Source organism: Ascidia mentula, chromosome 7, assembly GCF_947561715.1.
Source record: "Ascidia mentula chromosome 7, kaAscMent1.1, whole genome shotgun sequence".
NCBI classification, from domain to species: Eukaryota; Metazoa; Chordata; class Ascidiacea; order Phlebobranchia; family Ascidiidae; genus Ascidia; species Ascidia mentula.
The window spans coordinates 9,312,996-9,375,903 of NC_138572.1; the positions used below are offsets into that span (position 1 = coordinate 9,312,996).

At 40.3% G+C, this 62,908-nt stretch overlaps 1 protein-coding gene, 1 long non-coding RNA gene and 1 pseudogene across 4 annotated transcripts; 2 read left to right on the forward strand and 1 right to left on the reverse strand.

Annotated features, from left to right (window-relative positions):
• Positions 1-18,919: 18,919 nt before the first annotated feature.
• On the forward strand, positions 18,920-20,249 carry LOC145908019 (uncharacterized). The gene is made up of 3 exons (XR_014402916.1): positions 18,920-19,060; positions 19,327-19,502; positions 19,876-20,249. It is a non-coding gene; the product is annotated as an uncharacterized LOC145908019 (long non-coding RNA).
• A 4,179-nt stretch (positions 20,250-24,428) lies between these two features.
• On the reverse strand, positions 24,429-29,503 carry LOC145908014 (SCO-spondin-like; annotated as a pseudogene). The gene is made up of 10 exons (XR_014402911.1): positions 29,383-29,503; positions 28,954-29,126; positions 26,734-28,719; positions 26,434-26,516; positions 26,220-26,364; positions 25,932-26,062; positions 25,504-25,737; positions 25,141-25,269; positions 24,793-24,908; positions 24,429-24,565 (listed from the first exon to the last, which is right to left on the reverse strand). The product of XR_014402911.1 is annotated as an SCO-spondin-like (transcript).
• An 8,986-nt stretch (positions 29,504-38,489) lies between these two features.
• Positions 38,490-41,752, forward strand: LOC145907999 (uncharacterized). 2 transcript variants are annotated; one of them, XM_082995170.1, is made up of 8 exons: positions 38,490-38,560; positions 38,680-38,810; positions 39,022-39,255; positions 39,515-39,644; positions 39,851-39,973; positions 40,309-40,437; positions 40,819-40,961; positions 41,271-41,752. In XM_082995170.1, exons 5-8 carry the CDS (start codon positions 39,931-39,933, stop codon positions 41,400-41,402), a joined length of 447 nt encoding a protein of 148 aa, XP_082851296.1. In that variant the 5' UTR covers positions 38,490-38,560; positions 38,680-38,810; positions 39,022-39,255; positions 39,515-39,644; positions 39,851-39,930; the 3' UTR covers positions 41,403-41,752. The 2 variants fall into 2 exon arrangements, with proteins under 2 accessions (XP_082851296.1, XP_082851297.1); XM_082995171.1 differs by having other exon boundaries at positions 39,501-39,973.
• Positions 41,753-62,908: the final 21,156 nt, after the last annotated feature.

The following is a 62,908-nucleotide window of genomic DNA, read 5'->3' on the forward strand; positions in this document are numbered from 1 at the left end:
GCATTATGTAAACAAAAATAATAAACAATTAACCTCAGCTTGGATATCGTCCCAATATTAATGCAACGGTTGTTGTTCATACAAATTCAAGATTCTGAGCAGTTGGAAAATACCTCAGCGGAGCTGCCCAATCTCAAACGCACCTCACCCCCTCATGACAATGGCCAAAAATTAACAAAGCAAAACGTAGTTCTTAAACTGTCTTCTAATAAGACAAAACATTCTAATGTGGAATAAACCGACCGCTTGTACCGGGTACAGCACTATAGATATGTAAAAGATTAACGATCGCAGACCATTAGCATCAGTTAAGACACGACCCATATGTATGAAGAAGAATACCTGATCGGGATTTGTGGCCAGGATATCCTGGGTCCCGGTGCGATGAGAAAATTTATATTATGTCCGCTTTTTCATACTCAACAAACTTTCCCAAACTGCGAAGTCTCCAAAACCACTGCACACTTGGACGTTGGTTTGCGAACTTTAAAGGGCATTTTTTTGGTTTGCGAATTTTAGAGAAGATTATTACATTTCCAGCATATTTATACAGACTTAAAACTGTGTCTCCGCGATATACGAATGAAATGAGAGAGCTGAAATTTTGTTACAATAAGTTGGATGCTCACAAAATTTTAATCTTCTGAGAGTTAGACCACAGCCAGCGCAGAGTTCGAGTTTGTCAATTGACTTGATAGGTTTTTATAAACTAAAATCGATAGATTGTTAATGACACGCTTCATTAAAATGTATTAATAGATGATAAATCATATAAGATGCAATGATGCAAACCAAATTAAGGTCTTTCCGGGTTGTCATTTAAAGGCCAGGCTTCACATCACCCTTCTCTAGCAGTAGGTCACAAAGTTCTAAAAAGAAAATCGTGAGTTTACCCACAAATAAACACTGAGTTTGTTTTCAGTCAAATCGAAACAATCCTGTTGTTTACGTTACCATAGTGTGTTCTGTTGTTTTCATCTCGGGAAGTTCCCACTTAGTTTGGTACCTAACCATGTCCACTGCAAAGTCACCACACAGTGAAATAGTCTGGCCAGTTAGCGACAAGACAATTGTCAGTCACCAGCTGCACAGATGTGAACTGATTTGTCGTGACAGTGCGTTCAATGAAATACAGCTAATATTTGTATCGCTGTAGCTTATTGGCGAAAGTACCAACATGGTTTGGTAATCACATTGATCAGTTTCATCAATTAAAAGCAAACTTAACTTTATTTTCTACTGAACAACAAATAAGGAGAAACCTGCTCTTTATTTCATTACCAGGACAACACTGGTTGTTGCACGATCTCGGCCTCGGCAATATGCAGTAACCGCACGCTCCCCTACTCCGGGTTATTCTTGGAGATTGTCAACCACTCCGCTTGTTCAGCTCCACAGGCAGGAAGTCATATCACATTCCGAGTTTAAACAATGTGTCACAATTCCTTTGAATCTTTATTGTCAAAGAAAAAAGATTTAATTTGCTTTGATTTGTGAAGGTAGGAAGTGGTTTGGATCGACTTGTCGACCCATCCCTAAAAGTTTATTTGTGTGGTCAAAGGTTTCTTTTACGACTTGGGAATTTAAGTTACGAAAATAAATATATGCATATCGTTGCTACAAGACGTCTCGCCGGATGGTGGACGAAACGTCTGTTGCTATAGCAATAATAACGTTATTTTTGTTCACATAAAGCGGAAAACCAAAGTCATCTATTAAAGTTCCAAACATGAGCAGCGTATTTGGACTGAGGTACGTTTGATGCGTGCAAGTTTATTTGCGACAGTCACCCATTAAACATTACTTGACCAAATATACATTAAGGCGTAACGACAAATTATTGCCTACAATCAAGCATTTGAATTCATTTTTCGAGATATCGTAAATTGGGCAGCGCATGGTACAATCAGTATCAAACTGCTTTTAATCACACTGCGCAACAACAGAACCTTGTATGTTAGGTTTTATTGCAATGACAAACATTCGATTTCTGTTTTCCAGGATACCGCGCAGTAAATCTCTTACACTAGGTGCGGCAGCATTGTAAGCATCAGGCCACAGCGCAAAATGTCCTTATATGGTCATAGTGACAAACCCACTGTAACAACTCAGAGCAAACTTTCGGTGGTTTCGCTCGTACATGGAACTATAGTCATTAATTTTAAAGCCGTCCGAAGGGGGGTGTAGGTGTACACAAGGGAAAGGCATACCAAAGTAGATGTAGTGCACTAATCGGTCGATGCATGCGTTGCAGTATGTATATACGTTGTTTATGCCGTGATTGTTTCCTGATTTTTGTAGGATGTTTTCAAATAGTTTTACACATTACAGCTATGTTGCAGTGAGGCTTCTGAAGTTTTAGTGCATTTGTGCTAGTCGTTAAAAATATTGAACTATATTTCCGTCTTATTTTGAGTCGAATGGATGATGGTTCGTTTTTTTCGCCACTTACTGGAGTGAGCTTGACACATAGCGCACTAATAACGTTACAGCAACGATCGAATGTTTTTAATGCTTTTCACAGGGTCTTTGGCAGTGCAAAATAAAACGTTCAGTATATTGGGGGACGCAACAGATTTCATAATTAAAACTTTATAGAGATAATAAAATGCAATTATAGAGATAATAATGTTTACGGGAGCTTCAGATGGGCCCGGTATTTTGAAAAATATTAGGTGTCAATTAACACAGGAGTATATAGAGTGTGCTCCTAAATATTCGTTTGTGCCATTTATAACTATGTTTTTTATCTGCAATGCTGTCCATGAATTTTTTCAATCATTTTCGAATGTTATTTCATTGCCCCACTTCACGGTATATTCTGCGTTAAAAGACAATTAGTTATATTCTGTGCAACGTTTGTCTGTAGGCCATAAGGTATCTCAACGGTGATCTGCGGCCAATTTGTGGAGCCACGGATCGTTTTTAAGGGGGCAACGGAGGGTGCCCATTCTATATTAAAAATCCTTTTTATGGATGTTCAGGGTGTCATATGGTTCAGCTCTACTGTAGAGAGGACCACGGTTGAGAATCACTGCTGTAGGGTTTTCTATATACCTTGAAGTAAAGTTGAAATAACATAACTCCCTCAGAACTTAGCACAAAAACAGTGACATTAATCGGCTGTCTGTGTCGGGGGTAGGATATACCGGACCCATTCCGAATATTCGGATTAGGCCGAATAGTATTCGTTTTTAAATATCCAACGTCGAATTCTACATTATTGTGTTTATTCAAATTTAAACAAGAATACTTAGAATCGCGCTTTGTCATTGGGATTTAAACACAATAATGGGATTATGTGTAGCAAAGACTGGCAAATTTAACGCATAAATAATTTTGATATAAAATTAAGCGGAAACATAAACGACGCATGTGATTTTTTACGACCAGGATGTAAACTTATGACGTCATTGAATATTCTGATTCGGCCGAATATTGGGTGCAGGTATTCGGATTCGGCCGAATCTGAATCTTTTTTGTTTTAGCACATTAATACATGGCTGAGGTCATACTACGACAAAAAAGACAGAATGAAAAGCACTTACATGATCCTTTACAGAGAGGCAAACGATGAGCTATAAACACGTTATTTCAAATATTTCATTGATTGACAGGTAACATATGGTCATAGAGTTGATCGGTGGGTTATATAATCCTTGTCACAAGGCACCAATCATCAATGATGGTTATTTCCACTTACGCTACTTAATGGTGTTACACAGTAGCAAGCAAAATAAATAAGATTATTGGTGCAGTGGGGTAAAGCGTTTAGTAATCGTCCATACCGGTGTGCTACTAGAACTCCATCAAAAAATAGGGAGTTAATTAACTACAATAATTGTCATACTGCAGTATACACTAATCTGGAAGAATTATAGCATATGAAAATTTTTACAAAGTCTTATTATCGGAATCAGCAAACAAATGGAGTGCCTTGAAGCCTTTCACTCTTTATCAACAACTTTGCTCTAAAAATGTATTTACAGTAGCCCATTTTAAATTCTTCCATGTAAAATTGCATTCATTAAAACACAATAAAAAACAGTTTAAAACGTTTGAATACAGCATGAGTATCATTGAAAAACGCAGTTATGATTTTGTCGCCATATTTAAAGGTTTGTGTGAAGAACACAAAATATGAGGTATCTGGTTCAATGGACATGTCTTATTCCTGTGGTTCTCAAACTTTTTGCACTTACTTTTTCCATCGTTAATGTTTTAAAAATTGCTTTTGCGGCCCCGGAGGTTTATTAAATCAAAGTTAAAATGCACCAAAGGGAACATTTAAACAAAAAAACTCAAAATTGCACACCGCATCAAGAGAATTCGTGTTAAAATAATATATATAGGACGAATGGTAAAAAATATCATTTAAATACACACACAGTTATTTTGTTGATTTTAGAATAGGAGTGTAGATCAGAGCTTATCAACCAGGGTTCCGCGAAAACGTAGTGTTCTGGGAAGCACTCCCTGGGGTTCCCATTGAATCTCACGGACGGATGTTAGTTGTTGAAAACAACCGATCAGAGCATCACACCTCTGTCACACAGGCACGAAAACTCGAGCATACAAAGTAAAACGTTAAACAAATTCACATAAAAAACATCAAACTATGTAGATTACTCATTGTCTAGTTCATAAAATGAATGTGGTATTCCACTATCAGGTTCATTGTAAGGATTATCCTCGCGGTGGATATCGCAAATGCGTTCAGGTGTATCGTAAATGTGATCAGTAAGATTTTCTTTCCATGTAATTGCACTCAGCATTTGTTCAAGGCATTCTGTCAAAATTATCAAGAAGTCACGACATGCTTCTTCTTTGCAAGGTTGAGATTGGCATTCTTGCATGAGTTTTCGATATCGTTCGAAGTAAGGGCAAAAATCCATCGCCTGTTCAAGATAAAGCCAGGCTTTCTCTGGTTTCATTTCCATCATGCAGCACTGACTAAGGTGCTTTAAGCACCACGCTTTATTCCTAAAATGAAAATAATTTTCCGTCTTTATACCCAATGTTAGACCTTCCACGACTGTTTGGATTTTTGTAATGCACTTTTAACTGGTAAATACAGCATTTGCATCATGTTGCCTAAAATCGCAGCCAATTTTACAAATTTGCTCAGTTCCAATAATACTTGCCAGTTGACGTTTGACACCACAGATTCTTCTTCGTCTATTAATCGCCATAAAGCAAAATTCAGGCAACTCTCATCATCGGCATAAAATTTCATACTCTCGTACATCGTCGCTATAGCCAAAAGAATGTCCAGCACGATTACACGGTGTTTCATAAATGATACAAACGCCTGAAAAATTGATCAGTAAAGGCATTTACATTGCAAACAGTGATAAGGAAAAAATTAAAAATGGTTTCTGCGTAATGCTGAAAGTGTAGACCAACCAGACAGCTCTATGAATGTTTAATTGTAAAAAGGTTGTTTAGAAAGAGTGGATAAAATTTAGCATTTCAGTTGACTCCCACAACACATTACAATGCGCCATTGATTTATTTAGGTAATTTTGAGTGACAAACAATTTGTTTGCAAATGTGACTTACCAGTGCAATTTCAACTTTCGGAACAATTGCCAATGAAATTAGAGGATGTTGGCATATTTTCTGCAGGGCTGCCCCCAAAGGTACAAAATCCATTTCTTGCACATTTTCTCGAGGAAACATAAATATTATTTTGATTAGTAAGGTAATAACGTCTCTGGTGATTGCGGTGTCACTTTCGTCTTTTATCCAACTTTCAAGTGCAGGTGACAAACTTATTTGGAATAAAATCCTGGATAGGCATTCTGCTATATCATCGCAAGGTGGACTAATAAGTCGGAGAAGAACATATGTGTAACGGATATCAAGCGGAACAACGAAACTGGGATGGTTTACCAAAATGTTCTTTTGAAACCGCAGATCATATGAAATTTCAAAATATTCCAATCCCAATGCAATTCCCAAAAGTACTGAGCTATATTTGCTAAACGTGGTTGTTACTGAAATTTCATGCAAGGTTTCAAGGTAGCCCAGACCATGTTGATACGCAAGTTTTGCGTAAATCGTTACGTTTTGTTCTCTCCAAAATCTTCCGCATGTTTCCATCAAACCAGCTAAATTGAGTTTTCTGTCTGATACAGAAGCTTTATCAAGATCACTGAGGTTTACAGCAAAACAGAAACTTGCTTCGAGCAGTTTGTCGTAATTTTCAACACATGTGATCCTGCATAATGACATCAACATAATTTGTAAAACATACATGGAAAACATGTTGTTGTCATTTTTCATCAGAGTTTCAATCAAAAGACTAAAGAGCAAGTCATGAAACTCACTTCTGTCGTAGAGTTTGTTTGAAAATTCCAACACTTTCATGAAGAGTTCCAATAGATCTTCAGATGTTAATAACCCACAAAACTTCGTTGATTGTCTTAAAATGGAAACTACATCGACAGCTTTGTCAATGTCATTAGTTTCGATCCCATTTGTATCACAAAATAATTTTGGACAACAACGTTTACAGTCTTTGTTTAGCATTGAAAAGGTGTGATAAATTTTACCATAAATAAACCTTTCTTTCAAAAAGCTAACGTATGCTTTGCTGTACAAGTTGGCTTCTTCATACACCTTACCCAAAATTGAACATAAATTTGCCAAAATTCTATCCCGTAGAACACGATTTTTTTCGTTTAAATTCCATGATTCAAAGAAGCAAACCAGTTTCTCACAAATACTAATCCTAGTGTCAAGGTTCTTTACCCCATATACAGCCGCCTTAATTTCACATATATTTTTTCTCACTGATGATAGCGGACTATATTCCCTTTGAACCGAAATATTTATTGTTTCATCGATTGACATCGTTTTCAATCTTTGCAATAATTCCAACCACAAATCAACAGCCGTTTCAAAATGACCCATTTTTCCTTCGCAAATAGCGACAGATTCCATGACATAGAAATAAAGTATTACGTGTCTTTCGTCTTTGTAATATTTGTCCATCTGGTAGAGTGCGTTTCGGTATTGCTGAAGAGCAACAAACGGAAGCTTGGCTTCTTTTAACAAACGATCCCCGGTGATAACCATAACTTCAATCAATTCCGGCACCAAACCTGAATCTTCCTGGCAAACTTGTTGCAGCATTCCAGCAAATGATTGTATGTAGTATTCATCTTTATTTTCTGGGTCACTATCAGATACTTTAAAACATTGTTGGGCTTCTTTTAATAAATGTTCAGTGTCCACTCCTTTCAACTTTCTCTCGGCTAAAGCTCGAAAAAGCAATATTCTTCCTCGAGAAAAACCTCCACTTTGACAAAAGTGTTGAGCTTTTGCAATATGAAAGCAAGCTTTATCAAATGTTCCCAAGCTATAGTAACATCTTCCAAGCATTAGGTGTGTATGAGATTTTTTCTTCAGATTATTATCATCCTCTTCTACTGTATTTTTCAGTTCTTCTAGAAAATGTCTAATCGCTCCATCATACTGCTCAAAACGAAACAGCAAATTTCCCAGTGAAAACTCATTGCTACTTCGTTCCAGAATAAAATGTTCTTTTTCATTCATTAAATTGCTATTACGTATCGATTCGTGAAACTCAAATCCTACACGATACAAATGTTGAATTGCAGACATGGACAAAGTGTCCAGGATGGAGGTTTGATTATCCGAACGTGTAAGAGAAATTCCTCCAGCCACTGTGTCCCATTGTGCACCTTTTTCGAAGTAGGTTTTAGATCTAGCGTAATTTGCAATCGCGACGGCAGTCATGAGATCATGATAAAAACTTTGGTCGATTGCACGGAAATCCGCAAACTGGCGAACAATGTCGTAGGAGGATCTAAGAGGCCGGTCTGACATCAGCATCGCCAACGAAGGAAGCAAAATTGTGATGCCACGATATAAATTCTTTTTCACGTGAACTGCTTTGCCGTGCTCTAACGAAAGATAGCTGTATGTCCTAATGTCTTCCAATAGGCCTTCAACTGCTTTTTGTTTGTAGCTTTGCAACCTCATTTTGTTACGAATCTTCTCCCACACAATATCTTGAAATTTTGTTCCCACACTTTTACCATCTGGTTGTCCTTCCCTATTTCCACCCGCGACAAAAATCGACTGAACAATTATTTCAGCCAAGTGATATCCTTCCTTTAGCTCGAGATCCTCATCGACAAAACGCAACATATTATCAACTGTTTGAATGAGTTCTGTGCTCCACGGTTTTTTTTCAGTTGGCATTCTGCCAAGAGGATTTTTACAAGCATGTGGAATAAGGCCGTCAAATGAAATACCGCGTTTTGTGATTACATCCACAAACCAATCACCTCCTTCTTTTTCAAAGTCGTTCAATGACTTTATCGCCATTGACGGAAGAATAGTTTCCCCCAATCCGATTACAACAAGCTGGGCTAGCATTGCGTAATTCCGAAAATACTCCATATCTGACTCGTTTAAATCACTTTGGTTTTCTAGCACAATAATACTTTCAAAATCAGAGTAGGGCGTCACTTCAAATCGAGCCAAAGATCCCAAACCCACCAGTGCAAATGAACAAGGTGGTTCGCCGCTTAAAACTTTTGCGGAACATTCAGTAAAGATATTTCTCACTAAATCTGTGAACTTAGTTGTCACTGAAATTTGATACTTTTCCATCAGGTTGTAAAATGTTGCTTGAACATTTTTTGTAGTATTTTTTCCTTCCGCAATAAACGGATTTTTAATTAAATTAAAATCTGTCTGAGTTTCATTCCTCAGGTTTTGCACAAGTTGTTTAGTTTTTTCAATCATGGAAAACAATATTAAAGGATTTTCAATTATTTTGAAATTTTCAAATATAGCTTTGTAAAGACTTTGTAACTTTGTTTGTGCTTGTGTAATGCAATAATATTTTTTCAGTATGTTAAACCTTTCCATGGCAGCTTGGTATAATGCAGCACATTTCAACGCATCAAACCTCGATTGTAGAACTTGTTGGTTACGAAAAGCTTTCTGGAACTTCTCAAAATAAATGTCTCCCAGTTTTTGTATAGTGAAAGCTGATTGATCAATTACGATTTCTCTTCCATCGTCGCCACAGGAAGCTTTCAACTTAAGTGCAAGTTTGAGTTCATGGGAATCTAAAATACATGTACAAGTGCAAAAATTACCACCTGGCCAAATATAATTCATTAGTTTGTTGCTGATGCTGCCAGGCATATCACTTGGTAATGTAAGGCTCTTCTAGCAAAAAGAAAAACTTGTTCGGTCGACGTTTCGGTCGTTATTCTACTTTTTTGAAAGGAACACAATAATTCATTTAGTTCGTATTCTCACAAATAGGTGAAGTATATCATTTTCGATTCGTCTTACCTAAATCGTCTCCTTCCATTTTTATTGTGTTCCTTTTAACTTTCCAATTTTATAGTAAATGTGGGTTTAAAGACTGATCACTTCAAAATAGCAACACGGAATCGGGACATTTTCCTGCTGCGACAAAGTATAGCGACAGAGATATATATATGTACATTGGAATTCTTTATTAAACTTCATCGGTCTATAAACATAATAATAATATGTAATGTGATGCAGAACTAGCGTCAAGCGAAAGTCAGTTCGAAGGAAATGATTAAACATAAAAAATTACTGCTTGCAAAATATACACGTTTAAAAGTACACTGAATCACGCAGAAGTAATGCCATGCTTACGCATAGCGAGCTGTGATCGCCAAATATAAAGGGCCTGCGCAGTGGGGCGATCCCGCCTTGCTATGCGTAAGCATGGCATTACTTCTGCGTTGTCTGATTACGGTGGTGGAGATCCTCTACGCATGTGAAGGTCGCCTGACAAGTTGTGCGCTTGCGCACCAGTGTACCTCGGCCACAATATACCCCGTGAAGCCACTGAGCTCCTGTAGCTCAGTTTGTAGAGCGTTGGGCCTGGTTAGCCCAGGGTCGTGAGTTCAAACCTCACCGGGAGCTTGATTTTTCAGATCTCGCTCCGACTTGTCGGGAAAAGTGGCTGATCCAGCTTGGCTGCAATGCCTTGGCTGCGAAGCCTGTGAACCTCATACACTGAATCACAATACAAAATTTTTTTTCTTGGCTTTATTAAAACACTTTTGACTGCTCTGACCATCACTAAACAGTAGTCAATTGAAGCGTTAAACTAAGAACGGTGATAGATATGCCGCTATCAATTGAATAAAATAATAACAAATCTAGCTCGTCGTCCTGTAGTGCACTGTCTCTGAAGCGTTGGCGCAGCTCTTTTCAGCATCACACTTCTTTCCTGTTATTGCTTGGAACTATTTTGCGCAGGAGGAGTGCCAGAGCGCCTAATCGCTCTCGCGCTCAAACCGACTAAATTAGCTTCGCTTTCAATCCACTTCGAGAACAGGCTAATGTGTATCAACCACGTTACATGTTGCGGTGACCACAAATTTACAATCTTTGTAAGTACGTTTCGTGTTGTGCATTAAATACAACAAAACATTTCGATACATAATGCTAACGTAGTCTTGCCGTTTTTTCTGGGAACAAACTGGTAATTGGCACGAACCCGTTCATTTTCGTCGTCCGAATTACGCCTAAAAGTGACTAATTGTTTTAAGCAGTTATAATGTAAGGAATGAACTGTCTGACGTCACTACATGCACATTCGTGGGCGTATACAGGCAGTGGCGGGATCAAAATATTTCAGCATCCGGTTCTCCCAATAGCAGCATGTCATTACACGCGGTGTGAAACACATGCCTACACATACGGTTGTTAACAACGGGTTCGCTTAGGTCATAAATTTTCAAAAACAGGTTCGCGAACCGGCTAAATCCCACCTCTGCATTCGGGCTTGAATCAGGCACGATTTGTATCTAAGCCTTTTCAATCAATTATATCAAAGGAGTGTGCAGGGAAGGCGTTATGTATTGAGTTTTTAGTCCAGAAGTTTTTGTAAACTATTGGGTAAACTTGATGGTAATTGCTAAAATATGACAAAAAGCATAACATATGAAGTTAATTTTTTAATTTTCGATACCAGCAGCGTTACTGCCACACATTCAACCACGAACACGAGAGGAGAAAAATATATGTCTAAATAAAGTATGTACCGGTTGTTGCACCTATAGCGTAATTTAAAACTTTAAAGTCTGGTGTGCCGTAACCCCCCAAAATTTCCCCTGGTTTATAGGATAGTGTCAAAACTAGCATAGTTTCCCTCATATGACAACCACATCGGCTCTGTTTAAACGTTTTTAGTTGCGAAGGCAAATATCATAGTTTCAAACGTGGCAATCTTGGCGTATATTCAAAAAAATATCCCACTTATCAATTAAACTTCAGTGGTTTAAGTCTAATTCTTGTTTCGAATGTAGCTTCATTTCTAGTTTTCAGGAAATTAATAATTTCAATATAATACAAACACTACTAAAAATATAGTTGTTAAAGCGGCGAATTGAGAAGATACAAGAGGGGTTTACTGCACAATCTGAAAGATATATTAGCTGAAGTCGGTGAATCAATTTAACCCCGTTTACATAACGGTTTTAAGACAGACCCTCTCGTTTTCGGCGAAAAGGCAAGCAGTTTGAGTCAAGTGCATGCAAAAAATGAAAGGTACATTTACATCAAACATATTTCCAAAGTTTTTCGGATCTACGTTAAAGAAAGGAGAAAACAGCATTAAAAGTCGACAAATAATCGTAAACCTTTTTCGCTGTTGCGATTTGGACGTCATACAAGCAAAGCGCCTTTTACTGTAGATATGAGCGTCAAAATTTAATTACTTATCTTTTGCCGGGAGTAGACAAAACGACAAAATAAACCAATAATGGTTTGTCTTAGTCGTGTTTTTGAAAAGTTTATACATTTAGCAATCATGTCTTGACTTTAAAAGAGTGGAAAAATATATAATCATAAATGCTTTGACCACAAAAACACCTTGTCGCAGTAATAGTTAAGGGACATTGGTCATATCTGTCTGAAGCCCAAATAAACAATCAAAATCCGTTTGTTGCAATAAGCTTCGTTGGCAGATCTGAAACGACTAAAGTGCCTTCTATGACGTCACGTAACTATATTCTTTGCGTTCGCAACGGTTAAAACGTAACTGTGATCGGCTGTATCTCAAAAACCTGTGCGTGCCCGCAACGAGCTTTTTATCGCCAAATTTTTTTAATAGTTATGAGTAATATTTCATGCAATGGCATGATTGGCAGGATCGCCCCACTGCGCAGGTCCTTGGTTGGCGATCACAGCTAACGTACGTGTGAAGGTTGCCTGGCAAGTTGTGCGCTTGCGCTTCCAGTGTGCCTTGGCCAGTATATACCCCGTGAAACCCCTGAGTTGCTCAGTTGGTAGAGCGTTGGGCCTGGTTAGCCCAGGGTCATGAGTTCAACACCTCACCAGGTGTTTAATGTTGAACTCTGAAAGTTGACGCTGCTGGCGAGCAGACCAAGGGTCGGCAGCCTTCCTGAATGCGAAAGTAAGGGGTTTGTGGTCGGTGTACGCAGTAAACTTGCGCCCTTCCAGAAAATAGCGGAAGTGCCTGATAGCCAGATGCAGCGCAAGAAACTCGCGGTCAAAGGCGCTGTACTTCGTTTCGTCTGCTGTGATCTTCTTTAGCGCAAACTGCGCCTCGGCTTGTTGCAACCAAACACGTGGTTGGGTGGGCCAGAACGTGAGGAGCTTCAACGCGACAGCGTGTTCAGTCTCCATGACCTCCATATAACGATTTTGGAGCCTCGGGGTCACCAATAAAGCGGTTGATGCTTTATTGCGAGAATTAGAAGAGCGAGCAACACAAAAAAACACGAGTATATAAGGCGACAATCGCGACACGAGAAAAAGGCAATATCACGCTTCAATGCACAGGCGAACACTACAGTTCGGTCGCCACAACTTACACATATAAAAGGATAAAAAGATAAAAGCGCAAACAAAACAACGTTTGTTCCATGGCTTACACACAACGATTAATTTAGCACCCGACAGAAAATCAAAAAACAACCAAACAGATGAACTGAAAATAGATAAGATTCTGCTATGTGTGTTTGTGTTATTTGTCGCAAGATGTCGCCCCAGTAGCAGCACAAAAGCCCCCGACCAATTGGCAGCATTGGTCAAGCGCCAGACCCATATAAAAAGAAGAAAACCTGATATATTATATCGTAAAATATCGTCTTTTGCAGGTTGCAGTGTAAAAAAAAATATATGATCTGTGGATTATTTGGCGACAAAGTTATTTATTTTCATAAAGCGGCAATCCAAAGTCATCCATTTAATTCTCAAGTCGTAAAAGAAACCCTTGAGCACTCAAAGAATTAGTTTGGATGGATCATTGTTGGCATCAACAACTGGATCAAAACCGCTTCTTCCTCATATATCCGAGCAAAACAATTATTGTTTAAAACGACTGAAAAGGTATTATGTAACAAAAGCGACAAAAATCCGTAAACAAAAGTTGCATAAAAATAATTCCTGGAGATTTTGTGTAGAACTTGTTCAGTACCCGAAAAACCATGCCAGAAACGTTGTTTCCAGAGATGTGTCACGAGTTGGGCTTCATTTAAAATTCGCTTCCTTGCTCAAGTCACGCATTTTTCTTTTATGACTTATCATTTAAACTTCAAATTAACAAGGGCAACGTGGTTGTCTGACATTTATTTGAGTGTTCGAACGTTTATTTTAGGAAAACGTAGCAGAAATATATATCAGCAATAGTTATGCTGAAAACTATTTGCGTTTGCATATGTTTACTGCCAATTATTCACGACACATCGACATGGTACGTACTTGTCTAAATCCAAAACTTTAATGATAATATTTGTGCATTTTTTTCGGATGTATACGTTCATGGGTAACAACTGATCACTTTTGTGTGGTGTTTGTACTTCCGTGTAGTCGTTTATAATTAGCATAAATAAACTAAGTGACGGGTGCATGATGTTACTGACATGTGCTTCAAACTGAATTACAGGATTTTGTAGTTGTTTACATTTTTTGTTGTTGCACGGAGTGAGGTTGATGATGTTTCTGTAAATCGAGTTTTTCCGATAAACAGAAATACAAATCCCGGTAAAAACTCCTTGTATTATTGCAGGCTGATTTGGAAGAATCGAATGAGTGTATGTAGCACCACGTCCTGTCTATGGTGCGGGGCAAGCTGTTCACGACCTTGTGGAGGTGGAAGGCAATCTCCCCGAGTGAGTTAATTATGAAACCAATCAAACTAATCAGTCTTTAAGTATAACCGGATAGAAAATATTCCACTTGTGGTGACTTCGGAGTCGACGTCGATCCGTTCGATCGATACCAAACTAGATGCGAACTAATGGTAGAACATTGGAACCAATAGTGTATTCAGTGAATATACTCCACATTCTGAGTGGACGTAAGTTACACAGCTTGACAACTTCTGTACATTAAATTGTTTCGTAGTGTGCTTGTTATTTAAGTCTTTGTTTCAAGATATCGCATTTCGACTATTATTCTCACGATTGTTTCAGTAAATTGCACGTGGGGACCATGGGGGCGTAACGGATCATGCTCCGCCAATTGAAACGGAGGAACACAGCATAGATTTCGCTCTAAAACTAGATCCCACTCTTGCGGAGGTTCCTGCTTTGGGTCTTCGTCTTCATATCGCTCGTGTAATATATACTATCGCTCGTGTAATATATACTATCGCCCTGTAAATTGCCGTTGAAGTTCATGGGGTAAGTTCGGTAATTGTTCAGCAACTTGTGATGGTGGAACGCAGAGGAGATCAAGGGTCTCCTCCCAAGAACACTCTTGCCCGTCACCGTAAGTTCTAGCCACAGAGGTGTATCTTGTTCTGGGTCGTCAACGTTATTCCAATCTTGTAACTCTCGTCGCCTTGTCCGATCGATTGTCGTTGGAGTTCGTGGGGTGAATATGGGACATGTTCTGTCTCTTGCGGAGGGGGAACACAGGTTAGATCAAGAAAGATCTCCATAAGTTCCAGGCATAGAAGAGTAACTTGCTCCGGTTCGTCGACATCCGTAAGAAGTTGTAACAACCACGCCCTGTGCAATACACTGCATCTGGGGAGCGTGGAGCGAATTTGCAAACTGTTCTGTGAATTGTTGAGGAGGAAATGAGATGAAAACAAGATCGGTGCAAGTAAAGGAACAACATGGTGGCACCGCATGTGTGGGCAAGACATCCTTTAACCAATCCGGCAACACTCGGCCTTGCCCTGTTGATTGTTTGTGGGGAGAATGGAGCAATTACGGCAAATGCTCCGTAAGTTGTGGTGGGGGAACTCAAACAAAACTTAGGAAAACCGCTCGATACGTAAGGTATGGGGGTTTAAATTGCACAGGACCAACCGAGCAGTCGCAAAGATGCAACACCCAAGGTGGCCCGGTTAACTGCCAGTGGGGACAGTGGAGCAAATTAAACGATTGTCTTGTTGAATGTGGTAACGGTACACTGTTTCGCAATCGACAGGTTTTGGTTGCAGCTAATTGTGGTGGTCAAGCATGTATGGGCGAAGATACCTCGTCACAATTCTGTAACACTCACTGCTGTCCCATCGAAAAATTTCCAAATTTCCTAATAATTATTGCTCATTGCTTCTTCTGTCATAATAAACAATTATTTGCAGAATCTGCAATCAAAATTGTTGCCCAGTCGACTGCGTCTGGAACAACCGGAGTCTTGCGACAATCTGCTTCAAAACGTGTGAAAACGGTAGGTAGTGCTTTGGTATGTTTCCTAGTATCGATTAGAAATGAACCTAACAAAACATTTTTTACTGGTCATGATTCATAGAACATAACCGACTTTACAGCGGTTTGATGTATGATCGACCATACAATACAATATTATAGATTATCATAGATACTGCTTGGTACATCTTGTATCTTTTAGTTGTAATCGATTTCCAGCTTTGATTTTTGTTCATTCCTGTGACTATGATTACATGTAGAAACGATTGGACACACAAGGTTACTAAACAACTGAAACACAAAAGTCCATGCTTTAACTAACTTTCATGTATCGGATTTCCAAACCCTCCCACCTATAGAACAACCTTTGTCTTGCAATAGATTAGCACACGTAAACATGAAACGGAATTGGAATACATTTTGAACTTCATTTTTCTGAGGAATTGACAAGTGTGCAAAATTGTGTTATCATGAATTTCCAAAAACATAACTTCGTACAATACATTATTGACACTACCATGTCGACCAAAACATTTCATTAAACACACTCAATTTTCTTTGCAGCATCTCAAGGCTGATGTTCAAATGTTCTCCCCGGAATGTTCTTGATACAACACCCCTTCATCATTCATGCATTTAAACATTTTGATGATGGGTTAAAATTATCGTGCCATTATGTACCCATGTTTAGAAAGGATTACTAATTGAACTCTAAGCAATAAACATGAAAAATCAGTTACATTTCTCAGCAGTTTTTTCAAGTAAACGATTGTATTAAAATTTTCTTCATATCACTGAATGCTTCACATTTCATAAGCATATGTTTTTCTTTGTGATTACGTTACACCATTATTAAACTTTTGGCAGCATCATTCTAGTCACACAGTATAAGACAATAACGCTTGTACTATATGTAAAAGTGTTTTGGGATTTTTTCGCTCACGCAAATACAACAATTGTTCTTTTGTCAAGTTATAAGCCATCATTAAACCATGCAGTCTACTTTTTCATTCAACCACGGGCGATTATACGTCAGTGGAGCAATTCCAAACCACATTCAAATCCGCTATCTTTATTTGCGTTTTTAGTTTCAGCGATCAGTCCCCTAGAAACATGTTACCACTATTCGATGAGTTTATAATTTCAAGCATATGACTTCAGATAGCGTGATAAAAAGGAACATTAATTACTCTTTGGTTTACTTTACGTTTGCTAAAATATCACCCAAACAAATCGTTATTACTACGTTACAAACCGCCCACAACCACAAAGCATTGTCAACTTGGGTGATCCCTAAATAGGTCTCCGCATCGACAGATTTTATGTCTTCCAAAGTGCTCTGATCATGAGTGCGACTCGCGGGTCATATTCGACTGACACCGGGAATGAAAAGCAGTTGAACTTATTGCGCACACCGCAAATAAACAGAGTGACACTTTGCGATAGAAAATGTTGATTAAGGCGCAAATAGTGTATAAAAGGTATTAATACTGCGTTGTTCTTGGGATTAATACCTGAAACTTATTTACTTTAGACTTATTTACTATTTCTTTTGTCGACCCGTGCACATAAAGGGACGAAATAGACCAATTCCATGCCTTGCTTTCGACACTTCAGATTTAACCTCCATCCTGCTAAGTTTCATGACGCTAGATATACGAAGTGTATTCTGCCTTTGCTTTCATCATTGTTTATGTAAAAATATGATCGAAAAAAAGGTCTTTGTTGCCCATAAGACTATTTGGCAATTCCATACTTACTTAAAGACTATATTTTCAAGCGAAGTAAACATATATATATTACCTGAAAAACGTTTAGATTTATCAGAAAGATTCAGTTGGATGTTTTAATATATATTGTCACCAGAGTCTTAGATTATTGTCCTTTGATGTTTCATCATGTATTCATACATTTTTGATTCAGTGTTAAATTCGCATGGCAAGTAGAACAGAAGACAGTGACATTTGTTCGACCGTTCATGTTACATCAGTTCAAATTGTCTCTACTCACGTTTTGGCTTAACTTCTTGCCAGACGAGGAACATTTACGTAGACATGACATTACAGTAACTTTCATTCTGGATTGATACCAAGCAAGATGATGTTCTTTGGTGATTTCTTTGAATCTTCGACGTCTTGCCAGTCATACCGTGCAACCAACCGCAACTCTGCAATGTAATCTTCAACTATTCGATCTGCATGAAGTTTTCTATCGCTTTTTTATGCTGTGTTGTTTAAAGTCGATTGAGAATGATCAATATCCAATATAGTGGTATGTTGGCGGACCTATGGTTGGCGGACATAGGGTGTTCCGTTGCATAACTCAGGTATTCGTGATCAAGAGCACCATAAAAGATGCATATGTTTTTCTTTTAACAGCAAAAACTTGTTGTAACTCTCAAACATGAGTGATGTAAATTGCACGAATCACCAGCACTAATATTTTGTTCTGCTACCGGGGCGACACCTTGCGATAAATAACACAAACACACATAGCAGAAATTTACCCATTTTTGTTCACCCATTTGGCTGTTTTAACATATCCTATTGGGCGCTAGATTAACCGCTGTGTGTAAGCCATTATCTACACGATTTTGGAGTCTGCAAGGACTTTGCAACGTGACCAAAGAAAGAATAATTACCTTCACAGAATTTTGTGCAGAACTTGGTTCATGACTTGCGTAGAACTTGGTTCGTGACACGTTGCCTGAAAAATTCAAAGCGTCGTGGTTTCCTGAGATGTGTCATTTGTTTGGCTTCATTTGAGTTGCAATTCATAACTCAAATTCCGTGTTTTTTCTTTGACAAAGAGCATTCAGAGAAATTGTGACTCATCGTTGAAACTCTTTAAAAACTAACGCGGGCAAGTTGGTGGTTTTGACCACAGAAATGAATTCATTAGACTGGATCATTGATGGCATCAACAAGTGGATCCAAACGTCTTCCTACCTTCACAATAGAAAGCAAATTAAATATCAACCAACGTCTAAACATATTATGTAACAAAAGCGGTAAAAATCCCTAAAATGTTGTTGCATTCAATTAAATACCGTCTAGAATTTTGTGCAGAACTTGGTTCATGACTTGCGTAGAACTTGGTTCGTGACACGTTGCCTGAAAAATTCAAAGCGTCGTGGTTTCCTGAGATGTGTCATTTGTTTGGCTTCATTTGTGTTGCAATTCATAACTCCAATTCCGTCTTCTTTCTTTGACAAAGCAGATGCGAAGGAATTGTGACTCATTGTTGAAACACTTAAAAAACCAACGCATGCAAGTTGGTGTTTAGTTCATGTGTTTGAGCAAGACTTTTCACAAATTACAAGCAGCGAAAGTTATGTTGAGAACTCTTTGCTTTTGTCTATGTTTGCTTGTAATTATTCACGGGACATCGGCATGGTAAGTACTTCCAAAATTTTATTGGTAATATTTGTACATTGTTTTTATACGCATAGATGCAAATAAAAATCACCTGAGTTTTTTAAGTTGCACTCTCCTAAAGCCGCTTATAATTAGTGCAAATAAACCGGATGATGAAAGTTTGATTGTTACTGGCATGTACATCGAACTTAATAATCTGATTTTGTAGTTGTGCGGAGTGAGGTTAGTATTGTTTTTGTGCATCGAATTTCGTCGTCAAATTTCAGCAAAATGTTCATTTGCAGGTTAGTTGGAGGAAAAAAACCGGAATGTAATACTACTCCCTGCCTATGGAGGTGGGGAAGCTGCTCACGACCTTGTGGAGGTGGATTGCAATCTCCAACAATAACTCGGAGTAAGGGACGGTGCGGTTCCTGCAACTTGCCGAGCCCGAGATCATGCAACAACCAGAGTTGTCCAGGTAATGAAATAAAGAGCTTGTTTCTCCTTGTTTGTTGTTGAGTAGAAAATAAGATTGAGTTTATTATAAACTTTCGAAACTAATCGATGCGACTACAAAACCATGTTAACCATGTCACGACGAATCAGTTCACATCAGTGCAGTTGATGACTGACATCAGTCTTTTCGCTAACTGGCCAGACTATTTCACTTTGTGGTGACTTTGCAGTGGACATGATTTCGTTAGGTAAAAAACTATAAGTGGGAACTTCCGGAGACGAATAACAGCGGAACACACTATGGCAACGTAAACAACAGAACTTAACATTGTTTTGATTCGACTAAAAACAAGCTCAGTGTTTCCTTGTGGGTAAACTCACGATTTTCTTTCCAGAACTTCCGCCTGACTTACTTTAGAGAACGGGCGATGTGAAGTCTGGCCTTTAAATGACAACCCGGAAAGACCTTAATTTTTTTTCATCATTTCATCTTATATGATTTATCATGTATTAATACATTTTATTGAAGTTTTGCAGTATCGTGCCATTATCAATGTATCGATTTTTGTTCATGTATACCTATAATGTGAATTGACAAACTCGAACTCTGCACAGGCTGTTGTCTAATTCTCAGAAGATTGATATTTTATGAGCATCCAACTGATTGTAACAAAATTTTATCTCTCGTATTTCACAGATCATATATCGCCATGACACAATTTTAATCGTGGTTCATTGTGATGTAGTTAAACTCGGTAATAAATTTGCTGAAAAAGAAACATTTTTACGTAGAAGTATTATAAGGAAGCTAGGTGTTTATCGCTACAGCCCGTCATTATCCCTAAATTTTTTAATTTTTTTTACCACACCGGGATTTGAACCCTGGATATCCTTGGCACGAATCTAGATTAGGTTTTCTGCTTATTTTATGGGTCGAGCGCTTGAACGTTGGTGCCAACGCCCGCCCGCCAATAAACATCAATGGTCTGCGACAGTCAATCTTTGACATATCTAGCTTTCTCCTGCGGTCGGTTTATTTTTGATAAGATGTCCATTATTTGCAAAGGAACGTAAAATATGACATTTATTCTCTCACAAATTTGAGCGCTTGGATTTCCACAAGTGTAGGTGCTTACTGTGACAACATTAGATCAAAAATATCGAGTTGTTATCCCGTGAAACCCCTGAGATCCTGCAGCTCAGTTGGTAGAGCGTTGGGCTTAGTTAGCCCAGGGTCGTGAGTTCGAACCTCCCCGGGGCTTGATTTTTCAAATCTCGCTCCGCAAGGACCTGCGCAGTGGGGCGATCCTGCCTATCATCTCATTGCATGTAATATTACTGCGTTGTTAGGTTGCATTGATAAATTACATTTTGGTTTTATAAATTATTGGCCCTTACACAATGTGAGTAAGGTGCACTTGCTGTAAGGGTGCTCCGCTGAAGTTTATGCACTTCGTACTGTTTATATTTTTCAACTCCTGAAGTTCTTGAAATTTTGTGGCACAACATACGTTGCATTAATATTAGGGTGATGCCCAAACTCAAATTCACATGTCTTGTAGGGAACCAGTGTGTAATCTTTCATTATTCTGTTTATTATTTGTTGACAACGTTATTTTTTTAATAAGAATCGTTCTTCTGGCACTTAAGTTACGAAAAAAAGCGTATATCATTTCTACAGGCCACTGAGGAAGTCTCGCCGGATAGTGGACGAAACGTCGGTTACAATAGCAATAATAACGTTATTTTTTTACATAAAGCGGCAAACCAAAGTCATCCATTAGGGTCACAAATCGTAAAAGAAACCTTTGACCACATAAATGAATATGTTAGGCTGGATCATTGATGGCATCAACAAGTGGATCCAAACCACTTCCTACCTTCACAATTCAAAGCAAAATAAAATATCAACAAAGCCTAAAGATATTTTGCAACAAAAGCGGTAAAAATTCCTAAAATTTGGTTGCATTCATTTAAGTCTATATGCTTGCTTGTGCACTGCTTTTATAAGAGACTGACTGTTAAACAACTTTATTCGCACGAGCTTTTGCGAGATTGATCTCGCTTCATCAGGTGCAGCAAATGACGTGTCAAATAAAATGCGGTAACAGCGCTAAAAACAAGAAAGAAAAAAAGGAAAAACGCACGAAGAGGTGATAATTGTTGGTCACTGAGTGCCCGTGGCATCTTGGTGCGTATAATGGCTCATAAAGCCCCAGTCTCTATTGAGACCGTGGTTGATAGAGTCAAAATTTTGGATGTGGCGTTGTTCTGCCGTCTCTCTCGCTAGTCTCGTTCTTCTTATAACCTTCTGTAGCACCATGACCCTCAAGTCTTCAACACTGTGGTCAGGCTCGTTGAAATGAGCACCTACCGGTTTCTCGTAGTTGTTGTGCCGAATATCATTTTTGTGACCGTTCATTCTCTGTCTCAGTGTTTGTCCTGTTTGTCCTATATACAAAGCTCGTGGACAGCGCGCACACGTCAAAGCGTAAATGACGTTCGTTGACCTGCAGGAAAATGTTCCCTGTGGTGAGAAATGTTGCCCATGCTTAGTCATGAGCTGATTAGATCGGTTAATGTGGTGGCACAATGCGCATCTCGCACCTCCACATGGGTATGTCCCAAAGTTTTTCTTGGTAGTAGTCTCCGTGTGGGTTAGCATTGTTTTCAGGTTTGGTGGTTGGCGATAAGCGACAACCGGAAGCTGCGGGAACTAGTGTTTTTGCTCTCTCATTTCACAGTTCATATATCGCCGTGACACAATTTTAATCGTGATTCATTGTGATCAAGTTAAACTCGGTGATGAATATGCTGGAAATGTAAAAAATTTTACGGAGAATTTTTTTTATCTACGAAAATGTTGGTTGCCCGAGAAACGTTGAAACATAGTTCGCTGCTTTGGAACTATAAACTTTTTTTCGAAAAACAATGACAACTGTTTAGTGCGAGTTTGCAAAAAAAATGCCCTAAAGTTCGCAAACCAACGTCCAAGTGTGCTTTGGTTTTTGAGGCTTCGCAGTTTAGGAAAGTTTGTTGAGTATGAAAAAGCGCATTTAATATAAATTTTTCTCATCGTACAGAGACCCAGGATATCCTGGCCCCAAATCCCGATCAGGTTTCCTTCTATGTATATGGGTCGTGCACTTAACCGATGTTAATGTTCTTTTACATATCCATAGAGCTATAGCTCCTTCATGCGGTCGGTTTATTTTTGACAATATGTCGGCAATTTTGCATCAGAGCATAAAATATGATATGTCTGACAGATTTTCTCCCACAACCTCGAGCGCTTGGATTTCCACAAGTTTAGGTGATTTCTGTGACCACATTCTGTGACCACCGCTTGCGGTTGGACTGCTCTGCTGAGGTATTTTCCAACTGCTCAGGTTCTTGAATTTCTATGTACAAGATCCGTTGCATTTATATTTGGCCGATGTCCAAGCTGAGGTTAAATTGTTTATTATTTTTGTTTACAAAAAGCGGCAATTCAAAGTCATCCATTTAATTCTCAAGTCGCAAAAGAAACCCATGAGCACACAAAGAAATTTGTTTGGATGGGTCATTGTGGCATCAACAACTCGATCTAAACCACATCTACCTCACATATTAAATTTGCAATTTTTTTGGCATTTTTGGCAATTTTGGATGCAGTTTTGACATCCACATTCCTTGTTCTCCATTTCTTTCCCCCACTACAGGTTGCTGGACAACTACCAAACTCTATAGGAATCGGACGCGTATTGCACGAATAATAGGAACATGGAAAGCTAAAACAATAGCCCCTACAGGATTCCTATGTCAGTTTCATTCGATGTCATAGCTGTGTTCTCCGCCGCAACTTAATGAGCATGCTCCAACGCTGAACAAAGAACGCCACACAGTCGACTGGAAAGCAGCTCGTTTTACAGCTTTGCGACGAATCTCAAGATTCAGTGCAATATCTGACACGGAAGAAGAGGATCGGGTTCTAATACAGGTCCATGTCTGTGTTCCCCATCCACAGGTCTTGGAGCATTGTCCTCAACTATTCCAAGAGCTCCAAACACTGTCGACTGGAACACAAATGTATAACAGACTTCTAGACAACGATAAACCTACATAGGATTGCCATTGTTTAACAAAATAGTTCAACAAATGCTGAGTATAGTCATTACGTCCACACCACGTGTAGAATATTAAACATTATATATTGACAACTATCGCTTGCATCGTAGGCTACAGTGTTTGCCACTTTTCAAATCCCCTTGTTTTGTCTCATATCCCAGACGTTTGACGCCACCTGTAATAGTTGATGAAATGCTCATGGTTTGGTGCTTTGGTAAATTTGTGTTAGCAACATATTGCGTAAATAATTTAAAACAAAACGTTTAAGATTATTTTAATTTATGATCCTGATATAGGTTGGTGTTGCAGGTGGGAAGACAATGCTCAGTACAGAACTAAATTCTGGCCAAATTAAGGAACCACAGTCCTTTATATAGCGTCCTAGGTTTATTGCATCGAATTTTACTTTATAGTTTTAAACGAATGGTAGCTTTCTGAATATCTTGCCATTTTTAACGTTTGAAGTGCAAGTCTAAATAGTAATTCAAACACTTGTCAAACTTTGATTAAAGTTTTTAACCATCGATTTCAAACGATAAAAGACATACCATGAAAAACCTTGAATATGGACGGAAAGCAAATGTAAACGTAAACTGCTTTGAAATTTAGCATTACTGTTGCTCATATACTTCTACTCCGACTTGCCAAAAAATTTTCGAACAGCACTTGGTCTAGCTGGGTGCCTGATGAGCCACCTTTTTTACAAAGAAAAATTTCCAGGATGTTGACTTTCAAGCTTTGTGCCTGAGTTACTTCTAGAATTCTGTGGGTTACATTTCCCGACGACGAAATAGACGACAATATACCAAAGCTTTATTTGTAAACAGCACATGTTAGGTCATATTTCAATGTCAAAAGTGTCACAGTCTGACGTTAAAGATCTTTGTCATAAATTTCGTCCGGCTTTATCGCGTTGTCTTCATCGTGAGACGGATTTGTCAAACTTTCGGTCTTTGAATTTGCCCATCTTTTGTACACCTTATACAATATATTGATTAAAAGCACTAAATTACTCTGGCCTACAAAATTACAACATTTGGCAACTATATATATGCAAGATTTCATCAATAGAAATTTGCTAAAATATGTAACTCTAAAATTAAGATTTAATCCTTGTGATTTACCCAATATTTAATTTGCGTAAATCAATTAACTCTTAAAGAAATCCGCACAATCATTCTGCCGAATTAAAAATGCTTTTTTACCTTCACTGCAACAAATACGAGCAGTAGGACCGCCGCGCTTCCTGAAAGCACGTAAAGCGCCAACATTTCAATTCTGGTTCCGCCAGACGATGACGGTTCTTTCTTTTTCTTAATATCTTAAACCAGAAGCGGATGACTAAATGTTAACTAATTTCAACTAGCAAAACCTTAATAAACCACTTTGTAGCTTACAAAAAAATGTCATTTTATTTATCGCGCATAGCACAAACAACGCTCTAAATTTCTAAGAAACCAAACAACAAACTGTAAAAAGACTTGTTGTTTTATATAAGTTCAATAGGTTTAGACCCTTCCTTTAAAGTATTGGAACACAAGCCAAAATCCTACTTTCACATTCCAAGTTGTTGTTTTTCGTATATCCAGGCTCGCAATTGCAGCGGTAACTTCCATTTGTGTTGGTGCAGATTGAGCTGGTTGGGCATGAACTACTTCCTGGATGGCTGCATTCGTCAACGTCTGCCAAAGCAATTCTGTCAATTGCACGATTGCATTGATCCACTAGCCTTTATTTAGCCAAATGTATGCCCTATTCTTCAGCACTCTTCATTGCAATGACCGAACATGTTTGTTTGTTCCATATGGTATTAGTTACAAATCATTGCAAAATTCTATTTTCAGAAATATTTTTGTATTCAAACCCTCGAAGATGTATTTTGCCAGTTGGCTCAATGCCTAGATTAAATAATTTACCTTTGTTACAACACAGACCCCTCCACCCTGGTTGACATAAACAACCTGTAGCATTCGCAATGGCTCCATTGTAACAAATCACTTCACAACCCTCGACTTCCTGCAGGGTCGGACACTCCTCCCCTCCACACGTGTTATTAGTGATCACTGATCTGTTCCTCACCTTGTTGTTCGTCACACCGCATGTTTGTGGACAAACGCTCCAGTTTTCCCAATCCGATACAATGCAATCGACTAAACAAAAATTTGCCCAGCAGATGTTTTAAAGCGAGGTGGTTAATTAAGTTACAATAATCGGACTAGTCAATCACACAGAAAATCGTATCACGTCAATGGTCATATCTTCAAAACAAGAGTGAACATGTTTAATTGCTAAGCATTTAGAACGAGATTCTGAACTGCCATTTAAATATTCCGAGACAGCATACCTTGGCAACACTGAGAGTTGCATTCTCTTTCCTCCAAGTTATCACCAATGCAATCCTCTCCGTTGCAAGTCATGTTCAAGTGAATATCTCTTTCCCGTACCTTCAAGCCAGTGCCGCAAGTTTTGCTGCACCTGGAAAAATTATCATCCAGTTTTTAGCATAACTTCAACTTCATTACAGTTATTTTATACATCCTATGTAACAATGCTGTGTCAAACTTCGGCTTCGGGGAAAAACGAATCATTATGGTATCAATTAGATGGTACAGCAACCAAAACCATTACTTACTCTCCCCAAGCTAACCATTGGCCCCACACACAATCTGCAGGACAGCAAACATCATTGCACGTTCTTTCTTCCGTGAAGCTGCCATTGCAAGGAGAACCACCGCAAGTTTGCGTCACGCTGACATTTCTAAACCTTGATTGTGTTCCTTTAAACAAAATATTTTATTAGGTATATTTTTAGTAGATACTAGGAAGCACACCGAAGCACAACCAACCGTTTTCGCACGTTTTGGGCATTGTCCAAACACTCCAATTGGTCCAGACACAGTCGACTGGGCAACAATTTTGATTGCAGATTCTGCAAATAATTGTTTATAGTTGTAGAAAGAAGCAATGAGCAATGAACTTTACTAGATTTAGCGAATTAGGAACGGGGAATTTAGCGACTGGGAAAGAAACATGTTTAGTGATATCTGGTGTCAACACGAAATTATATTATGTTGTTGGCAAATCACCACCTTCCCACTTAGAAATATGACAAAAACTTCTTGCATTTCGTTTAAATAAATACTTACTCTGACTCATCTGAATGGCCTTCACATTCGAATCCCCCATACTGAGGTTTTAGGTCAACCTCTCTTGATCTTAACCTAGATCCACCACCGCAGGTAACATTGCAGTTACCCCACACACCCCAGTTACCCCAGACACAATCCACAGGACATGGGTGTGTGTTACACGGTGTTGAGTCAATATCAGAACCATTGCAGGATTTTCCCCCACACGCGAGCTCCATGGAAATTTGGCGTTGACGGTGTTTTTCGCCTCCACCGCATTGGACAGAACACTCGCCGAAGTAGCTCCACTTTCCCCATTGACAATCGACGGGACAACAATGAGTGTTACAGAATTGTGACGAGGTATCTTCGCCCATGCATGCTTGCCCACCACAATCAGCTGCGACCAGAAACTGACGATTGCGAAACTGTGTACCACTCCCACAGTTGACTGGACAATCATTAAATTTGCTCCACTGTCCCCACTGGCAGTCAACTGGACAACATTGGGTGTTGCAAGTTTGAGTCTGATCACTAGGTCCTGTACAATTTGATCCGCCGTGCATTAAATTTCGAAAGATATTCCGAGATTTCGTTTGAGTTCCCCCACCACAACTCACAGAACATTGGCTGTAATCACTCCATTCTCCCCATAAACAATCAACAGGGCAAGGCTGAGTATTACAGGATTGGATAAACGACGAAGAGCCAGGGCAAGGAATGCCACCATGCAGAGCATTTACCAATACCGACCTTGTTTTACTCTCATTTCCTCCACCACAACTCACCGTACAGCCCCAAATTCACTCCACGGTCCCCACGTACAATGTATGGGGCACGGATGTGTGTTGCAACTTCTTGTATCGGTCTTTGATCCAGTGCAGGCTATTCCCCCGTGTTGCGCGATTACGGTAACTTCGCGTGTGCGTGTCTGACCACCTATGCCACAATCAGCAGAGCAAACTCCAAACTTGCTCCAGTTTCCAAGCTCGCAGTCTATAGGACACGGATGGCTGTTGCAAGTACGCGATGACGTTGTCGAACCACTGCAGGGAGTGCCACCGTGTTGGGATTGTACAGCAACACTCCTTGTCCTTGCCTGTGTTCCACTTCCACATGTGAGAGAGCAACCACCATATTCTCCCCACGAATTCCAGCGACAATTAATTGGACATGGCTGAGAGTTACAAATTCGTGAGTTTGTTGAAGACCCTGAACATTCTGCCCCTCCGTGCTGAGCTTTAACAGTGACACTCCGTGATCTTCGCTGCGTTCCACCGCCACATGGAAGAGAACATGACTCATATCCGCTCCAGGCGCTCCAGCTACAATCAATAGGACAAGGTTGTGTGTTGCAATTTCTTGAGGAAGAGGCTGATCCGGAACAAGTCGCACCTCCGTGCTGAGCTTCAACAGTGACACTCCTTGATCGTCGCTGTGTTCCTACGCCACATGGAAGGGAACACGAATCAAATCCGCCCCAGTCGCTCCAGAGACAATCAATCGGACAAGGTTGTGTGTTGCAATCTCTTGAGGAAGAAACCGATCCGGAACAAGCAACACCACCGTGCTGAGCGTTAGTTGCAATGCTCCTTGACCTCGTCTGTTTTCCTCCACCACAACCTATGGAACAGCTTCCAAACTTACCCCACGAACTCCAAAGACAATTTATGGGGCAATGGTGAGTATTGCACGGGCGAGACGAGGCTGAAGAGCCAGAACAAGAACCTCCGCAAGAATGAGATCTGGTTTTAGAACGGGACCTTGATTGTGTTCCACCATCGCAGTTAGCAGAGCAGGATCCGTAGTTTCCCCAAACACCCCAGGCGCAATTTACTGGGCAGCATCCTATATCGCACTTTTGCGACGAAGTTGAAGGCCCAGAGCAACCACTGCCTCCACAACTAGCCCTCCTGCTGTGTCCGCGACTTCGTGTTCTGGTTCCGTTTCCGCATGTTGTTGAGCATTTCCCCCAATTTCCCCACGATCCCCAAACGCAGGTGACTGTGTACAGAAGTATCTTTGTGTGAAAAATTCATGTGAAAAGTGTATTTAAAGGCCGTACAAAAGCATGCAGAAAATTTATTGACAGTAGGAAATATTCGAAAACAACTAACCACTGTAACCACTGTTGTGTAAAATGTAAAAGGCGTAGTGTTGGAAATGTTCGTCTTGCTCCTAATTTGTTTCTTTTTACTTTGAAAATCAAAACATACACACAGAAAGATACACACAAACCTGGACAACATTGAGTGTTGCACGGCCTCGCGCCGGGTAAATTGCATGCGCCACAACTTCCTTGTCTTCGTGTTACTCGGGGAGATTGGGTTCCTCTTCCACAAGTCAGTGAACAGCCTCCCCAGGTCCACTGGCAAGGCGTGGAGTCGCATCTTCGTCTTCGTCGACGCCTCCTGCAAGATTGAATGCAATGGATAGGTTTTTTATCTTTGTTTGTGCGTGTGATCAAATACTTTCTAAAACAAACTTCGACTTGTCTAATCACCACTGTTTATTTTTGGAAAAATGTAGCAGTAATTTGATATAAACAAGTGGCGTGGTTAACTATGGTGCAAATTTTGATTTTGATACGAATTAAAAAAATTTTCAGTTTGCAGATATTCAGAATATTATTAAATATCTTGTTCAACAAATAAAAAACAATCTTACCATGAGGTTCCATTGTTAATAAATGCCAAAAAGCAAAAAAAAAAGCAAAGAACTTTCAAAGCGAGCATAACGACCTTCCAGAAACTACAGTAGAGGCTTTGTAAAGTTGGTCCTTTGCTGCACTCTCACCCAATTGTAAACTCATCACGTTACGAAGGTTTATTTTAAATACCAATGAGTCATGACATGCGCCAATGAGTCATGCCATGAGCGTGATGGATTGCTAAAAATTTTTTGCAATCTCGTGCCAATCGAAAACATTGGGGTCGATTAAGGAAATGGAGCTTTTTTCTCACTTCTGCCTTAATATATTTGCTAGTGCGTGGACAAAAACTTTCCCAGAGACTGTATTACGTCACTGTACCACAGAACGCACAGATTGATTCAATCTTGGAGTTTCCACATTCACCGTGAAGGAAGTTTCGACGTTTGAGAAATTTTGCCTACGTTTGGAGAGTCGAAATTTTCAGTTTCACCTAGTTTTGCGGCAGCGAAACCGCAAGTATGTGATTTTGTTTCAAAAAGGCACAAACTTCGCTCTCAGATGACCCCTACTCGTTCTTCAAGGTCATTTATCGCTGAACGTTACTTCGAAGCCAAATTTGTCGATAAGAGTGTGTGCTTAAAACGTATAAACAATATCTTGTAAACTTTAAAAGTTTTGCGGATTTACAAATTTCTTGTCCTTCCACAAACCATCAGAAATCATGCGCTTATATTTATTGCAGGATTGTTGGCATCCCATGCAGAGTGATTAAACAGATTGTAGAAACTAAACCGATGCAAAACGGCAAAAGGACTGCGCTTAACGTTTACACAACCTCAAATGAAATATTTCTTCAGGTTTACAACCCAATGCTCGTTGTATTGGCACAATAGCCCGGCTTGGCGTAATTACTATCGTTTGGACAAACAATATTTTCCTATATGGGAGCCCAAAAGTAACACGACTGATGTCATCAAAAATGTGCGAATATCATATCTTTTCGACATTGCCTGTTATTTGTTCAGACTGCTTAAACAGACAAAAAATAGACAGACCTGCTCTCAGCAGGTTAATAATTGAATCAAAAAAACACGAAACACAAGCGAGCAGAGAAAATGTTTTTGTTAACAAATACAACATAACTAATATGATGAAAACCCTAAGCGAACACGTTTGGTGATTGAAAACAGCCGTTAAGTAGTCAATTGTTTTTACAATTTCCGGATGCAATGAAGCAGCTTTCCCAGGTCCATTTACAAGGAATGGAATCGCATCGTCGTTTTATTCGAATACGCCTCTACAATAGTATGTTGAATACCTGTACTCTAATTATATGTTCCGTTATTCTTACGTTTTACGACACAAGTTTGACCAACAATATCACAACTACGTTTAACAAAGGTTGAAATGTGTCGACACCCAGATTTTACAGAATAACATTTCGGCGAAAACCGTTTTTGTTATTTTCGTTTGTAAATTTTTAATACAATCAAGTGCTGTAAGCAATCTAAGCAAACACTGAAACTTAGATCCGATCAAAATGTCAAAGTACTTGCTATCACCAACAGGCATATGCAAACACAGATAACTAAAAACCTTCCTATAATAAACTTTATAACAACAAAGCTTTGCAAAAGGGCAACACTAAAAGGAGGGAAGGATGGACGGAGGGACGATGTACACTAAACAGAGGGACGGAGGAAAATTGCACTCCCTAGGGAGAGAAACAATCAGAAGACACAATAAAACATAAATACATGTGCAAACAGTGCTGAACCCGTAAAATCATACATAAGAAAGAATAATAATAGAGGGAAGAGGGAAAGATATGACGCACAATTTGATGGAGGGAAGCATTTGTTGACCATTATCACCGAATAAACTACAAAGTGCACGCAGTAAACAATGTACAGGCGCTTATGGAGGGAAGGATTTGTCGCAGAATTTATTGGATAAAAAATTTGCTCAATCACGTTTCGTTCTCTCCCTCACATACACACGAAATAATTCTGTGCTGGCTCCCTCGCCCGGATTTACTGCGACTTGTGGTTTTTGTGCAAATGGTTTTATATTCGACGTGTTAGACCAATGTAATTTTGGAGCATGTTGCACAAACTTTGTGTGGTGCCCAGGTAAATAAAAAATGTATTTTGTTAAAATTTTCATTGTTTAAAACGAATTTTCTTTCCTGGATAGGCAATATAGGACTTTTTTACAAAAAGAACTATAAAAAAAATGTGATTCCTGATAAAATGTCAATAGTACAGAAGTTCTAAATAACATGAAAGCACAAAAAGTTTGGGAAATGTGTTTATCGTAGCTTAGCAACACAATGACCAAGAACAGACAAACCTCTTTGTATCACTATCGCCTCCTAGTGGTCACCTATATACTACTTATTGTATTTGCACTTGAATAATTTTGGCACCAAAAAACAACCGAAATTATAACAAATATACCGTTGTTTATCAACTAGATTAAGATAAAGTACTGCGCAATTTTCGCGTTGCAAAACTGGTTACAATTACCGTTTGTCGTCACATGATGTAAAATCAAGCATTAACGAAGCGATCGCCCTGTCAACACGCTGGGCCACTGCTTTTCACACTGTAGAACCATCCGCACTAGAGCGAATATGAAAATATGTAGTGCCGATGGCAAACATGGTACTGATGAGTGTGAATGACATTTTTGGTACGCAGAAGAGCCGATATTTCTGTGTATACAGTGGAAACCAAATGCCACCATGTCCTTGAGAGCTGTATAGGAATAACTGCACCAATTATTTTTCAGGAACGTGCGACCCTCGTCATGCTGTTCAAGTTAGTTTACCAATATTCTCTGTAACATTCCGGCTCTCAAGATGAAGCAATCCGACCAACTTTAGGCGCATCGTCACAAAATTTGGTTGAGTGCGTCGTCGGTAGTCGAAAGATTGAAATCGTTATTCACGACATTTAGATATTTTGATGGGTTAATTTTGTGTGTGATAAGCGAATATACTTTTGCTGTTCCTCCTGCGTTAAGTTTAGTTTGCGTTTGTTCTTTCATCAAGAAAAATATATTACGTTATCACTGTAAGCAAGTACTATCCGTTATGTAAACATACCACCATTCATTTTCAAAAAAGTATATTAAGGTTTTGCTGGCTATGTTCTGTTAAGATTTATTCAACCGCTTTTAGCTTTAAGACATTGACGAATGTAGCGACCCAGAGAAGAAACCTTGCACCGGTGATTACATGGAATGTCAAAACACAGTCGGTAGTTTTCAATGTACTTGTCCTTCCTACATGGGCCACCAGGATGGAAACTGCATTGGTAAGAATTACTTTGCAAATTTTATTTAGGTATTTGAATAATTTGGCATTAACGTTAAAATTTAGGGATCAACGCAAACATAATCCTATAATGTAAATTGATTTAAAATTTTCTAGAGACGGTACAAGTACAAATCAAACAACATTGATGATTAATTCAATTGTGTTACACGCATATATTTACCATTGGTTGGTATGCTTTACAAATGTTCAATTTTGCTTTACAAATGTTCAAAAAACTTAAAAACAACCTATTACAACCTTGTTTAAAATGATCAAACTTAGTTAAATATTGACCTACACGTATGTTGCTTGCAAACTGACGTGAATCATATGTTGTTGTAGCAACATTCGTATTGGATTCACTCCCAACTGGCATGTGACAAACTTTCGGTTTAGAACTTCCGCCAAACTTTGCGTCGAGAATGAAGGAGAAAAACAAAGTACCATTAGCGCCTGGCAGAACCAGAATTGAAATGTTGGCGCTTTACGTGCTTTCAGGAAACGTGGCGGACCTACTGCTTTATTTGCTGCCGTGCAGGTACTAGAATTTGTATGGATAATGATTGTTCGGATTTGTTTAATGGTCCATTGATTTGCTCAAATTAAATAGTGGTTAAATCACAAGATTTAAACGACTTAATTGCATATTTACACATTTTATATTATCATAAATTACGATTTCTATGCGGCCTCTCTAACTACGTTTGCGCTCCTACAGCGAACCGGACAAATTGCCTTTTTTCTTTTACTCTCGTCCCTCGTGGTTTATTCGCCCATTGTGTCATTCCATTAGTTTGTACCTCGAATAAACACCTCGCTACATTTGGTGACCCCGAGCGTGCAAAAACGTTTTTTTGCATTATGAATGAAACCGCAAACTCAGAGAACGCTGTAGCCATCAAGCTACCTTTGTTTTGGACAGCTCAGCCACGAGTGGGCAAAGCAGGCTGGGCAAAGCAGCGCAATCGGCTCCCCACCTCAACGCCATTTCCGCAGGCACATCGGTCTATGCTCGAATGTTGGCTGAATTTCCAGGGATAGCTTCTCCCCATTTCTCGCAGTCGCTTCCTAAGCATGGAGTTCAGCATTTCATCCCCACCAGCGGACCACCCGTGCACTCTCGCGCTCGACGACTTCCTCCCGAAAAGCTCGCCCGCGCTAAGAAGGAATTTCACAACATGCTACAACTGGGAATTATTAGACGCTCATCCAGTCCATGGGCTTCGCCCCTGCACATGGTACCAAAGTCGTCCGGTGGGTGGCGCCCATGCGGCGATTACCGCCGTCTTAACGCTGCTACCCAGCCTGATCGTTACGCTATCCCCCACATCCAAGATTTTTCGGCTCGTTTGGCCGGATGTCGAGTTTTCTCCAAAATTGACCTTGTTCGCGGCTATCACCAAGTTCCTGTGGCACCGGATGATATTGCGAAAACGGCGGTTATCACGCCTTTTGGCCTTTTCGAATTTCTTCGCATGCCCTTTGGTTTGAAAAACGCGGCACAAGCCTTCCAGCGACTTATGGACACGGTATGTCAATCCTTGGATTTTGTGTTCGTCTACCTAGATGACATACTCGTCGCAAGCAACTCCCTCTCTGAGCACTACGACCATTTAAAACGCCTTTTTAAGCAGCTTTCAGATCATGGCCTCGTCATTAACCTCGGCAAATGCCAGTTTGGAGTATCCAAAATTGATTTTCTGGGACATCGGGTTGACACCAACGGTGCACGACCTCTTCCCAACAAGGTTGAAGCCATTCAGAATTTCCCTCGCCCTACTACTATCAAAGGACTCCAAGAATTCGCAGGTATGGTAAACTTTTACCATCGTTTTATTCCTGGGGCTGCACGCATAATGTCACCAATCTACGATTCACTTTCGGGCAATCCTACAAAGTTGATTTGGAGTGACAAGCTAAATTCGGCTTTCTCAGAGGGAAAAGTCGCCCTAGCCCGTGCCACACTGTTGCACCACCCTTTACCCGATGCGCCGACCGCTGTAACTACCGATGCGTCACAGCACTCCATTGGAGCTGTCCTCCAACAATTTATTGACAATGCCTGGCGCCCACTGGCCTTTTTCAGCAAACGTTTACGACCACCCGAGCAGAAATACAGTGCCTTCGACAGAGAACTACTCGCCTTGCACCTTGCCATTCGTCACTTTCGATATTTTCTGGAAGGTCGCGTGTTTACCGCTTACACGGATCACAAACCTTTGACTTTTGCTTTTACTAAAGTGTCAGCTCCATGGTCATTGCGCCAACAATGTCATTTAACCGCGATTTCAGAGTTTACCACAGACGTGTGACACATCGCAGGCAAGCAAAACCACGTTGCCGACGCACTCTCGCGCGGTTCCATTGATGCTGTTCGACTACCTCTGGATTTGGATTATTCGTCATTGGCAGCCGCTCAGTCCTCTCCCGAAGTTCAAGCGTATCGCACTGCTGTCACTAACCTTAAACTAGAGGACATACAGCTCGATCAATCCGGGACCACCATCCTCTGTGACGTCTCGTCCGGCTCACCCCGTCCAGTTGTTCCAACATCATGGCAACGCAAAATTTTTGACATAATACATGGTCTATCGCATCCGTCGATACGGTCTACACGCAAACTTGTCGCATCCAAGTTTGTTTGGCACGGCTTACGCCGCCAGGTCACCCTTTGGGCGAGACAGTGCATCCACTGTCAAAGGGCAAAGTCCAGCGCCACACTCGTGCGCCTCTGGCGAACTACCCACCCTGTCGTGCACGTTTTCAACAGATCAACGTCGATATCGTCGGTCCTCTCGCACCTTCACAGGGAAACAGGTACCTTTTTACCATTGTTGACCGTTTTACCAGATGGCCGGAAGCAATTCCTATGCCAGATGCAACCACCCTGACGTGTGCACGGGCCTTCGCGTTCCATTGGGTTTCTCGTTTCGGGATTCCTTCCGACCTCACATCGGATCGCGGCCCCCAGTTTACCTCGGAGTTATGGACGGTTTTCACCCAACTTCTGGGAATCCAACTACACCGAACAACTGCGTTTCACCCTCAGGCTAATGGCCTTGCGGAGCGATTTCATCGGCATATGAAGAGCGCCCTAATGGCACGGCTAGCAGGCCCCAACTGGGTAGACCAGCTCCCGTGGGTTATGCTTGGCATCCGGACTGCTCCCAAAGCAGACCTGCAGGCATCATCGGCCGAACTTGTTTACGGTTCTACCATAACGGTACCCGGCGATTTCTTCCGTTTCGGCCAATCCTTTCCTCCCCCTCAAGATGTCATTCCATCGTTGAGGGACACAGTGCGTCAACTGGTGCCGACATCGATGTCACGCCATGGTTCCGTTCGCACAATGCTCCCACAAGCGTTAAGCACGACCCCGTACGTTTTTGTACGCAAAGATGGACACCGACCCCCGCTTACGCCGCCATACGATGGCCCATATCGCGTCCCTGATCGCAATAGCAAGACTTTTACGCTTGCCATTGGTGGACACAATCAGGTCGTTTCCATCGACCGTGTGAAGCCTGCACATGTCGACCTCACACAACCGGTACAGGTGGCTGTGCCTCCTCGCCGCGGTCGACCCCCGACATCAACGCACCACCCACCGCCATCCGACCCGGGGCTGTCCGAGCCGGTTTCGCACACTTCGACTCCGCCTTTTCTGGTTCCACCTGAACCCTCGCATACATCACTGGGCCCACCGGAGCACCAGCCCAACTTTTCACATTCAGGCAGACACACGCGCACGCGTGGCAACATTCGTATTCCACTTCGTTTTCAGTGTTGATATATGTCCGTTTCTGGAGGGGGGTCATGTAGCGGCCTCTCTAACTACGTTTGCGCTCCTACAGCGAACCGGACAAATTGCCTTTTTTCTTTTACTCTCGTCCCTCGTGGTTTATTCGCCCATTGTGTCATTCCATTAGTTTGTACCTCGAATAAACACCTCGCTACAATATGAAATCTTTCATATACAAGTTACATAGGTTCATGCAGCCCTCTGTTATGTTATTGTGTATTCCACTACCTTTTATGCCAACTGTAACAGCTTGTAATTTTGTAAGCCATGATATGTAGTGCTTTTAACCAATATATTGTATAAGGTATACAAAAGATTGGCAAATTCAAAGACGGAAAAGTTGACAAATCCGTCTCACGGTGAAGACAACGGGATAAAACCGGACGAAATTAATGACAAAGATCAAAGATCTTAAAAGTCTGACAGTGAAACTTTTGACATTGAAATTTTGCACAACATCACAACAACACTTAAATTCGACCTGCTACCTAATTGCTCTCCTCGTGTGTGCGTGCACTCGCCAAACTTAAATTCACAACGATTTACCAAAATACAATCGTTCGCTGCATAAAACAAACGAACAAATTCTTGCTATTATTTTTGTTTTATTTGTTTCGTTAATTGCATAGTGATTGTTGATTTTCTTTTGTACACACTGTAAAACTATCAAGGGTCAGTTTAGCGGCCCAAGGTCCTTCTGTTCCATTTATCGTGTTTAACTGTGCCGAGTTTTTATTGTTTTCGGATAACGACGAAAATAAACTGAATTGAATTGAAATTCAATTGAAATATGAACCAACATGTGTTGTTTGCAAATAAATCTTTGGTATATTTTTCGCCCATTTCGTCATTTTTTTACACTATTCTTTCAAACCAACCGGTTCGTTCGACATTTACTGAAAGCTACAGTGTGGTATTGCTTTCATTACAAATCATGAATCGTCCTCATTCAAATCAGGGAATATTATCATATTTCGCATCAAGTTTAATATACACTATAACAAAGAATTTTACGCAGGACCAACCGAGCAGTCGCAAAGATGCAACACCCAATGTTGCCCGGTTAACTGCCAGTGGGGACAGTGGAGCAAATTTAACGACTGTCCTGTTGAATGTGGTAACGGTACACAGTTTCGCAATCGACGTATTCTGTTTGCAGCTAATTGTGGTGGTCAAGCATGTATGGGCGAAGATACCTCGTCACAAATCTGTAACACTCACTGCTGTCCCGTCGACTGCACATGGGGAGAGTGGAGCTACTTCGGCGAGTGTTCAGTCCCATGCGGTGGAGGCCAAAAACACCGCCAACGCCAAGTTTCTGTGGAGCTAGCGTGTGGCGGACGATCCTGCAATGGTTTAGGTGTTGATTCAACACCGTGTAACACACACCCATGCCCTGTGGATTGTGTTTGGGGTAACTGGGGTGTGTGGAGCAACTGCAATGTTACCTGCGGTGGTGGATCCAGGTTCAGATCGAGAAAGGTTGACGTGGAAGCTCAATATGGGGGATTCGAATGTGAAGGTCAATCATATGAGTCAGAGTAAGTGTTTATTTATTGAATAGGTTTATGGTGTTTGGTTCTTGTCATATTTAAGTGGGAAGGTGGTGATTTGCCAACAACATAATATAATTTCGCTTATTTTTGTGTTGATAACAGATACCACTAAACATGTTTTTTTCTCAGTCGTTAAATTTTCCGTTCCACGTTCGGTAAATCTAGTAAAGTTCATCGCTCATTGCTTCTTTCTGTAACAATAAAAAAATTTTTTTGCAGAATCTGCAATCAAAATTGTTGCCCAGTCGACTGTGTCTGGAATAATTGGAGTGTTTGGACAATCTGCTCCAAAAAGTGTGAAAACGGTTTGTAGTGATATGTATGATTCCTAGTATCGACTAAAAATAAACAAAATATTTTTTTAAAGGAACGCAGTCAAGAATTAGAAGTGTCAGCGTGAGGCAAATTTGCGGTGGTTCCCCTTGCTTTAGCAGCTTCACGAAAGAGAGAGCGTGCAATGATGTTTGCTGTCCTGTAGATTGTGTGTGGGGCCAGTGGTCAGCTTGGGGAGAGTAAGTATTGATTTTGGATGTTGTATCTATCTAAATGATATCAAAGTGATTTTTTTTCCGTCCGAGGCGATGTATAAATTAACAGTAATTATGCTAAAAACTGGTTGATAATTTGGCAGATGCAGCCAAACTTGCGGCACGGGCTCCGAGGTACGGGTAAGAGATATTCACTTGAACAAGACCTGCAACGGAGCGGATTGCACTGGTGATAACAGGAATGAACAAGAATGCAACTCTCAGTGTTGCCCAGGTAAGCTGTCACGGAATATTTAAATAGCACCTCAGAATCTCGTGTTAAATGTTTAGCGGCCAAACTCTTGTTTGAAAGATTTGGCCAACAACACAATACGAACTGTTTATTGTTATGTCGTATTACATTTGACTGTGTCTAAAAGTTGCTGTTAGAAACCGTTATTGACTAATCAGATCCGTAACTTGAAGGATAAATTTTTATTTTTAAGTGGACTGCATTGTTTCGAAATGGGGCAACTGGAGCTCTTGTCTACAAACATGTGGTGTGACGAACAATATGGTCAGGAACATATCAGTGATCACTAATAACACGTGTGGTGGGAAGGAGTGTCCAAACCTACAGGAACTCCAGGGTTGTGAAGTTGTTTGTTACAATGGAGCCACTGCGACTACTACAGGTTGTTTATGCCAACCTGGGTGGGGCGGTCTATGCTGTGATCAAGGTAAGTTTAAAATCAACGGTGTTAGCTGTGACTTAGGTAAATTACATTGAGCCAAATATTACTAAAAGCTAAAATATTTCTGAAAATACATTTATGCAATGATTTGTAACTAATAGCCACCAGTTATGTAGAATATTACGTGGTTCATCGAGCAAATAAACATGTTCGTTCATTACAATGAAGAGGAAATGCAAATATCTAAATAAAAACAAGTGTATCAATGCAATGCTGAGAAAACTTGACAGGCGTGCTTTGGCAGACGTTGACGAATGCAGCCAGCCAGGAAGTACTTCATGCCGGGAGACGTCGAACTGCGTCAGCACAATAGGGAAATTATCGCTGCGATTGCCAGTCTGGCTATAGGAATAACAACGACTTGGAATGTGAAAGTAGAATTTTGGCTTGTGTTCCAATACTTTAAAGGAAGGGTCAGAACCTTTTGGAACTGATCACAGTAGATTTTATTTTTTCAGTTTGTTACTTGGTGTCTTAGGAATTTAATGTGTTGTTTGTGCTACGTGCGACAAATAAACCAACATTTTCTATGTTTAATGTTATGTCAAGTTAATAATAATTAATGACAAATTTGTTTTAGACATCGATGAATGCACAGAGCAGATTTCCAATTGCCATCAAAACGGTCGATGCGTTGACACTGAGGGGAGCTTCCTTTTCATGTGCGAGCATGGATTTTCAGGAAATGGAACAGTCTGCTCAGGTATATCACAACTGATAGAACATTATGACATCCATAAAATAATTTTTAATTGCTTTGTAATACTGTTTGTGTACGATTCGATCAAATTCGTCAGTGGGAGATTTTTGCTTCATTCAAACGTGTTTGCTTGTTCGGTGACTGACATTGTAAACGTGTACTTAACAACACATATTACCCTCGAGTTTAGTTTGCGTTTGTTCTTTTACGTTGTTATCACTGTATGCAAATAGAATCTGGTATGTCACACCTATGGCACCAGTCTTTTTTAAAATGGTTTATTAAGGTTTTTCTCTTTGACTTAAGTTATAATTTAATCAACCACTTTTGCCTTTAAGACATTGACGAATGTAGCGACCCACAGAAGAAACCTTGCACTGGTGATTACATGGAATGTCAAAACACAGTGGGAAGTTTTCATTGTACTTGTCCTTCCTATATGGGCCTCCAGGATGGAAACTGCGTTGGTAAGAATTACTTTCCAAATTCTCATTTAAATATGCGAATAATTTGGCATGAACGTTAAAATTTACGGAGCAAAGCTAACATAAACTAATGCAAATAGATTAAAATTTTTAGAGATATTACGAGTATAAATCAAACAGCATTGATGATTAATTCAATTGTGTCACACGCATATATTTACCATTGGTTGGTTTGCTTTACAAATGTTCAATTTTGCAACCTAAAAACAACCTATTCCAACCTTGTTCAAAATTATTAGATTTAATTAAATACTAGCTTACACCCGAGTTGTTCCGAACTGATGTGGATCGTGTGTTGCTGTTGGAACGAAACATTTGTATTGGATTAACTACCAACTGGCATGTGACAAACTTTCGTTTTAGAACTTCCGCCAAACTTTGCGTCGAGAACAAAAGAGAAAAAGAAAGAACCGTCAGCGTCTGGCAGAACCAGAATTAAAATGTTGGCGCTTTACGTGCTTTCAGGAAGCGTGGTTGTCCTATTGCTCGTATTTGTTGCAGTGAAGGTAAATGGGGTATTTTAAGGGCATAAATATTACTTGAATGATTGTACGGATTTGTTTAAGAGTCAATTGATTTAAATACTTAAATTACAAAGATCACAAGGACCTTAATTACGTAGTTATTATGGTTATTGTTTCAAACCTTTATATTTTACCCTAATCATAAATTCTATACAAATCTTAGATACATATAGGTTAATAAAGCCCTCTATTATGTTACTATATATTCCAGTACCATTTTTGCCGACTTTAACAGCTTGTAATTTTGTAGGCCAGGGTCATGTAGTGCTTTTAACCACTATATTGTATAAGGTGCACAAAAGATGGGCAAATTCAAAGACCACATTGTTGATAAATCCATCTCACGATGAAGACGACGCGATAAACTTGGAATTCGATAACTCCGGTTTCGTTGCTGACGAAATTATTGACAAAGATCTTTAACGTCTGATTGTGATACTTCTGACATTGAAATATTGCTTTACATGTGTTTGTTTGTAAATGAACCTTTGGATTTTTTTCGCCTATTGCCTCACTCCTTTACCTTTTTTGTTTCTATATCAACCGGTTCCTTATCTACATAGACTGAAAGCTATAACATGGTAAAATATTACTGTAAGTTTGAAGTGCATGTGGTATGGGAATTTTGAACAAAAAATAATTAAACTTTTAAATGATCATAACTTTTAACGCAAAAATAATAGCTCGATACGGCCACTTGTTTCTAAGATACAGCTGATCAACGTTACGTTCAAACCGTTGCGATCATAGTAGATTTTTATTGCAATAAAACAAACACCACCACTAGTGAGTACAAGAGCCTTGTGGCTAGAATTTGAAATCTCTATTCTTCTGGTTTTGAACTAATCAATCTTCCAATTTGTATATACAATTTTATTCCTAACAATTGGCAATAGGAAGACACAAGGCTGGCAATGTTAACTTCAATGCTTTTCACATAAGTAGTTTGCGTGGCAACCGAGTATAGAATAGTATGCCCTACACCGGTCCTTACGGTGGACCGAGGCACACCGTGCGCTTGTCACACGATAGTAGTCAGACTAGAATGACCAACTGCAACGCAGACAGTCAGGAAAAGAGAAAACAAAATTACGCTGTCACATGAACTAGCATTTAACCATTCACATGGGACACAGGATATACTTTATAATTGAGCCTGGTAGATCGTTGCATAAACAAGAGCAGCAGAGGAATCATGAATGTTTACTTGCTTTATAAGACAATTGTTACCTGGACAGGGTACTTTTTGTGGATTTTAGTCTAGGCAGTTATGATTGCTAACGCCACGCATATTGTATTCAAAGATTACGACTTAGGGAGACGCAGACAAACAGTTATTTGTTTATCGCGCATTTAGTATTTATAGAAAGATTGTCGTTTTGTCCACTCCGGGCAAAATATTGGTAATGATGGGACCTAATAGGTCGATACAGTGGCCATCTGTCTACAGCTCACATAATTCATATTATTTGCTCCATATTTCGTATTTTTGGTAACGTGGAAGTAGGTTTAGCGCCTACACAAAATCGGTTGTTGTATAATACAGATGCAACAAATTACAAAGTCCTAAGAACGTTTGTGGCCTGAATGGAACAGCAGGCGTGTTTTTTAATTTTTGTTTTCTCAACCAGTGAAATGAATGTTGTTGAAGACATCATAGAATATAACCTATGGAAATCATGCACAAAGCTTGAAGTTTAATTTCCTGAAAATTTATGTACGTGACCAAAAATGATTAAATCGTCACTTTATGGTCTCGTGCGCGTCACGTTCAAGTCTCCATTTTAACTTTGCTTGATTGTGTGATTTGTTCTCGTGTAAGTTTCTTTGGACAATATTCAGACTCACCGATCAATAGACCACGTACTTAGCGAGATCAAATAGTGTTCGAAAACATTATGGTAAGTCAAAGATATGAGCAACAGTAATGCTAACTTTCACAGCAGCTTTGCATTTGCTTAACGTCCATTATTCAAAGTGGATTTTCATTGTGAGCCCTAGATGGTTTAAATCGTTTGTTTAACCAATGCTGCGACAAATTAAAATTGTTCTGTTTTGGCCTACGTTTTAAACGTCAAAGTTAAACAGTCGTTCAGAAAGCTATATTATCACGCGGTTAAACGTGTGGAACGAAAACTAAATACAATAAACTTAGGTTCATTAGGTTAACAAGCTTCGCAGCCCAGGTATTGCAGTATAGCTGGATCAGCCACTTATTTGCGAGATCTGAAAAGTCAAGCTTCCGGTGAGGTTTGAACTCACGACCCTAGGCTAGCCAGGCCAGCTGAGCTATCCCTGGGGTCTGCAATGCCTGGGCTGCGAAGCCTGTAAACCTGTTGATCTTGATACAATAGCTAATATCGCCAAGTTAGGACCTGCGCATTGGGGCAATCCTTCCAATCATGTAATTGCATGAAATATTACTACAATAAACCTAGAACGCAATTTAGGGACAACAGAAAATTATTAAACGATGCGCATATGTTTACAGATATTAGTTGGTGACGATTGTTTTTTTTTATTTTTATTCGGGCATTTGACGATGACCCAGGTTAACTTTCCAAAAATCACACAGGATTTAGCACACAAAGCAGTGAAGTTAAAATCGTGACATACGAGATGCGACAGCAATTATTCTTTCTTTGGTCACGTTGCAAAGCCATAGTAGCTTACGAAGTGGATATACGCAAGTTTCCAGGAATTTGTATGTCTAACTTTAGGTCTTGTCAAGGACTTTTTCTTTCTTTTGAAGCATATATTTAAGAAAATACAAAGCTAATAAAATCTTGGTTGTGTTTTTAAGTGTTTTTATTTCTGAAGCAAATGAGAAATATAACCCAAGCAGGGTCGCCAACCCCAATTTGGTAAACAAGTTACTCAGCACTAACGGATTACAGCGAAGAACTGAAGCCGCGCGGTCAAGGTGGCTGCATTTCCATTTATACAAGCTCCTGTAGCTCTGTTGGTAGATCGTTGGGCCTGGTTAGCCCAGAGTCGTTAGTTCAAACCTCACCGGAAGCTTGATTTTTCAGATCTCGCTACAAAACAGTGGCTGATCCAGCTATGCTGCAATACCTGGGCTGCCAAGCCTGCAAACCTAATGAACCTACGTTTATTGTATTCAGTTTACGTTCGCGTGATAACATAGCTTTCCAAAGGACTGTTTAAAGCGTAAGTCTACACAAAACAAATCAGATTTGTCGTAACTTCGTTTGAAGCAACGAGTTAAAACAATCGAAGGCACACCATGAAAATCCACTTTGAATAATGGACGTTAAGCAAATGTAAACCTGCTTTGAACGTTAGCATTGCTGTTGCTCATATCTATCTGATCAAACTTGCCAAAATGTTTTCGAACACTATTTGTTCTGGCTGAGTACCTGGCCTATTGAGCGTGGAGCCAGAATATTTTCCATATAAACTTACAAGTGAAGCAAGCGAAGTTAAAATGGAGACCTGAACGTGACGAGCAAGGGGCCAGAAATATTTTAACGATTTAATCATTTTGGGTCACGTACATAAATTTTCAGGAAGTTGAACTTCAAGCTTTGTGCACGATTTCCAAAATTTAATGATGTCAACGTTCATTACACTGTTCACTTGTTGTTTACTGTTAGTTAATCCCACACTTCCTCCCATTCCTACACAACTATAGCGCATTTTATGACGTCACACAATAATTATCTAGCTTTTGCACGATCACAGCGGTTTAAATGTAAGTTTGATCTGCTGTATCTCAGAATCTAGTGGTCGTATCAAGTTACATTTTTCGCGAAAATTATTTTACCACATTATAACTTTCAGTCAATGTCGATAAGGAACTGGTTGATATGAAAACATAAAAAAGTCTAAAGAGTGACGAAATAGGCGAACAAAATTCAAAGATTTATTGACAAACAAACACATGTAAAGCAATATTTCAATGCCAGAAGTATCCCAATCAGACGTTAAAGATCATTGTCAGTAATTTCGTTAGCAACGAAACCGGAGTATTCGAATTTCAAGTTTATCGCGTCGTCTTCATGGTGAGACGGATTTATCAAACTTTCGGTCTTTGAATTTGCCCTATGATACCTTATACAATATATTGATTAAAAGCACTACTACATGACCCTGGCCTACAAAATTACAAGCTGTTAAAGTCGGCAAAAAAGGTACTGGAATAGATAGTAACATAATAGAGGGCTTTATTAGCCTAAATGTATGTAAGATTTTTATAGAATTTATAATTTGTATAAAATAAAAATGTTTGAAACAATAACCATAATAACTACGTAATTAAGGTCCTTGTAATCTTTGTCATTTAAGTGTTTAAATCAATTGACAACTAAAGAAATCCGTACAATCATTCTTTAAACTGCCCCACTTACCTTCATATCACGCTTCCTGGAAGCACGTAAAGCGCCAACATTTCAATCCTAGTTCCGCCAGGCGCTAACGGTTCTTTCTTTTTCTCTTCATCCACGACACAAAGTATGGCGGAAGTTCTGAACCGAAAGTTTGTCACATGCGAGTTGGAAGTGAATCCAATGCGGATGTTTCGTTACAACAACAACAACATGTGATTTACGTCAGTTTGGAAGCAACATGGGTGTAGGCTAATATTTAATTAAGTCTGACAACTTTGAACAAGAACCGTATTAGTAATAAAAATGCAGGGTATACAATATATTCTTGGGACATGCTTCTTTATCCATTTCAGCCCATCTGTCTACTTTTGAAGAACATACAGTCAACAACACGTTTCAACTTTTAGAAGTTGTGGTTTTGTGTTGCCAGTAGTTCAGTAGTGCGTTACGTCATGATTGCAAACCAGACACAAACAAATTAGTTTTAAACACGTGTTTTTGTGCGTAAGTTTGTTGATAAAACCAATTTTGTCTAGTGGCTACTGTGACCATCAGAGGATATATTAAAAAAGTAAAAGAAAATTAAACCAGAAAATCTACATATTTAAACGATACACCTGTGGTCATTGCTTTTTTGATAAAAAACAAATTTTAAACAATTTTTTTTCTCTCCTTAAGTCAATTGACAAAGTCGACATTTACGAAGGTTGTGGTCTAATTCTCGTAAGATTAATATTTTGTGAGCATCAAATTGATTGTAACAGAATTTCAGCCCTCTCGTTTCAAAGTTCATTTACCGTGGTGACTCAGTTTTAGTCGTAATTCATTGTGATGATGTTAAACTCGGTTATAAATTCTCTGGAAATGTGTCAATTTTTCGGAGAATTGTTTTTAGCTACTAAAAAGTTGGTTGCTCATAAAAGTCGAAGCATTGTACGACGCTGCACGTCCGCCCGCCAATACCCATCAATGGTCCGCGACAGTCAATCTGTTACATATATAGCTTCTTCATGCGGTAAAAGACAACCTTGAGCACACAAAGAAATTTGTTAGGATTAGTCATTGATGGCATCAACAAGTGGATCCAAACCACTTCTACCTTCACATATCGGGGCAAATTAAATATCAACCAAATCCTAAACATATTATGTAGCAAAAGCGGTAAAAATCCCTAAAATCGTCGCGGCATTAAACAAAATAATACCGAGAATTTTGTGTAGAACTTGGTTAGTGACTTATCCGGAATTTCAACGTTGCCAGAGAAACGCGTTGTTGTTTCCAGAGATGTGTCATATATTTGGCTTCATTTGAGTTTCGATTAATAACTGAAATTCCGTATTTTTCTTTGACAAAAAAGATTCGAAAAAATTGTGACTCAATGTTTAAACTATTTAAAAACTAACGCGGGCAAGTTGGTGTTTAGTTCATGTGTTTGAGTGTTCGAACGTTTATTTTAGCAATATTTTTCATAAATTTAAATCAGTAAAATTATGTTGAGAACTCTTTTCGTTTGTCTATGTTTGCTTGTAATTATTCACGGGACATCGGCATGGTAAGTACATACAAAATTTTATTGGTATTATTTGTACATTGATTTTGTTCGTCTAGATGCAAATAAAAATCATCCAGGGGTTTTATAAGTTGAACTCTCCTAAAGCCGCTTATAATTAGTGCAAATAAACCGGATGATGAAAGTTTGATTGTTACTAGCATATACATCAAACGTAATTAGCTGATTTTGTAGTTGTGCGGAGTGAGGTTATAGTAATGTTTCTGTACATCTAATTTTGCCATCAAATAGAAATAAGAATTTCAGCAAAATGTTCATTTGCAGGTTGTTTTGGAGTAGACGAAGAAGACGAAGATGCGACTCCACTCCTTGTCAATGGAGCTGGGCAAGCTGCTCACGACCTTGCGGAGGTGGAACCCAATCTCCCCGAGTAACTAGAACACAAGGAAGTTGCGGTTCCTGCAATTTGCCGAGCTCGAGATCGTGCAACAACCAGTGTTGTCCAGGTAATGAAATAAAGAACCGGTTTCTCCTCGTTTGTTGTTGAGTAGAAAATAAAGTTAAGTTTGTTTTTGTTAAATGAAACTGGTCATTGCGTTTACCAAATCATGTTGTTGTGTTGGTACTTTCGCCAAAGTTATAACGAAACAGATATTAGCTGCATTCCTGGAATGCACTGTCACGACGTATCAGTTCACATCACAACAGTCTTGTCGCTGTCCAGATTATTCACATTGTGGTGACTTTGCAGTGGACATGGTTTCGTTAGGTACCAAACTATAGGTACAAACTCCCGGAGACGAACCACAGCAGAACACACTACGGCCAAACAACTGCTTGGGAGCCAATAGTGTTGTCGGCTTGATATTACGAACATCATTGGTTCGTTGCCTGTACATAAAATACAGTAGCTTTCAGTGTAATAATTATAATCTGCACTGTGAGTGGCAGTTAGTATAACTGTTTGAGAACATTTGTACCTTTTGAGGTACCGTAATTCAAACTCCAAATATCGCATTACCACTGTTATTGTCATGATTGTTTCAGTGAACTGTTATTGGGCATCTTGGAGGAGTTGGGGAGGATGCTCTGCGAGCTGTGGAAGTGGGATCAGAACACGGACCCGAGGATACGGCCGGAGTGCAAGTTGCGGAGGCAGTCAGTGTCCTGGGAGATCAATTATGTCGGAGACTTGCAACACAAAATGCTGTCCGGTGAACTGCGCCTGGGGTCCTTGGGGATTGTACGGATCATGTTCCGCCAATTGTGGCGAAGGAACGCAGTCTAGATCTCGCTCTACAACAAGATCCCATTCTTGCGGAGGTTCTTGCTCTGGGTCTTCAACTTCGTCTCGCTCGTGCAGCAAACCTTCACGTGAGTTAAAACCGTTTTAGCATCGAACAAAAAATTTCAAGCAATCAAATTAAACACAAGTTACACGTTACATTGCACGATATCCCCGGTGGCTAATATGATTAAAGATTAAAAAACTGGATCTATTTAAAAGCCAAAGTCCCCTGACAGGCTGTCGATCGCACACCATATCGTTATAGTTATATATTAAATTCCACAAAGTGTTGACAGCTCAGATGTTTGAATAAGTTAGAGAAACTGATGATGCCTTCTTAGGCGAAATATATCTTTCTCAAGAAAAATCCTTCTGAGCTGTCCATATATCGCTTTGTGGAATTTAATATATAACTCCCCAGTGACTAAATTTTTTTTTGGTTTTAGTGAACTGCACTGTATCGGATTGGGAAAACTGGGGCGATTGTCCACAAACATGTGGTGTGACGATCAACAAAGTCAGGAACAGATCAGTGATCACTAATAACACGTGTGGAGGGGAGGAGTGTCCGACCCTGCAGGAAGTTGAGAGTTGTGAAGTAATTTGTTACAATGGCGCCACTGAGACTGCTACGGGATGTTTATGTCAACCAGGGTGGAGCGGTCTTTGTTGTGATCAAGGTACATATTTTCTGTAGTAACTCCCTAGCTATTTCCCTCTGGTTATAACAACAGTGACATACATCGTCACTGTTTGGTTTTCCAGACGTTAACGAGTGCACCCAACAAGGAAGTAGTTCATGCCCCTTGAATTCAATCTGCGTCAACACAGAAGGAAGTTACCACTGTGATTGCCAGTCTGGCTACCAGAAAAACGACGATTTTGGATGTGAAAGTACGTCAGCAGGAAATTGCGGGATCGCAGCAGATAACAAGGACATGTCCAAACAAAATTAAAAAAAAATTTTCTTTCTGTCAACACTAAACTTTACATTATAATTTTCATTGCATATTTTCACATTTTTCGCCTATAATACTCATATAATATTGTTTGTTCCAGATATTAATGAATGCGATGATCAGAGTGTCACATGCCACCAAAACGCACAGTGTATCGACACTGATGGAAGCTTCTACTGTTTGTGTGATGAAGGGTACACTGGAAACGGTACTCATTGCTCAGGTAAATGACCACGCACTTCATCTCCTCTTAATGTAGACAAACATTGAAACACATAAAATTTTAATTCTACACATATTAGGCATTAGGTTACATGGGTAAAACGTTACAATTGAGCTACGTTAATTAATAACCGAAACTTACTTTTATAGAAATAAACGAGTGTGAAGCGGGCACTGATACTTGCCCAGACAACAGTGAATGCGTCAACATTGAAGGAAGTTATACTTGTCCTTGTCTTCCTGGCTTCGTGTCCCAAGGCGGACAATGCTCTGGTTTTAATTAATGAGAAACCTTTTTCATATTTGTCTTACGCGCCAATCAACAACAAAACTGTGTTGGCAATAGATAATTATGCTATGAAAACAAAAAACGTCTCAAATTTATTCACTCATATGTTCCACGTGTAAAAAAACCCCTTCTCAGCCATTCTCATTTTCAAACATGTAAATTGTGTTAAACCTATTGAAGTTTATGTAGCCTTTTGTTCTGAACATCGATCTACAGATATCAACGAATGTACCGAAGAAACCGCTAATTGCCACGTCCAAGCAATATGTGAAAATAAGGTTGGGTCGTACGATTGTCGATGTGTTGAAGGTTTCGAAGGGAACGGCAGGACCTGTGTTGGTGAGAAATAAACAAACATGTTTATTTGTTTTTTTGTCGTACACATTGATGACAAGTCTTTCTATGACCCAAATTTGTTACGTGGGTATAAAGAATTCAGAAGTTTCCAAATTAAAAGAAAACTTTAGTTTAAAAGCTTTTATGAAAATTTCTAAATTTGTAATAGGAATTGTGCTGATTTTGGCGAAGATGCGTGTCCAGATAACGCCGTGTGCGCTGATTTGCCTGAAGGATTTTGGTGTGAATGTAATTACGGAATCCTTCAGGCAAATCAGCGCACACGGCGTTATCTGTTGCTTGATGTTAAGTTAGTTAGCCCACCATATATGAGATTCAATGCTGCACCATTCCTAATGATTCTTGGCGAAAATTATGTGAAGATATCAACGAATGTGATGACGACCCGTGTACAGTAGACCACATGGAATGCACAAACACGGTTGGTAGTTACGTATGTGCTTGTCCTGAGCACATGGAATTGGAGAGTGGAAGCTGCATCGGTAAGAAACTGTTCGAAAGTTAGATTTTCTGTGAATGTTTGTTGGTATTGTGATTGCCAAAACTACGTCAACATACTTTGTACAGTGTTGAAATATGTGCTTGGTAAACTTCTCTGTAACGTAAACAACAGGACTTAACACGATTCAGCTGAAAACAAGCTCAGTGTTTCCTTGTGAGTAAACTCACGAATTTCTTTCCAGAACTTCCGCCTGACTTACTTTAGAGAACGTGTGATGTGAAGTCTGGCCTTTAAATGACAACCCGGAAAGACCCTACGTTTTTTTTTATTATTGCATCTCATATGATTTATCATCCATAAATACATCTTGAAAGAGTTTTAAAGTAGCGTGCCATTATCTATCTATCTATTTTAGTTGATGAAAACCTATTAAGCCAATTGAAAAACTCGAACGCTACGCAATTTTATCTCTCGTATTTCACAGATCATATATCGCGATGACACAATTTTCATCATGGTTTATTGAGACTAAGTTAAACTCGAGAATCAAATTGTTGGAAATGTAACTATATTGACGGAGAATCGTTTTCAGCTGCTTTTCGTTCTATTACTTCAAACGTCTGACAGCTTTTTTTCTGTAGAATTACGAACATTAATTTGAACAACGTAATCAACAAATTAAAAAAGTACTCACGATTTTTTAAAAAAAGTCGTAAATTTGACGTTTTCATATAGTTTGTAATGAAGCCTATTTTATTGTTCAATTTTCGGTGAAATCATAGATCACAAGGCACGTTTTGATCGTAAAATACATTCCTCAGCTTATAAAAGGTGTTAGCAATACCCAGTACAACGTTGATTGCCCAAGAATGATCGAAATATTGTTCGCTGTATTTGAACAATGGCAACAGTTTATTGCGATTTGGGGTCAGGCGATTAACCGATCTTGCACACCGGGATTCGAACCCGAAGTGATCCTGGCCACGAACATCGCTTAGGATTCCTTACTGGTATATTGGTCGGGGGCTAAAGCGATGTTATTGCTTCGAACGTTAATTTTGTACATATCCATAGAGCGATGGCTCCTTCATGCGGTCATTTTTTTGACAATATGTCGACTATTTTGCTCCAGAGCGTAAAACATGACTTGTTTGCTAGAATTTCTCCCACAAACTTGAGCGCTTGTTTCCACAATTTTAGGTGCTTGCTGTGACCACATTACACAGAATGCTACGTGTTGTTAGGTGCCAACAACATTTTGCTTTCTTAATTGTTTGGCAATGGCAGGGGACGCTCGCGATTAGGCAGCTCTCTGGAGGTGGAATCACATCGTGTTGATATTTTCCAACTGATTAAGTTCTACAATTTCTATGTAGAAATTCTGTTGCATCAAAATTTGGTTAAGTCAGAACAAGAAAGATCGATAAAAATACTATTCAACAAACGGCTAAACATACTATGAAATAAAAGCTGTAATAATATCTAAAATAGGATTGCAAAAAAATAAATAATAACAGAAATTTCGTGTAAAATTGTTCAGTGTCTTGGAATTTCCGGAATTTTAATTTTGCCAGAGCAATTTAATAAGCCGTTGTTTACAAAGATGCGTCATAAGTTTGGCTTCATTTGAATTTCACTTCCTTGCTCTTCAATCTCGCTTCCTTAATTGCTCTAAATGCATGACTCATCCTTAAAACTCTTCAAATTAGCGCAAGCACGCTTGTGGTTCGTACATTCATTTGAGACCAAATAGTGTTGAAACATTTATTTTAGCAAAACTGCAGAAATTGTAAGCAGCGGTAGTTATGCTGAAAACTCTTTTCGTTTGTTTATGTTTGCTGGCAATTATTCATGGCGCATCGGCATGGTAAGTATGTTTGTTTCTGACATATGTTTGTAGTTGTGCGGAGTGAGGTTTGTGATGTGTTTGTAAATCGAATTTTGCCGTCAAAAAGAAATACAAATTGCAGAAAAATGTTCGATTTACTATAGAATTTGGACTTCTGCAGGTTGTTTTGGAGTGATTGTAGCACCACGCCCTGTCAATGGAGGTGGGGAAGCTGCTCACGACCTTGTGGAGGTGGTTGGCAATCTCCAAGAATAACTCGGAGTAGTGGAGAGTGCGGTTCCTGCAACTTGCCTTACTCGAGATCGTGCAACACCCAATGTTGTCGAGGTAATGAAACAGAGAATAGGTTCCTCATTATTTGCTGTTCAGTGGAAAATGAGGTTTAATTTGTTTTAAATTTATGAAACATATCAATGCGACTACAAAAAAACGTGCTGTTGTGTTGGAACGTAATAGCGATACAGATATTAGCTACAAAGCGTTGTGCGCATTGCTTCGACCTACCAATACACATCAGTGCAGTTGGTGACTGACAACAGTCTTATCAGCTATAAAGAGAGGATCTCACTTTGCAGTTTCTTTGCACTGGATGTCGCTGCGTTAGGTTCCAAACGAGGTACGAGCGGCTAGAGACAAACTGTATTGGATAATACCATCGCCAAGCAACTGCTTGGGATCTAATAGTGTGGCCGGCTTGGTATCACGAACATTATTGGCTCATTCCGTGTACATAATATACAGAAGTTGGCAATATAACAATTATAATCTACACTCCGAGTGGAAGTTAGTAGTACTCATTATGAACAAATGTACTTTGAATTTAACTGTAATGAAATTTTGTAATAAAAAATTCAATCTCTGTGTTTTAAGATAACGCATTTCGACTATTATCATCATGATTGTTTCAGTGAACTGCTATTGGGCATCATGGAGGAGTTGGGGTGGATGCTCTGCTAGCTGTGGAAGTGGAATCAGGACACGGACCCGGGGATACGGCCGGAGTGCAAGTTGCGGAGGCAGTCGTTGTTACGGAGGCTCAACTTCGTCACAGACTTGTAACACAGGATACTGTCCGGTGAACTGCGCCTGGGGATCATGGGGGCGTTACGGTTCATGCTCCGCCAATTGTGGCGGAGGAACGCAGAAGAGATCAAGGGTTGTCGCCCTAAGTGCCAGGCACGGAGGTACATCTTGTTCTGGGTCGTCAATGTCATTGCAAACTTGTAACTCACAGCCTTGCCCTATCAATTGTCGTTGGAGTTTGTGGGGTGAATACGGGACATGTTCTGCCTCTTGCGGAGGGGGAAAACAGGTTAGATCAAGAAATATCTCTGTAAGTTCCAGGCATGGAGGTTTAGCTTGTTCGGGGCCATCAACGTCTTCAAGTAGATGCAATTCTCAGCTTTGCCCTATCAATTGTCGTTGGAGATCATGGGGTGAATACGGGACATGTTCTGTCTCTTGCGGAGGTGGAACACAGGTTAGATCAAGAAATATCTCTGTAAGTTCCAGGCATGGAGGTTTAGCTTGTTCGGGGCCATCAACGTCTTCAAGTAGATGCAACTCTCAGCTTTGCCCTATCAATTGTCGTTGGAGTTTGTGGGGTGAATACGGGACATGTTCTGTCTCTTGCGGAGGTGGAACACAGGTTAGATCAAGAAATATCTCTGTAAGTTCCAGGCATGGAGGTTTAGCTTGTTCGGGGCCATCAACGTCTTCAAGTAGATGCAACTCTCAGCTTTGCCCTATCAATTGTCGTTGGAGTTTGTGGGGTGAATACGGGACATGTTCTGTCTCCTGCGGAGGGGGAACACAGATTAGATCAAGAAATATCTCTGTAAGTTCCAGGCATGGAGGTTTAGCTTGTTCGGGGCCATCAACGTCTTCAAGTAGATGCAATTCTCAGCCTTGTCCTATTGATTGTCGTTGGAGTTTGTGGGGTGAATACGGGACATGTTCTGTCTCCTGCGGAGGGGGAACACAGATTAGATCAAGAAATATCTCTGTAAGTTCCAGGCATGGAGGTTTAGCTTGTTCGGGGCCATCAACGTCTTCAAGTACTTGTAACTCTCAGCCTTGTCCTATTGATTGTCGTTGGAGTTTGTGGGGTGAATACGGGACATGTTCTGTCTCTTGCGGAGGTGGAACACAGGTTAGATCAAGAAATATCTCTGTAAGTTCCAGGCATGGAGGTTTAGCTTGTTCGGGGCCATCAACGTCTTCAAGTAGATGCAACTCTCAGCTTTGCCCTATCAATTGTCGTTGGAGTTTGTGGGGTGAATACGGGACATGTTCTGTCTCTTGCGGAGGGGGGACACACGTTAGATCAAGAAATATCTCTGTAAGTTCCAGGCATGGAGGTTTAGCTTGTTCGGGGCCATCAACGTCTTCAAGTAGATGCAACTCTCAGCTTTGCCCTATCAATTGTCGTTGGAGTTTGTGGGGTGAATACGGGACATGTTCTGTCTCTTGCGGAGGTGGAACACAGGTTAGATCAAGAAATATCTCTGTAAGTTCCAGGCATGGAGGTTTAGCTTGTTCGGGGCCATCAACGTCTTCAAGTAGATGCAACTCTCAGCTTTGCCCTATCAATTGTCGTTGGAGTTTGTGGGGTGAATACGGGACATGTTCTGTCTCTTGCGGAGGGGGGACACACGTTAGATCAAGAAATATCTCTGTAAGTTCCAGGCATGGAGGTTTAGCTTGTTCGGGGCCATCAACGTCTTCAAGTAGATGCAACTCTCAGCTTTGCCCTATCAATTGTCGTTGGAGTTTGTGGGGTGAATACGGGACATGTTCTGTCTCTTGCGGAGGGGGGACACACGTTAGATCAAGAAATATCTCTGTAAGTTCCAGGCATGGAGGTTTAGCTTGTTCGGGGCCATCAACGTCTTCAAGTAGATGCAATTCTCAGCCTTGTCCTATTGATTGTCGTTGGAGTTTGTGGGGTGAATACGGGACATGTTCTGTCTCTTGCGGAGGGGGGACACACGTTAGATCAAGAAATATCTCTGTAAGTTCCAGGCATGGAGGTTTAGCTTGTTCGGGGCCATCAACGTCTTCAAGTAGATGCAATTCTCAGCCTTGTCCTATTGATTGTCGTTGGAGTTCATGGGGTGAATACGGGACATGTTCTATCTCTTGCGGAGGTGGAACACAGGTTAGATCAAGAAATATCTCTGTAAGTTCCAGGCATGGGGGTTTAGCTTGTTCGGGGCCATCAACGTCTTCAAGTACTTGTAACTCTCAGCCTTGCCCTATAGATTGTCGTTGGAGTTCATGGGGTGAATACGGGACATGTTCGGTCTCCTGCGGAGGGGGAACACAGATTAGATCAAGAAATATCTCTGTAAGTTCCAGACATGGAGGTTTAGCTTGTTCGGGGCCATCAACGTCTTCAAGTAGATGCAATTCTCAGCTTTGCCCTATTGATTGTCGTTGGAGTTTGTGGGGTGAATACGGGACATGTTCTGTCTCTTGCGGAGGTGGAACACAGGTTAGATCAAGAAATATCTCTGTAAGTTCCAGGCATGGAGGTTTAGCTTGTTCGGGGCCATCAACGTCTTCAAGTAGATGCAACTCTCAGCTTTGCCCTATCAATTGTCGTTGGAGTTTGTGGGGTGAATACGGGACATGTTCTGTCTCTTGCGGAGGTGGAACACAGGTTAGATCAAGAAATATCTCTGTAAGTTCCAGGCATGGAGGTTTAGCTTGTTCGGGGCCATCAACGTCTTCAAGTAGATGCAACTCTCAGCTTTGCCCTATCAATTGTCGTTGGAGTTTGTGGGGTGAATACGGGACATGTTCTGTCTCTTGCGGAGGGGGGACACACGTTAGATCAAGAAATATCTCTGTAAGTTCCAGGCATGGAGGTTTAGCTTGTTCGGGGCCATCAACGTCTTCAAGTAGATGCAACTCTCAGCTTTGCCCTATCAATTGTCGTTGGAGTTTGTGGGGTGAATACGGGACATGTTCTGTCTCTTGCGGAGGGGGGACACACGTTAGATCAAGAAATATCTCTGTAAGTTCCAGGCATGGAGGTTTAGCTTGTTCGGGGCCATCAACGTCTTCAAGTAGATGCAATTCTCAGCCTTGTCCTATTGATTGTCGTTGGAGTTTGTGGGGTGAATACGGGACATGTTCTGTCTCTTGCGGAGGGGGGACACACGTTAGATCAAGAAATATCTCTGTAAGTTCCAGGCATGGAGGTTTAGCTTGTTCGGGGCCATCAACGTCTTCAAGTAGATGCAATTCTCAGCCTTGTCCTATTGATTGTCGTTGGAGTTTGTGGGGTGAATACGGGACATGTTCTGTCTCTTGCGGAGGTGGAACACAGGTTAGATCAAGAAATATCTCTGTAAGTTCCAGGCATGGAGGTTTAGCTTGTTCGGGGCCATCAACGTCTTCAAGTAGATGCAACTCTCAGCTTTGCCCTATCAATTGTCGTTGGAGTTTGTGGGGTGAATACGGGACATGTTCTGTCTCTTGCGGAGGTGGAACACAGGTTAGATCAAGAAATATCTCTGTAAGTTCCAGGCATGGAGGTTTAGCTTGTTCGGGGCCATCAACGTCTTCAAGTAGATGCAACTATCAGCTTTGCCCTATCAATTGTCGTTGGAGTTTGTGGGGTGAATACGGGACATGTTCTGTCTCTTGCGGAGGGGGGACACACGTTAGATCAAGAAATATCGATGTAAGTTCCAGGCATGGGGGTTTAGCTTGTTCGGGGCCATCGAAGTCTTCAAGTAGATGCAATTCTCAGCCTTGCCCTATCAATTGTCGTTGGAGTTTGTGGGGTGAATACGGGACATGTTCTGTCTCTTGCGGAGGGGGGACACACGTTAGATCAAGAAATATCTCTGTAAGTTCCAGGCATGGAGGTTTAGCTTGTTCGGGGCCATCATTGTCTTCAAGTAGATGCAACTCTCAGCTTTGCCCTATCAATTGTCGTTGGAGTTTGTGGGGTGAATACGAGACATGTTCTGTCTCTTGCGGAGGTGGAACACAGGTTAGATCAAGAAATATCTCTGTAAGTTCCAGGCATGGAGGTTTAGCTTGTTCGGGGCCATCAACGTCTTCAAGTAGATGCAACTCTCAGCTTTGCCCTATCAATTGTCGTTGGAGTTTGTGGGGTGAATACGGGACATGTTCTGTCTCCTGCGGAGGGGGAACACAGATTAGATCAAGAAAGATCGCTGAAAGTTCCAGGCATGGGGGTTTAGCTTGTTTCGGGCCATCAACGTCTTCAAGTGGATGTAACTCTCAGCCTTGCCCTATAGATTGTCGTCGGAGTTCATGGGGTGAATACGGGACATGTTCTGTCTCTTGCGGAGGGGGGACACAGGTTAGATCAAGAAATATCTCTGTAAGTTCCAGGCATGGGGGTTTAGCTTGTTCGGGGCCATCGAAGTCTTCAAGTAGATGCAATTCTCAGCCTTGCCCTATAGATTGTCGTTGGAGTTCATGGGGTGAATACGGGACATGTTCTGTCTCCTGCGGAGGGGGGACACAGGTTAGATCAAGAAATATCTCTGTAAGTTCCAGGCATGGGGGTTTAGCTTGTTCGGGGCCATCAACGTCTTCAAGTACTTGTAACTCTCAGCCTTGCCCTATAGATTGTCGTTGGAGTTCATGGGGTGAATACGGGACATGTTCTGTCTCTTGCGGAGGGGGGACACAGGTTAGATCAAGAAATATCTCTGTAAGTTCCAGGCATGGAGGTTTAGCTTGTTCGGGGCCATCAACGTCTTCAAGTACTTGTAACTCTCAGCCTTGCCCTATAGATTGTCGTTGGAGTTCATGGGGTGAATACGGGACATGTTCTGTCTCTTGCGGAGGGGGGACACAGGTTAGATCAAGAAATATCTCTGTAAGTTCCAGGCATGGGGGTTTAGCTTGTTCGGGGCCATCAACGTCTTCAAGTGGATGTAACTCTCAGCCTTGCCCTATAGATTGTCGTTGGAGTTCATGGGGTGAATACGGGACATGTTCTGTCTCTTGCGGAGGGGGAACACACGTTAGATCAAGAAATATCTCTGTAAGTTCCAGGCATGGGGGTTTAGCTTGTTTCGGGCCATCAACGTCTTCAAGTGGATGTAACTCTCAGCCTTGCCCTATAGATTGTCGTTGGAGTTCATGGGGTGAATACGGGACATGTTCTGTCTCTTGCGGAGGGGGAACACACGTTAGATCAAGAAATATCTCTGTAAGTTCCAGGCATGGGGGTTTAGCTTGTTTCGGGCCATCAACGTCTTCAAGTGGATGTAACTCTCAGCCTTGCCCTATAGATTGTCGTTGGAGTTTGTGGGGTGAATACGGGACATGTTCTGTCTCTTGCGGAGGGGGAACACACGTTAGATCAAGAAATATCTCTGTAAGTTCCAGGCATGGAAGTTTAGCTTGTTCCGGCTTGTCGATGTCCGTAAGAAGTTGCAACACCCACCCATGTCCAATGCATTGCATATGGGGAGCGTGGAGCGAATTTGGAAAATGTTCTGTGAGTTGTGGTGGCGGAAATAAGATGAAAACAAGATCGGTGCAAGTAAAGGAACAACTTGGTGGCACAAAATGTGCGGGCAAAACATTCTTTAACCAATCCTGCAACACTCGGCCTTGCCCTGTTGATTGTTTATGGGGAGAATGGAGCAATTACGATAAATGCTCTGTAAGTTGTGGAGGGGGAACTCAAACAAAACTTAGGAAAATCGCTCGTTACGTAAGGCATGGAGGTTTAAATTGCACAGGACCAACCGAGCAGTCGCAGAGATGCAACACCCAATGTTGTCCGGTTAACTGCCGGTGGGGACAGTGGAGTAAATTTAAGGATTGTTCCATTGAATGTGGTAACGGCACACAATATCGCAATCGACAGGTTTTGGTTGCAGCTGACTGCGGTGGTCAAGGATGTTTGGGCGAAGATACCTCGTCACAATTCTGTAACACTCACTGCTGTCCCATCGACTGCCAGTGGGTAGAGTGGAGTGATTTCGGCGAGTGTTCTGTCCCATGCGGTGGAGGCCAAAAACACCGTCAACGCCAAGTTTTTGTGGAGCTAGCGTGTGGCGGACGATCCTGCAATGGTTTAGGTATTGATTCAACACCGTGTAACACACACCCATGTCCTGTGGATTGTGTCTGGGATAACTGGGGTGTGTGGAGCAACTGCAATGTTACCTGCGGTGGTGGATCCAGGTTCAGATCAAGAAAAATTGACGTGGAAGCTCAGCATGGGGGATTCGAATGCGAAGGCCAATCAGAAGAGTCAGAGTAAGTGTTTATTGAATAGAAATGCATGGTGTTTGGTACTTGTCATGAGTGGGAATGTGGCGATTTTGTGTTGGCACCAGATATCACTCAGCTTCCCATTTGTTACATTCCCTGTTCCTAATTTGCTAAAAATTTACCGCTCATTACTACTTTCTATAACAATAAACAATTATTTGCAGAATCTGTGATCAAAATTGTTGCCCAGTCAAATGTGTCTGGAACAATTGGAGTGTTTGGACGCTCTGCTCCAAAACGTGCCAGAATGGTTGGTAGTTATTTGGTATGCTTTCTGGCATAGATTGAAAAAAAAACGTAACAAAATTGTTTATTTGAAGGAACGCAATCAAGGTTGAGAAGTGTCAGTGTGACGCAAACATGCGGTGGTTCCCCTTGCAATGGCAGCTTCATGGAAGAGAGAACGTGCAATGATGTTTGTTGTCCTGAAGATTGTGTGTGGGGCCAGTGGGCAGCTTGGGGAGAGTTAGTATATATTTTGGCTCTTGTACCTATCTAAATGTTACCGTAATGATTCGTTTTCTCTGAAGGCAATTTTCTGGAAAACAATTACTATCAAAGTTTGACACTGCATTGCTTCATAGGATGTATAAATTAGCGATAATCAAGTTTATATGATGCTAAAAATTAGTTGATAATTTGTCCAGATGCAGCAAAACTTGCGGCACAGGCTCTAAGGTACGGGAAAGAAATATTCACTTGAACAAGACCTGCAACGGGCCGGATTGCATTGGTGATAACAGGGATGAACAAGAATGCAACTCTCAGTGCTGTTCTGGTATGTTGTCCCAGAATAGCTGAATAGCAGTTCAGAAATTCGTGTCAAAATCTTGAAATCGAAACCCAAATAACACTCTGTCTGCAAAGAATCAGGAGGACAATTTTTTTTTTCGCAGTTGACTGTATTGTTTCGGAATGGGGCAACTGGAGCGCTTGTCCACAAACATGCGGTGTGACGAACAACAAAGTCAGGAACAGATCAGTGATCACTAATAACACGTGTGGAGGGAAGGTGTGCCCGACCCTGCAGGAAGTTGAGAGTTGTGAAGTGATTTGTTACAATGGAGCAACTGCGACTGCTTCAGGATGTTTATGTCAACCAGGGTGGAGCGGTCTGTGTTGCGGTCAAGGTATTTTGTTTAATTATGTGGTTTGTTATATCTGCAATAGAAAAGTGGCAATGAATTTTTTTGTGATGTAATAAGTAATCTGCAGCTTCGAAAGCTTTTAAAAGTGTTACAAAACTCTTGGAATTTTGAAAGATCAGCACAGTAAATGAGTAATTTGCAGCAATGGTAGCAATTATGTGGCTGTCTGCATTTCCAGACGTTGACGAGTGCACGCAACAAGGAAATAGTTCATGCCCCTTGAAATCAGTGTGCATCAACACAGAAGGAAGTTACCAATGTGATTGCGACCCAGGCTACCAGAAAAACAGCAACATGGAATGTGAAAGTAGGTTTTTGGCTCGTGTTGCAATTCATTGTGAAAAACACCGAAACTTTTTGAAAAAACATGTTTACTTCTATATTGGTTACTTAGTGTTTAAGCATTCAATACGCGGTTTGTTCTTCCATGCAATACAAGTTTTGGCTCGAGTAACAATAAATTCTAAACTTTCTGTTACAGATGTTGATGAATGCATAAACGAGATTTCAAATTGCCACCAAAACGGTCGATGCGTTGACACTGATGGAAGTTTTTTTTGCATGTGCGAGCATGGATTTTCAGGAAATGGAACAGTCTGCTTAGGTATGCCACTGGTCCTTTTTTAATCATTTAAATAAAATCGCCTGCAGAATCCTTACACTATTAACAGTAATTTTAATTAGACGACAAAACAAGAGCAAGCATTCATGATATTAGATTCCTAATTTTAATTTTAGGTCAACATAGTTAATGATACAACTTTGGAATTATGTATTTTATTCGTCCAGATATTAATGAGTGTGAAGCAAACACTGCTCTCTGCCCAGACAACACCATATGTGTCAACACTAAAGGAAATTATTCATGTCCATGTCTGACTGGCTTCGTGTCTCAATTTGGGCTATGTTCTGGTTCGTACTGACAAAATAGTGATCGTTATTCGATAGTTAATGTTAGGTTTGAAAACACAGTTCACATTTTTCAATTAAGCATTCAACAATTTTGGACACTGTTTTGTGAGCCCACGCAATGTAATAGCTAAAATTGCTAAGGTTGTAAAGCGGGCGACTTTAGCATGGAAAAAGTATGCATTATTTCAGAAATATTTGCTTGTTATATTTTGTTGAACAGATGTTAACGAGTGCCAGCAAGGGAATGCCGGGTGCGCTGTCAACGCAAATTGCGAAAACACGTTCGGTTCGTACAAATGCTTCTGCAATGAAGGAATGTCCGGGGACGGAAGGACTTGTGTTGGTAAGAATTAAACTTGCTTATGTTTGCTTGTTCGGCAACTGGTGATTTGAAACGAAACATTCAACTGATTATGAAAAGAATGCGATCATATAAAAAATAACTACCTATATCACCTTTTTGATAAAGTACGTCAGTCCTCACCAATATCAACCAACACAAAAAATTAAACATCTGCTTTACAACACACGTTATCCTTGAGTTTAGTTTGCGTTTCATTCATCAAAAATATCACGTTTTATTGGGGATTTCCGTAACAATTTAATAGTAATGATGTAAATACAGTACAGTTAGGGCTTGTTCCCCCCTTTGCCACCATCCATTTTCAAAATGGTTTATTAAGGTTTTATTCTTTGATTTCAGTTATGATTTAATAAAACACTTTTGCCTTGAAGACATCGACGAATGTAGCGACCCACAGAAGAAACCTTGCACCGGTGACTACATGGAATGTCAAAACACAGTGGGTAGTTTTCAATGTACATGTCCTTCCTACATGGGCCTCCAAGATGGAAACTGCGTTGGTAAAAACTACTTTGCAAATTTTTATTTAAATGTAAAGAGGGTGTATTGAGCGTACAACCAAAGCTATCAACAACCTTTTGTGCAATAGTGTAGATTGATTTACAAATACAAATCAAGCAGCATTGATGAATAATTGATCTAATCTAATAATCTAATCTAATTACCCCTACTGGCATGTGACAAACTTTCGGTTTAGAACTTCCGCCAAACTTTGTTTCGAGGAAAAAGAAAGAACCGTCAGCGTCAGGCGGAACCATAATTATAAAGTTGACGCTTTACGTGCTTTCGGGAATCGTGGTGATCCTACTGCTCGTATTTGTTGCAGTGCAGGTAAATTACATCTTTATAATGTATTCCAGTACGTTTTTTATGCCAACTGTTGTAACTGTGTAATCCATGCTCATGTTGTGCTTTTTAACCAATTTATTGTATAAGGTGTACAAAGGAGTGGCAAATTC

What these genes read in the sequence shown, in the direction of transcription:
- LOC145907999 (XM_082995171.1), top strand. Translation starts at nt 39,931, where the DNA reads ATGTGCGAGCATGGATTTTCAGGAAATGGAACAGTCTGCTCAG. An exon ending in CCAGGATGGAAACTGCGTTG is followed by an intron (nt 40,438 to 40,818) that starts GTAAGAATTACT and finishes CTTTCGTTTTAG; the next exon opens with AACTTCCGCCAAACTTTGCG. An exon ending in TCGTATTTGTTGCAGTGAAG is followed by an intron (nt 40,962 to 41,270) that starts GTAAATGGGGTA and finishes ATATTGTATAAG; the next exon opens with GTGCACAAAAGATGGGCAAA.